Source organism: Mobula birostris, chromosome 5 (assembly GCF_030028105.1).
Source record: "Mobula birostris isolate sMobBir1 chromosome 5, sMobBir1.hap1, whole genome shotgun sequence".
NCBI lineage: Eukaryota > Metazoa > Chordata > Chondrichthyes > Myliobatiformes > Myliobatidae > Mobula > Mobula birostris.
This window is the reverse complement of record NC_092374.1, coordinates 52096327-52168415: the sequence shown is the minus strand read 5'-3', so window position 1 is coordinate 52168415 and position 72089 is coordinate 52096327.

The following is a 72089-nucleotide window of genomic DNA, read 5'->3' as shown; positions in this document are numbered from 1 at the left end:
TTTTAATGCAGTCCTTAACTTCACTTGTCAAAAACTGTTGCCTGCCCCTGCCATTTGAGAACTTCTCCTTCTGTGGGACACATCTATCCTGCACCTTCTGAACTATTTCCAGAAAATTCAGCCACCTCTGTTCTGCTGTCATCCCCACCAGTATCCTCCTGCAATCCACCTGGGCAAGCTCCTCTCTCATGCGTCTGCAATTCCCTTTATTCCATTGTGATATTGATACATGTGACTCATACTTCTCCTTCTCAAATTGCAGTATGAATTCAATCATATGATCACTGCCTCTTAAGTGTTCATTTACTTTAATCTCCCTAATAAGATCTGATTATTAAGCAACACCCAATCTAAGATAGCATTTCCCTGCGTAGGTTCAAGCACAAGCTGCTGTAAAAAGCCGTCTTGTAGCCATTCATCAAGTTCCCTCTGTTGCGATCAAACACCAACCTGACTTTCCCAATCCCCTTGCATATTGAAGACCTCGTTACAATTGCGACATTAGCCTTAGTATATATCCTTTCCAGCTTTCTTTGCAATCTCAGCTCGAAATCTTGGCTACTATTTGGAGGTCTAAATATGATTCCCATAATGTTTTTTTTTTAACCTTGCAGTTCTTAACTTCACCCACAAAGATTTGACACTCCTTGACTCTATGTCACCTCTTTCTAAAGACGTAATTCCATCTCTAACCAATAGACCCACACCACCACCTATGCCTTCCTGCCTGTCCTTTCAATACAAAGTACATCCTTTGAAGTTAATCTCCCAACTATGGCCTTCTTTCATCCACGACTCAGTAATGCCCACAACGTCATACTGACCAATCTCTAATTGCGCTTCAAGTTCATCTACCTTGGTACGTAGAACAGAACAGCTCAGGAAGGTGCCCTTCATTCAACAATGTTGTGCTGAAGTCATTAAGTTAATAATATCTAATTAAACTACTCCCTTTTGGTTGCACATAAGCCCATATTTCTCCATTTTGCTCACTTGCCTATCTAAGAGCCCCTTAAACCCTGGTATCTCATGTATCTTATCAACCTCCACCACTACCCTTGCAATACGATTCAGGCACCTCTATATCTCCCATAATTTTATAAACTTCAGCTGGGTCTCCCCACAACCTCCATCATTCCAGAGATAACAACCCTACTTAATATAACCTCTCCTTACAGTACCTGCCCTCTAATCCTGACAATCCAGAAGCCTCCACATCCATTCGATAATGGTGTGACCATAATTGACTACAATACTCCAAATATCACCTAACCAGAGTTTTATGAAGCTACAATTTAACTTTCTGACTCTTGAATCCAATGCCCAGGTGAAAAAGGCAAGGTTGCTTTATGCCTTCTTTACCACCATATTAACCAATGACCACTTTCAGGGTGTTATAAACTTTGACCTCAAGGTAGGGTATGGAAAAATTATGGAATAAAAACATTAACCACAACTCTGGAATTGAGCAAACAATGTATACAGGTAAATGGGACTGAGCCACATCCAGAAAAGAGAGATCCTCAGAGGAATGGAACATCTGTGGTACAAGTCAGGATGCCCCAGGTGATGATCACGTATCAGCAGCAGAAGGGCAATACCAAGTGTTCAAAACATCTAAAGAAGTTTCAAGGAATTAGCTGTGCTTGGGAGAGATTGTAGGGAGAAGTGAGGGGTTACAATTTCATTTCATTTGAAATTTACTGAAGGCCATAAGAAACCATCCACAGAAACTAATGGCAGATTTAAGGAACTCACTAAATTAAGTTCCCAGCAGCATCAGTGAATTCAGGACACAAGTTCAGGACTTAGATCAAAAACAGACAGGCAGATATTTAGCAGAATTTTCCTTTGCAAAACCATCAAAGCAGAAGAGATGAAAGCAAAAGGAGAATTGGTAAGAAGGAAAATGGAAAGACCATAAGGAGGCATTTGAAAAAAGGAAATTTGATGGCAAAGGAAAGGTCGGAGGGTGAGATTGTGGACTGGAAATAAAGAAATGAGATTAAAAAGGCAAAGGGGCTTAAAGAAATAGTTTGATGTGCACTGAGAGAATGATTGCCTTTGCCTTTGGCTTTACAGATTGGAATGAAACACATTTACTCAGCCAGTTGTGAAGTGCACAGTGCAATTTTTGACTCCAAATGTCAATGACCAGAAAATCTCACCTGTGTGATTTACCACTCAGTATTCCAGAACCATTAAATTTTGCTGTACGTACACTTCCAGTTATAAAATTAATGCAAGAAAGTGTATTAATTTAGACAGAAGTTCTTAATATATGGAACATACGCTGTTTGGATTCTTAGAAGACAAAATTGACAACACCAATAGATCGCTCTGTAAAAAAACAAATGTTTCAATCTGCAGATTTAGCTATTTATCATATTTTAATCTCCAGCAATATTGGATAGGTATGTATCTAAGTCAGTATAAAAATTAAGATTAGTATATAACCATTTTTCAAATAAATGCAGAATAGAAATTTTTATGAACCAGTCCATCCATGAAGGATTCAGTATAGATGCAGTACTGTATGTATACTCTACATGCTTTCTAATAGAGTCATTCTCTGACTTCACAAATACCTCAATTTATGCTTGTCTTCAGTTGACACAAAATACACTTCAGCAGGTTCACTAAATGCCACTACAGTGGGAGCTGTTCAATAATATTTTTTCTACAATGCTTAAAAATCTCAGTATTTTGAATGATATCCTATATTACCTAACTCTTTGGTCATTTATTATTCAATAAATATGTTAAGTTTTCAAGTTAGAGGTCTCAGAAATGGTACAAATTTGGTTGACCTGTATGCCAACAGAGATGAGGGGCCAGCTATGAGGAAAAGTTAGAGAAATTGGTTTACTTTTCTGGGAGGATCTGGTTTAAGATGGTGCTGGTGATTCCCAGTGACTTCTTTAAAAAAAGGAAAATACCATATACCTTATTAATAACATTGTATTAATAATGATCAACACTAACAATGCTAACAGTGAAGAGGTTAGCAAAGAGTGGTCGAGCAAGCGGAAGCAAGCTGTAGAGGAGGCAGAGGCTCAGGCACTGGTCATGGCAAGTAGAGATGAGAGGTGGCAGAGGCGCAGCAAAGCCCTGTGGCAAGCGGGGTCAGGGTTGTATCAAAGTTGAGGCAGAGTCTTGGCGACGCTGAGAGTGAGGAAGTCCCGATGTCTGATCAAGTTAAGTGGCTGGCTGAGCAGGAAAGACTAGTTACGGGCTGAGTCGTGGTGGCAGGGTGCAGGTCTCCAAGCAGTCTGAGAATGATCCGATGTTTGGATGATTTAAGCGCCAGGCCAGGTGTCAGGAATGGTGGCGAGGTGAAGGTCGGTTCTGCTCACTGATCTGTGACGTTTACTCAGCTGCATGCCAAAATGCATTGCTGGCTGCAATGATGCCTGTGGTCCCACAGTGTTTACTCAGCTTTGATGAACTATGGCTGCTGCCTGCACCAGCTGATACAATGCTGGCTTCATGTCTTTCATAAAACACTAGTTCTAAAGCTATCTGTTTTCCTTCATTGTTTGCATGATTTGTTTTTTTTTTCTCTCTCTGACCATTGGGTGTTTGATGGTCTTTTTTTAATGGGTTCTTTTGGGATTTCTTTGTTTTGTGACTGCCTGTAAGGAGACAGGTCAACCATCAATGGGAGCCGAGCACTGCAAATTAAATAAAAGTTCAGGAAGGACAAGTGGGGCAGCCATTGTTGGGAGTAGGCCAGCAGTGAGAGTAGGAGAGGCAGGCTTTGACTCAAGAGACTTCGACGAGAAGCGGCTGAGGCCAAAGACACAGGTTAGAAGATTTGGTCTTGGTTGACCATTGTACAGTCCAGGCAGGATAGCAGGTATGACAGTGGAATGCTCCTCCTGTAGGATGTGGGAATTCACAGAGCCTGATAGACTCCTTGATGACTACACCTGTGGGAGGTACAGCCAACTCCAGCTCATGAAACCACAAACAAGAGAAAATCTGCAGATGCTGGAAGTTCGAGCAACACACACAAAATGCTGGAGGAACTCAGCAGGCCAGGCAGTATCTATGAAAAAAAGTAGAATCGATGTTTCGGGCTAAAACCCTTCTGCAGGGCTGGAGAAAAGTACTGATGAGTAGATTTGAAAGGAGGGGGGAGGGGAGAGAGACGACAGATGATAGGTGAAACTTAGAGGAGAAGGAATGAAGTAAAGAGCAAGGAAGTTGATTGGATGAAGAGACAGAAAGTCACGGAAGAAAGAAGAAAGGGGAGGAGGTGCACCAGAGGGAGGTGATGGGCGAGCAAGGAGATAACATGAGAGAGGGACAAGGGGATGGGAAATGGTGAAAAGGGGGTGGTTCAGGCATTACTGGAAGTTTGAAAAATTGATGTTTGTGCCATCAGGTTGGAGGCTACCCAAACGGAATATAAGGGGTTGCTCCTCCAACGTAAGTGTGGCCTTATCCCAACAGTGGAGGAGGCCATGGATGGACATATCGGACTGGGACCGGGAAGTGGAAATAAAATGGGTGGCCACTGGGCGATCCCGCTTGTTCTGGCAGACAGACTGCAGATGCTCGGTGACGTGGTCTCCTAATCTACGTGGGTCTCACCAATATACAAAAGGACAGACCAGGAGCATTGAACACAGTGTGTGACTCCAACAGACTCACAGGTGAAGTGTCACCTGACCTAGAAGGACAGCTCATGAACGACCACATTAAGGAGCTGGAGCTGGAGCTGGATGAACTTAGGATCCTCCGGGAAGCAGAGCAGTTGATAGATATGACATTTGAGCAGGTGGTTACTCCCAGAGTGCAGAATTTGGGGAGTAGTTGGGTGAACACTGAGGGAGGTAAAGGGAGAAGGAAGTTAGTGCAGGGTTACCCTGTGGCCATTCCCCTCAACAACAGGTATACCCTTTGGATACTGCTGAGGGGGATATCCTATCTGGGGAAGGCAGCAGCAGCCGGACCAATAGCACTGTGGTCAGCTTTGAGCCTCAGAGGGTAGGGTAAAGTCAGGTGGAGCAAGTCAGGGGACTCAATAGTAAGGGGGATAGATAGGAGATTCTGCGGCAGTAAAAGAGACGCCAGGATGCTGTGTTGCCTCCCAGGTGCTAGGGTCCAGGATGTCTCTGAGTAGTTGCAGAATATTGTTGAAGGGGAGGGTGAGCAGCCAGAGGTCGTGGTAGGTGTTTGTACCAATGACATAGGCAGGAAAGGGTTAGAGATCCTGTGCAGTAAGTTTAGGGAGTTAGGAAGGAGGCTGAAGAGCAGGACCTCCAAGGTGGTAATCTCTGGATTACTCCCAGTGCCACAAGCTAGTGAAGGTTAGAACAGGAATATAGAGCAGATGAATAAGTGGCTGAGGAGATGGTGCAGGGGGCAGGGTTTCAAGTCTTGGATCATTGGAACGTTTTCTGGGAAAGGGGTGACCCATACAAGTGCTACGGGTTGATCCTGAACTAGAGGGGAATCAATATCCTGGGAAGGAGGTTTGCTAATGTTATTGGGGAGGGTTTAAACTAGATTTGTGGGGGGGTGTGGAACCGAAGTGAAGATGAAGAGGATGAGGTGGTTACCGCACAAGTAGTGACAGCTCATAGGGAGTTTATGAGGAAGGATAGTTAGATGATAGAGCAGAGAAGTATTCAGCCAGATGGTTTGAGTTGTAAACACGAGGAATTCTGCAGATGCTGGAAATTCAAGCAACGCACATCAAAGTTGCTGGTGAACGCAGCAGGCCAGGCAGCATCTCTAGGAAGAGGTACAGTCGATGTTTCGGGCTGAGACCCTTCGTCAGGACTAACTGAAAGAAGAGCTAGTAAGAGATTTGAAAGAAAGATCCCTCCCCCTCCCCCTCCCACTTTCAAATCTCTTACTAGCTCTTCTTTCAGTTAGACCTGACGAAGGGTCTCGGCCCGAAACGTCGACTGTACCTCTTCCTAGAGATGCTGCCTGGCCTGCTGTGTTCACCAGCAACTTTGATGTGTGTGGTTTGAGATGTGTCTATTTTAATGCAAGGAGTATCATACGCAAGATGGATGAACATGGATAAATAGGTGGGACTATGATGTTGTGTCCATTACAAAGACTTGGATGACGTAGGGGCAGTAATGGTTGCTGGGATTTAGCTGTTTCAAAAAGGGCAGGGAGGGAGGCAAAACAGGAGTGGATTGGCACTGCTGATCAGGGATAGTATCACTGCTGCAGAAAAGGAGTAAGTCATGAAGGGATTTCTGCTGAGTCATTGTGGGTGGAAGTCAGAAACAGGAAGAGGGCAATGACTCTACTGGGTTATAGTAGCAGAGACATCAAGAGGTAGATAGGGAGGCAGATTCTGGAATGGCACAATAATAATAGGGTTGTTGTAATGGGTGATTTTAACTTTCCTAATATTGACTGGCATCTCCTTAGTGCAAGGGGCTTATATGGGGTAGAGTTTGTTAGGTGTGTTTAAGAAGGTTTCCTGATGCAATATGTAGATAAGCCAACTAGAGCAGAGGCTGTACTTTATCTGGTATTGGGAAATGAACCTGGTCAGGCGTCAGACCTCTTTGTTGGAGAGCATTTTGGAGATAGTGATCACAACTCTATCTCCTTTACCATAGTGCTGGAGAGGGATAGGAGCAGACAAGTTAGGAAAGTGTTTAATTGGAGTAAGGGGAAATATGAAGCTATCAGGCAGGAACTTGGAAGCATAAATTGGGAACAGATGCTCTCAGGGAAATGTACGTCAGAAATGTGGCAAATGTTCGGGGGATATTTGCGTGGCATTCTGTATAGGTGTGCTCCAATGAGACAGGGAAAGGATGGTAGGGTACAGGAACCATGGTGTACAAAGGCTGTTGAAAAGCTAGTCAAGAAGAAAAGAAAAGCTTTAAAAGGTTCAAAACCAGGTTCTCAATATCTTTTGAAAGCAAAGGTTCCCTAAACCTGTTATCCTTGTCTTTTATTCTAACAGGCACATGCAAGCTTTGCACTCTCAAAATTTCATTTCTGAAGGCCTCCCACTTATCTTCTACACATTTTCCAAAAAGCAGCCTGCCCCAATCCACATTTGCCGGATCCTTTCTGATATCATCAAAAATGGCCTTTCTCCAATTTAGAATCTTAACCCAAAGACTAGACCTATCTTTTTTCATAATTGCCTTGAAACTAATGGCATTGTGTTCACCAGATGCAAAGAGTTCCCCTACACAAACTTCTCTCACCTGCCATGTCTCATTCCCTGATAGGAGATCAAGTATCGCACAGCCTTTTGTTGGGACTTCCATGGACTGTTTAAGGAAATTTCCCCGAACCCATCTGACAAATTCTATCCCATCTCACCTTTTCACAGTTTGGGAGTCCCAGTCAACATATGGAAAGTTAAAATCACCTCCTATCACAACCTTATCTTTCTTGGAATAGTCTGTGATCTTGCTACATCTTCTGGACTGTTGGGTGGTCTATAACTTAGACCCATTAACATGCTCATACCTTTCTTATTCCTAAATTCCAACCATATAGCCACAGTATACAAGTTCTGCAGTCTGTCCTAACTGAGCTCTACTGTGGCATTTACTCTGACTAGTAATACCTACTTTAATCATTCCAGCTCTGTTACATCCCACTATGCTCGACCATTTTATCTCATGATTTTGTCTGAGGTCTTACCAACATCTGTTTCTATAACCACTCCACTATCTGTTCTGGCACTCTAGTTCCCATCCTCCTTTATCCTTACTTTGCTAGGACAGGAGAGGATGTGTTAGTACAGACATTATGTGTGAAGGGACCTGAATCTGCACTGTATTATTTAATGCTTTATGACATTAAAACTGTGCGTACCACTCCAGATATGGTCTCAGCAAAATTCTATGTAATTGTAACAAGACTTTTGCAGCATTAGTCTCCATTCCCAATGTAATGAAGGCTATCCCACTAATTATCTTCCAAAATATTTGTTGTACATCCCAAATCCAACATTTATTGATCCCACAAATCTTACAATTACCCATTTATTATTACTTCATTTTCTGTCCGTTGTATCAATCCTTAATCTGCACCAGTATATTACACCTCAATCCCATGAACCCTAATCTAGTGTAGCAGTCTCCTGTGTAACACCTTATTAACTCGCTGCTTAAATTTTTTAAAAATCTAAGTGGCCCATTTTCACCTCTTCTGCTATGTCAAAAATCGTGATTGTTTTTCTCAAATATAATTATCATTTCATATAACGTGTTTCATGCTAATTATTACACAATGCCATTCTCAATGCCTGATAACCAAATTAATCCACAGAAATAGTTTTGGATTTTTGGAAATTTCAAAATTAAAGCATCAATGATATTTGAGGCATTCCCACACTACATTCCTCAGCTTTGCCTCTGATGATCAATACATAACTTCACATGCTTTTCCAGCCTCTTCCTCTACTACTCAGCAGTTTACTCTTTTTCTTTTGCACATGATGGGTCAGGGTTGATGTTCTTCTTGCTATTTGCAAGATTTGTGTTTTTACACATGGGGGAGTTGATGTTTTTCTTTGAACATGTTCCATGGATTTCTTTGTTTTGTGGCTGCTGTATGGAGGACCAATTTTTAAGTTGTATACTGCATACATACAGAACTTTGATAATAAATGTACTTTGAACATTTTTCTTTGAACTTTGAAATTCAATTTTTAGCTTTTGAAGCAATGTCCTTGTCACTGATTGCTACTTTCTTTTACCCTCCCTATCCTCAGGGTTTTTTTGGGTAACAGTTTGCTACTCAAAGAGCCAAGCAACACAGAAACAAACCTTTTACTTCACCAAGTCTGCACTGACCATCAAATGCCCCCTTTTGTTCTAGCCCTAACCTAGCTCATTTCCTTTTCCCTATGTGCTCCATAACATCTCCATTAAGACATGGCTAAACCAATTTTCCACTGGAAATTTTATTTCTCAAGGGATGCTGTGCTAACTGCATATTATGAATTACTTTAAAAGTTTTCCATTGCTTATCTAACACCCATTAATCTAATTTTATTTCAGCCAAATGTCTTCATACTGTATATCTCTGCAAATTGTTTAAACATAAGACTCTAGTTTCATATTTAATATTGCTCTCATACTTAATTTGAAATGTGATTGTGTTATGATCACTTTCCCCAAAGACTGTCTTACAATAAGGAGACTAATTATCCCATCTCATTACACAACTCTTAGACAGAAAAATTGTTTCTTTCATAGAATCCTTGAAATAATGTTCCACAATACAGTTTCAAATGCATTCCAAGATTCGCCTCTGCTAATTTTGCCCATTGAATTCCCCAGATTAAAGGTTAAACACCCCCATAGCTTTTAGATGACCCTTATTACATGCTTCTTTAATTTATTTCAATAACACTGATTAATTGGAGAACAGATTAAGGTATACCAACATATGTCCATTGCCCTATACCATCTCATGGTTGCACCAATGCTGATCCTGCATCTTAATTTTCTAGCATATGATCCTTTTTCTCCACAGGCTTTTCCTATAATTCGTCCTTGGACTACATTATATCTTTTTTTTCTGGTGCTCTTGAACAGCTAAAAGCAAATTCAATTAACAATTCCTAGATCAACTGTATTTATCTTTATTTGTCCAATTAATTCACCTATCTTGGTTTGAACGTCTTCCATTGTCATATATTGTATTTTAAATGTACTGCTTTCTCTGACATTGCCTTGTCACTAACATCATTTTTATTAACCTTTCTACTTAACTTTAGTAAAAACCAAACTCGTCTCATCAACTTAAGTAGAGTCAGTCCTTATGTAGAAGCTACAGACTCCTATGAGATGCTTGTGCAACCTGAAATGCAATGCAAAGACCAGTTTAGCCTTGCTTTAGACATCAAGTCTTCAGGGTTGCACACCAGAAACTTGACTGTACTAGAACTACAAGAGGTTTACCCGTTGTTGAAACAGTTCCTTCAAGTTGCAGTTGCTGCACAATGTTGTGCATTACTGATACCCCAATACCAGAACTCTTGTGGAACAATAGAATCACAGGAACATTTACTCTAATCTTTCAACAGCTTACAGCAGCCAAAGAGAGCAGACTGCAATAAAAATCACAGAACCCTCTGAAATATAGTTGAAGCTACAAGTATAATCTTGAATAAAGGTAATCCTGAATCAGTGTAATCCTGGATCTTTCAGAAGGCTTACTGCAAACTTAGAGAGGCTCTACACATCACTGTCACTTGCTGCATCTTCCATGATCTTAATATTATATGCTCATAGCATAAAGGAAGAAAATGAGGAAAAAGAAGAGGAAGAAGAGGATGAAAATAAGTTCCAGGCAGAAAGAAATGATGAGAGACCTCTCTGGATGTGATCATTCTTTATTTCCAGCCAAGAGCCCCAGAAACTCAGAGACCAACACATTCTTTGTTGGTATACATCAATTTATGGACAACATTCATACTTTTTTAAAGGACAACTCAGGAAAGCAGCCAACATAATCAAAAACCCCTCCCACCCCTGAGATACTGTCTTCTTTCAACCTCCATTGGGTAAAAGGTATAAAAGCTTGAAAACATGCACTACCATTCTGAAAGACAGCTTCTCTCCTGCTGATATCATTCTCTTAAAGAGACCACCTGTAAAATAAAAGGTGAACTTTTGATCTATCACTCTATCTCATTGTGGGTTTTGTATTTTAATTTGTCCTCCTGCACTGCACGTTCTCTGTAAAAATATCTGTTACAATATAGCCTGTATTTTGTTACAGTTTTTCCCTTTGTACTGCCTCGATGCATTATGTTATGAAATGATCTGTATGAACAACATGTAAAACACAGTTTTTTCACTTTATCTCAATATATGAGACAACAATAAACCAATTAGTAATTAGCAATTAATCCACAGAGAATTGTCAGTCACTGACCATATCTAACAAGTGATAGTTGAAAGGCAAATTTCTCTTTACCAATCAGCGTCTAATCATCTACAGGTTCATGGTTAATAGGTGAGAGTGGTGAGAGTGTGTCACAAGTGATCAGTAACTTGCTAAACTTACAATTTAATTATTGCCGCTGAAAGTGCAAAACACAGGCTAGGTATTCTGCAGCAAGAACTCATCACCTTGCCTCCCGAAGGTTTTCCGCCAGCTGCCAGCCACAGGCCAGGATTGTGATGAAGTGTTTAACTTGTCTGGATGAATGCGTTTCCAGCAACACTCAAGAACCTAAACAGCACTTTCAGGAAGCAACTGCTGGCTTGGCTTTCCCATCCGTCACCTGAACGTTCATGGCATATTGTGCTGGCTGTAAGCAGCATTGACAAAATGGGAGAAAATAATCTGTCAAGCTTCTTTAATAGACCCTGGAAACCCCTCCAGCACTTGGAAGTACAGGGGCAGTAACACATATTCTCATCTGAGGATCACTCTTCCCATGAGTCTGATCTTTGTTCTCTTTCATTCCTTACCATCCCTTGGAATTTTACCTTGCAACCATAGGAGGTGCAACAACCACCCCTTCAACTCCTCACTCACCTCCATCCAGTGTTCTAAACACACTTCCAGATGAGGCAGAGGTTCACACGCACTTTCTCTAACCTACTGCATTTAGTGCTCATGATTATGGCCTCTTCAAGACCAAGGATAAACTAGGAAACTTTTTGTCATGGTCCGGTCCGTGAAGTCCGCATTCTGGTTCACAGTCCGGTCTGTGGACTCAGGACTCCGGGTTTTCCAGCTGTCTCTTGTTTTGGTTGAGCTAATCATAGGCATCTGATTCCCATCTGGGGGCTTGGAATATAAGTGGCGTTGGGGGTGTCAAGATTTCCTGGGAACAACCTGCTGGTGGAAGGCTAGAGTGGCCGCTTGACATCTTTAGGCTGTGTTGGAGAACCATCGCTTCATGGATCCTTGCTGTTGGTAGTCTGAGCCATCTTTGTGGTATGGATTTGACTGTTTCCTGGGCCAGCTGAGTGGCTGCCAGCTGCTCTAAGCTAGGTAGGGATCCAGCTGTTTCTATAGCCAGCCTAGGTTGCCTGCCATAACTGTGACTTGGAGCAACCCTGATGCAGAGATGGAACTGTCTGTTTTTTTGGTGTTTGTCTCTACTTGTCCTTGCCTCTGTGGGGTAAGTTAGGCTGTTCTGCTGTTGCCCTGCAGGGAGACCTGTCTTGTCTTGTCTTTGCCTCTGTTGGGTAAGTCTGGCTGTTCTGCAGTTACCTGACAGATGGTCCTGTCCCACCTTGGTCTGCAGAAGAAGTTGAGTCCCGGTTTGTCTAAGTATAAGTCCCGGCTCTATGTCTATGTACTGTCTCATGTTGGTGTTGTGTTAAAGATGAGTCCTGGCTTTTTGAAGGATAAGTCCTGGCTCTATGTTGATGTTCAGTTCCCAGTCTACCTCTGAGCTCCAGCCTCTGAGTTATCAGCCTCCGCAAGCCTCCAGAGACAGGGCCCCGGCCACGTCCTGTCCTGTAGTCATGTCATGTCCTTGCCTAGTTCCAGGGTCTGAGCCCAAGGCAAGACCCAGGTTCCGGGTCCTTGACTAGTCTCTAGCTCGGAGCTCAAGCCCAGGCTCCTAGTTCATAGTTCCTTGTCCAGGTTTCCTGTCTAGCCCATGTCCTAGCCCTAGTCTGCGTTCTTGTCCCTTGTCTGCATCCTGTCACGTCCCTACTCTAGTCAAGTCCTGTTCCTTGTACTTCAGTGTCTGTGTCTTGCATTTGGGTCTGTTCCCAACGCCCCCATTATGACACTTTTAGCAGAGCATATCACACTGTCTGCAGTGGCCATCTTTATCTTCTGGTTACATGTTGTTACAACTCCTCTTTCTATTCCCACAAAAGCCTGTGTCATCCTTGGTTTTCTCCACAACTGTGGAGAATTCAAATATAAAGTAGAAGAATACGACTTTATACTCCATTTGGGGAACCAACAGGATAATAGTATGGGCATTGAATGTTCAAATTTCAGGTATCTCACCGCGCCCCCCCCCCCCCCCAACCCCGAGTTTCTTTCCCACTCCCACCAATTCACCCAGGAGCTCGTTCCTTTAGTTCACCTTTTTTATACCTCCACCTTAATTAGCAAGAGTTATTACTCTCCTCCACCTGGTTCCATCATTCCTCCTCTATTCTGTCCTATTATTCGCTCACCAAACTCTGTCTCTACCTAACCCTCTACTCCTCCAGCCACTTTCATTTTCCTAATTATTCCCCTCTTCCACTTATCACATAGTAGCCTCTTCAGCATACTTCACCTGTCTCCTCCCCCATCTGGCTTCTTCTGCCCATTATCTTCTGCCTTACCTGCTTCCACCTGTCACTTATCCAGTTTTTGTCTCGCCCTCCCCTCTCACTTCTACATACTGGCTATCTTTCCTCTATATTCTGAGTCTTGATGCAGAGGCTCGACTTGAAATGTCAAGCAGCCCTGTGCCTCCACAGATAATACGTGACCTGTTGAGTTTTTCTGGTAGTTTTGTGTTGTTCTGGATTCTAGCAACTGCGGTCTCTTATGCCTCTAATTGCGTACTCATCATCAGCTGCAAGTTTATCTTCAAATTCTGTTCCACCCTGACTTGAAAATATCTGTTTTCCCTGTTGACCCCAGAATCCTATAGATTCCTACCTAACTAGTTGTGAACTGTACCAGGCAGTGCATCAAGAAGGCAGAGATCACTATCTCTCCATTGGCAATTGGGAATAATCATTAATTCAGACCACGTCTCATCTTCCCTTTTTTGTTGCTCACTTTGGTGTTCATTCAAAGTCGGTTCTATGTCAGCCTTGCAAACAGAGCTGGTTGAACAATTAAAAAAACTTCAATTACTGTTTTAATTTTTCAGATTTTAGGATGCACTAGGATGGCCAGCATTTATTGCCCATTCATCATTGCCCTTGAGAAGGCGGTGGTGAGCCATTATCCTGACCAGCTGAAGTCCTGCTGTTGAAGATATACCAATAATGCTGTTGTGGAAAGACTCCTGGATTTAGACTCTGTAAGGACAAAAGACCAGCAATGCAGCTCCAAATCAGGATGGTGTGCGACTATGGCTTGCAAAATAACATGCAAGTGATTGTATTTTCACGCAGCCGCACTTTATGCCCTTTGAGGTGCTAAATACTGTGGGTATAGCAGGTAGTTACAAGAGCTAGGGTGAATATTTGCATACTTTATAGCAGTTATACACTGCAGTTGTCAGTTGTTTGTGTGTAGGTCTGTGTTACTGTGTTGAAAGGTGCTGCTCTAAGGCAGATGGAAATAAGTCTGCTAGATACTGGGCAGTACCTGAGTACTGAGTTCTCGATGCTCTGGTTGACAAGATATCCTACACCATTGGCATGTTTGTCAAATTGTCTACTGTATTATAGCATATGGCCTTTCTCAGTAAGATGTTCACTGAGGTTTTTCCACCTGATGTCAGAGTTCCACGACATTCCAGGCTTACCTCTCTAGCTCATATGCGAGCTCCTGCAGTTTCCTTGCCTGGGCAAGTGTTCTCATGTTCCATGTGGCTAATGAGATGTAATCTCTCCTACGAACCTTTGTAGTGAAGTCTCACCTATAGCACACTTAATACCTCCACCCTAGTATGCTACACATAGCATGGTCCCTGGTGACCCATGTGGCAACCAATCTGGTATAAGGTCTGCTGCGGTGTCCATTATGTCATGTGTCTTGAGCTAGTGAGGCCTGGTGGCACCTGGAGGCCAATCCGTAGAGAAGATAAAATTGCTCTCTGATCCTACATGCACTTGTGTTTTCCATCTTTTTGTATGCATGCAAATCATGGCCTTTGACAGCAGAACTGCAAAAGAAGGTCCAGTCAGTAGGAATGAGATGCTTCAAAAGGCTCCTCGGCGTTTCCTATATGGACCATGTCTCAAACGATGAAGTACAAAGAACCCTCACCCAGTACTTGAGACACTACAAAGATCTACTGTCCACAGTAAAGAAGAGGAAACTGAGATGGTATGGCCTCATAACAAGATCAAGTGGACTCTCAAAAACCATTCTTCAGGGAATGGTGCAGGGGAAAAGAAAAAGGGAAGACAGAAGAAGAAATGGACAGGCAACATTGCAGGGTGGACCGGAGAGAGCTTTGCTACAACCTGGACACTCACCCACAACTGTGAGAGATGGAGACAACTGGTGCAGCACTGGTCTGTGCAGTGCCCCCACAACCCATGTGGGTCACAGGATCCATAACCGTAACTGTACACTGCAGCCATAGAGGTGGAAAGAATGAATGTTTAGGATGGTGAGTGTAATGCCAAGCAAACAGGCTATGTTTAGACGGTTGGGATCCTAGTTCCTAAGTGCTGTGGTTACACTCACTTGTGCCTTGTAGATAATGGAAAGGATTCAGGGCTGACATCAAGTGGGTCACTGACTGCAGGATAACCAGATTCTGACTAGCTGTTACAACCATGATATTTATGTGACTGATTAAGTTTAAGTTAAGTTGCTGGTCACTGGTAAACATTAGATTGATGATGAGTCTGTTTTATCCTTTTGAAAAATGAGGGGGCAGGTATGATATTCCAGTGTCTAGCTAGTGGCATCTTTTTCTGTGGAAAAAGATAATGTTACTGAATGTGTTTCAATGAACTTGGTTGATATTCCTATCAGATCTGAAGATGTAGATGTATATATAAATTGTAAACAGATTGAGAAACTGGAAGACTGTGGATGGAGGGTAGAGGAAAATGGCAGGGGGAGGAGCTTAGACAATGTTAAAATGAGCTAAACGAGAAATAACAAACACTGGAATTGTCTCAGAGGAAATCGTTTATGGTTTTATATAGGGCTATCTTCTACAAGAGGTGTTGCAAGAACCACAAAAATAGAATGCAGGGATTCAGATAGAATGTTTCAAGATAAACGTGCAAGGGTCTCTGACAAAGTCAGTTGACAAATGATCTTGGGAGGCTTTGCAATTTCAAAATCTCAGGACACAGCAGGTGAAAGAGATCTGAGCTAGCTTTCCTGCAAATAAATTTCATCTACTATACTTCTATAATGCTCGCATGCTCGGTTGTTCAACATGGATTCTTTCTACAATGCTAATAGACTACACATGTAGTGTATGTAGAATCTTCTGATTTGCTGCTTGCAAAGGGAAAGGGCTGCAATAAACAATAATGCCTGGTGCAATATATCAAATGTCATACCACATGGTGCAAGTTCAGACACATTCATATAGAAAATACAAAGGCTCATTAACACAGACATAAAAGCTGAAAGACAGCTAATGTCCTGCTGTTCTAAGACTCGAACAGACTTATTGTATGATACATGAACTCTTAGTCTCTCTACCTTCCTTATCATGGCTTTTTGCACATTACTTGTCAAGCTGCACTTCCTCTAACTGTACCACTATCTACTGCATTCTTTTATTGGTTTTCTCTTAGTACCACCTCAGTGTTCTTATGCCAGGAATGATCTGTCCAGACACCATGCAAAACAAAAATTCTGCACATGAGGCAATAATAAACCAGTTCCAATTCCAAATGTGTGCATAAGTACAGAAGTGTGGTGAGTGCATGGTAGGGCAAGCAAACGTTTGGTAAAACCTGTGATGATAAAGATTGTTTTTGTTGGAGTAATGAACGTTTGTAGCATGCAGCCATCTGTGAAGTTAGCATTATCGGTCTCTGAAAGTGAGACTAGTTGATATTTTTTCCTGACCTTGGATGTTGGAGTTGGATTATGATTGGTACATATATTCAGGTACAGTGAAAAATTTGCTTTGCATATTGTGCACACAGATCAGTTCATAGTTTACAGAGAAAGTACGGTGCAAGTAGACAATCAGGTGAGGGGCACAATGAGGTAGATTATGAGATTAAGAGTCCATCTTATCATATTGGATGACCATTCAACAGCAGGATATAAACTGGCCTTGAGCCTGATGGTGCATGTTTTCATATTTTTGTATCTTCTACCTGATGGGAGGGAGAGAAGAAAGGAAGTCCAGGGTAGGTGGGGTCTCTGATTATGTTGACTGCTTTACTAAGGCAAAGAAAAGAGAGAAGCAAGTGAGATCATTAAAACTTTTTCATGTTGCATCAAAATCTGGATGTAATATCAGTGATGTTGTTGTGAGCTCATGGCTATCTGCCACTTACCTTTCACGATGACCAGGAGCCATAAGAGGCTTCATATGCTGCAATCTAGAACATAAAAGGTGCTAGAGGAAGTCAGCTGTAGCATCTTTGGAGTGAAATGGATTGCCAGTGAAGGATCTCGATCTGAAATGTTGACTGTGCATTCCCTCCATAGACGCTGCCTGACCCGTTAAGTTCCTCCTGTGCTTTTTCTGTTGTACATGATGAATTGAATAGCTTCTTGTACTGATGGGGTTTAAAAGATCTCTTTCAAAACCCTCAATTCGTTGTTTAAATTTAGATGTTGGCTATTATTAATTTTTATTATACAAGAAGGTAGTTTCCTTTTTTTTCTCCTTAATAAATAGCTTCGGTCTTGGTGGGGGTTAGAGTCTATCTTTGTAATAAATTGTATATTTCAATATAAATTTGACTAATCTATATGAATACAGGGTAATGAGATTGTTATTATGAATAGATATAATGTAATTGGTAGTTGTTTTTTCTCAACCTTTATATGTACTTTCTTGTACTCTGTATTCTTCTATGTAGAAACTAATAAAAATATTGAAAGGGAAAAGATCTCTTCTCTCCTATTTTACCCTCACCAACCAACCATGTATGGCAATGCTTCAATATTGTGGTGCCTGCTCTATCATGGTTCCTAGAAAAACTTCCCAAAGCTTTGGAAGGATTCCTGTGGTGAGCTATGGCAAACAAGCCATCAGCTGGCATGAGCTATTTCAAGTGATCCTTGTCACTGAAACCGCAGAATAAGCACTAATGTAAATAATGCACCTGGCATTATCCGGCCACTGCAAACTTGATAATAAGGTTGACGCATAAACTTTATGTTTGACCTGGATGGGGTATAACTAGTGCATCTTGCTTGTCATTATTTATATTCCTTCTTTGCATTTCTTTGAAACAATGACAAATTTGACTGCCAAGTCAACTCAAACTTTCATGTATGCCTTTAGACATTGCTAATTTTACAGGGCACGGTCTTTTTAAGTTTTCCTGGGGCCCTTTGCTGGTCAGGGTGGGGAAGGGGGTTCAATCATGTATGTTGTGCCCCAGCTGTATATGTGATGCACAAGCCAGGGTAGTACAATATAGAGAGTAAGCTGTTCCCATGTAGCAGGCTCCCTCTCTCCATACAGCTGAATCCAAAGGAACTACAAAGACTGACAGAGTTTGGCACCAGTAGCATAGCAGGATTTGCCAGTCAGCGTTGAACTCAATGTAGGACTGCCTTAGGGACTTCCTGACAACCTCATTAAACAGTAGGACAGTTACATCCGATATATCAATACAGGATTCAAGGATTACCCTATGAAGATGTTTTATAACACCAGAGAATTATTTTATGTAGTACTCCCAGTAACAGATACATTATGATCTTTGGTTTGGAATCTACAGGAGTTGAAGTGTTACCCAGATCTCATTATTGGAATAATAACAAATTTTCATTCTATTCAAGTACTGTAGTCACTCCACCTGTGGAGACCAAATAATATAAATATGACTCAAAGTTTAAACGCAGGCTGACTTTGGCAACATACATTATATTGCAAACAAACGTACATTATGAGTCTGTTGCCGAGTTTGCATCTAAAGTAGGATGCCAGTGAATTTTCACTCCATAACTTCAGGGAGGACAGATGGTTACATTCTAATTGAAGCCCAGGATTATAAGCAAGGCATTGCCTGAAAGAAACCAATAACTTTTCCTTATGAATAACACATAACATTTGTTAGCCCTTAACCTCATAAGACCCGTTATTACTTAGGCTAGACAGACTTCTCCCAATTGAAGTAAATTCTCAGATCAATAAGCTCCTTTGAATAACCCCGCAATAGGTCTGCTGTTTCTCTTTATTCTTGCATAATTGTCCCCATGTGCACTAGCGCTATCTTTTCCAATTTTTGGTATGTTGAATCTGAGTAACTCATTACTTTATGTATCCTTTCGATCTTTGAACTGTCAAGAATTCAAGAATAAGTAGCTCCCATTATTAAGAATGATGCTAATGCAGACTCCATATTTGTGAAAATTATGTCTCATCCAGCTTACATATGAATTACTGTGCTTTAACATTTCATTCTATTGAATATTTAATTCCAGTTTCTTTTAGTGATATGTTCTCTCAACATTATCTTAATCTCCTGATTTCTATATTAAAATGAGCACAGCCTTTGAAACGGTCACTGGAACAAAATGCATAAAAACAAAGAACAGTGCAGTTGTACACCTTTTGCTCAACATATCTGTGCTGACCATAATACTAACAAACTAATTCATCTGCCTGCACAGAGCCAGTATCCCTCCATTCCCTGCCTCTTCATGTGCCTGCTTAATGCCTTTTAAAACTATTTCTACCATATCCCCTGGCAGTGCATTCCAGGCACACACTGCTCTCTTGGGGGGGGGGGAAACATGGCTTTGCAAACCTCCTATAAACATTCCCCTTTCACCTTAAAGCTCTGCTATCTAATTTAATTTATCAAGATACAGTGCAGAATAGGCCCTTCCATCCCTGTGAGCCACACCGCCAGCATTTGCCCAGATTAACCCACGCCTAATCACGGGACAATTTACAATCACCAATTAAGCTACCGACTGGGAGGAAACCGGAGCACTCTGGGGAAACACACGTCCTCCTGGAGAGAAGGTAAAATCTCCTTACAGGCAGCAACGGGACATTACAACTCTGGGAGAAGAATATGTCTGCCCTATCCGTATCATTAATAGCTTTATAAACTTCTCCCAGGTCCCCTCTCAGATTCTGATGCTCCAGCAAAATAATCCTAGCTTGGATAAATTCATTCTGTTCTCCCCAGGAGTAGCTTCTCAGTGATAAGCCTGCCTATATAGTGTGAACTGTGTCGTGGAGGATTTAGCACCTTAAAATCTGGGAGTGGGGCCATTTATATACAGGTAGTGTGGATAACGTGCAGTGTGAAAGTGGGAAGGGATTGAGCTCTTGACTTTCTTGATCTCCCTGCCTACCTTGTCATGTTTACCAATACAGTTACACACTTTACCCCAATGTGCCTATGTACAGCATGATCAGCAAAACAAAAGCTTTTCACTGCATCTTGGTACATGTGACGATAATAAACCAATTATCAATGCCAGTTACAGCTGGATTTTAAATATTTACCTCGTAGTTCTTTGAAGAGAAAAGTCGAAGGAAAGTAGTTGTGGCCGAAGGAATACCAATTTTATTCAGGGTTGCTGCTTTGACGATGACTTGAATAAACTTCCCTTGATTATTTATTGTTTAAAAGAAAACGTGCTTGTATTCAGAACGAATGAACACTATTCCTTAGAGATTCCATACTTGTTCCTGGACACAGTCTGAGGCTAGACTACACCCTTTGTATCTTCATTCTAACTCTTGGCCTACACAGTGGTTCAGCAGATAAAGCCTCACACAGATCAGGTTCAATCCCAACATTGGATGCTCTCATTGTGGAATGTGTACTTTCTGCCTGTGTACATATGGGACTCCTCTGGGTGCTCCTCTTTCCTCTCAAATCCCAAAGACATGCAGGTTGGCAGGTCAACTGGCCTCTGTAAATTTATCTTGTGTGTGGTTGAGTGGGAGAGTCTTGGGGGTTGATGTGAATGAGTGGTTGATGAACAGCACAGACTCTACAAGATATAGGAGCAGAATTAGGTCATTCAGCCAATTGAGACTCTTGTATCATTTGATAATGGCTGATTTTTTTCTCCCCTCTGAACCACATTCTTCTGCCTTGCCCCCATAAACTTTAACAAACTTACTAATCAAAAATCTACCAACCTCAATTTATGTATGCCCAAAGACTTGGCTCCCATAGCTGTCAGTGGCTATGAATTCCATAGATTCACCACCCACTGGCTAAAGAAATTCCTGGTCTCTTTTCTAAAGGCACAGCCTTTTACACTGATATTGTGCTATCAGCTCAAAACTCTCCCACTGCTGGAAACATCCTTCCCACCTCCAGTCAATCCAGGCCTTTCAATATTCAGCATATTTCAATAAGATCTCCCTCCATTCATCTAAAATCCAGCAAGGACAGACCCAGGGCCATCAAATGTTCCGCATATGTTAACCCTTTCATATCTGGGATCAGTCTGGTAAACCTCCTCTGGACCCTACCAGTGCCACCGCATTCTTTTTTAGATATGCAGTCCTTAAATATGAAGAAAGATACAAAATACTTAATGAGTTAATTCACGTGTTCTTTGGGTGGCAGGGTGCAGATGCATCTCTACTAAAGGAGGCGTAAGGCACTCCTTCCCTCCGCTAACCAGCAGGTCACCCTTGGGCAACCTATTTAGCCCCCTGATCAGGGTCACATGTAGCCATGGGAGTAGGTGGTGGATGGTCATATGAGCAGCTGGTGCTTATCACATTCGCGTTTAAGCAACCACTGACGCCAGGCAGACAATCTCGGAAGAGTATTGATAATGACTGGGGTCACCCATCTTGCAAAGACACTGCCCAGAGGAAGGTAATGGCAAACCACTTCTGTCGAAAAATTTGCCTAGAACAATCATGGTCATGGAAAGACCAGGAACACCCATGTCATATGACACAGCACACAACAAATGAGCCTGTTCTTTGTTCCCCATTACTACCTCTTCATTGCCATTTTCCAGTGATTTAATGCCTATTCTTACTCTCTCTTACACGTTATATATCTGAAAATATTTTTTGGCATCTTCATTTATATTATTGGCTAGCTTACCTTTATACTTCAACTTTTCTCCCATTATTACTATTTTATTTGCATTTGTTTTTAAATGCTCCCCAATTCTCTTGCATTTCCACTAATTTTTGCTGTATTGTATGCTGTCTCACTTGTTTTTATTCTGCTTTTGACTTCCCTTGTCAACCATAGTTGCCCATCATCCCTTTGAATACTTCTTCTCTGATGAAATGATCATCATGACTCAATAGGCCGAAGGGCCAGTTTCCATTTTGTAATTCTCTATGTCTCTGAACACTGGCCTGTACTTTTGACCTCACATCATTTCCATCACTACGACTGCCTAATTCCACTTCCACCTCAATGCACATCTCCCTGCAATCTTGCTTCAGCCCATTTACCTTCATTATCTCTAAATTTGGTTATTTAAAAGCTCTCCTGTCTTCTATCTTAAATAGTAGTCTTAATATTCACCCAAACATTCATATAATAATTCCTCACCTTTAAAATTCTCGTCTTTGTTTTTGAATGACTCCTTAGATTCATCCCTTCTATTCTCTTCTATTCCGTTCAAGGGCAAGAATTATGTTAACTACTAGTCTTTCAAATGTCTTGACTTTCCACATCTTATTTTGTAGAAAAACTTCATGTCTAATTTTAATTTGAAGAATGCATTTTTCTCACATTGCAAGAAATATTGTTGCTGCCAATAGAGCTCCTTGAAAATGAGAAAAAGAAATTCCTTTAAAAGAAATTCAGATTCCTTATATATCTCCACTGTTTTTATTGCCATTAGTTTATTGACAGCCTAAGATCCTGTTTCTATGCTGCAATTTTGCATTTTTCTTAATGCTGGTCTGTGCTTTTGATCTCATATCCTATCCATCACTACAACTGCCTAATTTCACCTCCACCTCAATGCACATCTCCAATCTTGCATCAACTCATCAACGTTCATTATCTGACATTTGTGACATTTGCCATTTGTGAGGAAGGATCAAGAACATGGGAACATCATAAGAACATAAGAAACAGGGGCAGGAGAAGGCCATCCAGCCCATCAAGCCTGCCCCGCCATTCAATAAGATCATGGCTGATCTGTCTGTAAACTCAGCTCCATCTACCTGCCTTTTCCCCATAACCCTTAATTCCCTTACTATGTAAAAACCTATCTAACTGTTTCTTAATTATATTTAGTGAGGAAGCCTCAACTGCTTCCCTGGGCAGAGAATTCCACAGATTCACCACTCTCTGGGGGAAAAACAGTTTCTCCTCATCTCCATCCTAAATCTTCTCCCCTGAATCTTGAGGCAATGTCCCCTAGTTCTAGTCTCACCTACAAATGGAAACAAGTTTGCTACTTTTATCTTATCTATCCCTTTCAAAATTTTGTATGTTTCTATAAGATCCCCTCTCATTCTTCTGAACTCCAGAGAGTATAGTCCCAGGTGCTCAATCTCTCCTCATAGGTTAACCACTTCATTGCTGGAATCAAGCTGGTGAACCTCCTCTGCACTGCCTCCAAAGCGAGTATATCCTTCCTCAAATATGGAGATGAGAACTGCACACAGTACTCCAGGTGCGGCCTCACCAGTACCCTGTATAGTTGCAGCATGACCTCCTTGCTCTTGAATTCAATCCCTCTAGTAATGAAGGCCAACATTCCCTTTGTCGTCTTAATAACCTGTTGTACCTGCAAGCCAATTTTTTGCGATTCATGACCAAGCACTCCCAAGTCCCTCTGCACAACAGCATGCTGCTATCTTTCACCTTTTAAATAATAATCTGCTCTTCTATTATTCCTTCCAAAGTGGATGATTTCGCATTTACCAACATTGTACTCCATCTGCCAGACCTTGGCCCACTCACTTAACCTATCTATATCACTCTGCAGACTCTCCACATCCTCTGTACAATTTGCTTTTCCACTCAGTTTAGTGCCATCAGCAAATTTTGCTACGCTACACTCAGTCTCCTGCTCCAAATCATCAATGTGGCGCGCAGCACCAACCCCTGCGGCACCCCACTCACCACTGACTGCCAACGGGAGAAACATCCATTTATACTAATTCTCTTTCTTCTATCGGTTAACCAATCCACTATCCATGCCAATACACTTCCTCCGACTCCATGCATCCGTATCTTATTTATAAGTCTCTTGTGCTGCACCTTATTGAATGCCTTCTGGAAATCCAAGTATACGACATCCACCTGTTCTATCCACCGCCCTCATTATGTCCTCAAAGAACTCCAGTAAGTTTGTCAAACAGGACCTGCCCTTTCTGAATCCATGCTGCATTTGTCTAACGGAATCACTCCTTTCTAAATGTTTCGCTATTTCTTCCTTAATGACAGCTTCAAGCATTTTCCCAACTACAGATGTTAAGTGAACTGGCCTATAGTTGCTCGTCTTTTGCCGACATCCTTTTTTAAAAAGTGGCATGACATTTGCTGTCTTCCAATCCACTGGGACCCGCCCAGAGTCTAGAGAGTTTTGTTAAATGATTACCAACGCATCTACCATAACCTCCACTAATTCCTTCAGCACCCTGGGATGAATCCCATCAGGACCAGGGGACATATCTACCTTCAGGCCCTCTAGTTTGCTCATCACTATCTCTTTAATGCCAGTGATTTTATCTAGATCCTCACCTCCCATTTCGTCCATAACATCCTCTTTTGGCATATTAGACGTGTCCTCCACCATGAAGACCGACACAAAATAAGTTTCTTTCTTTGTGTTCACGTCATCTGCCAATTAGGCACCAGTAAGAATAATTTAAAAGGATCGTATTCACCGAGGTAACACAATAAAACAATTGGATATTTCAATTAACTAATATTTACCTCTCCACCAAATATTTACCTTTATTTCTGAATCAAAATGTTCTTGTAAAATCATTACTGTATGTTTTTTTTTTTCAATTGCATGTTAACCCGAGTACCATTAAATTGCTCAGGTGGCTTTCATTCATACACTAATGCATTTATTTCTTTGGATCATAATTATTTCTAAGGCGTATCAGCAGTTATTTAGTAAACATTCGATTATTATAGCATTGCTACAGAATAGAGAAACAATTACTTGTTTTTCACATTAAAGTTTGGTCACACAATTTTAAGAGAAAATTAAATTTCTATGTGCTTCTCAAATCAACTTCATTGCTCTGCATCCAATATGAACTAAATGTGTATTCCAAATATAAATAAACTAGAGCACATTCCACTAATGAAGCTTGAAGGGGCTGAATTCTCCTAACAAATCTACTTGTAAAGCGCTTTTGAAAGGTTTCTACAGCAGTATTGAGTGACACAAAGTGAATATAATCTGGTTTGCCAAGCTATATATCAAAGTAGCAAAGTGTTGTGTCCAGTGAGGCAGTGTGTGGCGCCCAACACGATGTATCATGTCACTAACTGTACTGAGATGAAGCTTTGGCAGGGTGAAAACTGTCAGCATAAAATATAGGTTTACTGTTGAGAATCACCAAGAAACTGAGGAATGTGGAAAAAACCATTTGGGAAAAGTAAAGCTTGAGAATATTTCTGCAACAGGTTGTAAATTATTGACCTGGAATTCTATTCATTGTTTTTAAATATTTAGCTTTATTTTGCTGCTTTCTTTCATAAGAATAACATTCAGAACCAACTCTTACTAGAATAGCTGAATCCTGGACAATTTAGGGAAGTTTTTAAAAATGAGCGATTTTATAACATCAGCTCTGACCTCCAGATACCCTGATTGCCTCTTCACAAGGAATTTTCACAAGGGATATTTTTAATTGTAGTGAGTTCGCCATTATCTTTGATGGTAAACCAGACATCTTTGATTACAAAACTGTCATGCAACAATTAAAACAAACTTATACCTTCTTCAATTTGTGTCATACATTTGTAGAAAGTACAAAGTAATGTGCACCTATTTTAATTGCTCCATGGTCTGGACCAAGAAATAATTTGTAGTCTACAAGGTTTCACCTCACAATATTTACTGTATTTTATTGGTGTCTCCTGAAGATGATAGCAAAGATGAATTCTGTGAAGATTCTTTTTGATGTGTGTAATGACAGGTCCTGTATATGGAACCTGAAGTTAGAGATGACTAAAATTCTTGAGAATAACAAATTAGTTGTGCAATCAACATCACCCTCACCACCTCAGGTACTTACACTTTCCAATTAAAACTGAGTATGTGGGTGGAATAAAGTACTTTGTTTGTGAAGATGCACTTTTATGTTGTCCAGCTATTTGTCATGCCAGCATTGAAAAATTAATTCAGATTTCATTGCCCTTAAAGCTTTTGTTTTATAAAAGAAATTAGCTATGCCTATTTTTCTTCTGAAACTGAAACCATCTACAACAGCAGGTAAAGTTATCAGTTCAGCACCTCAACAAATTATGTTCAGTCACTTTAAACGTCTGTGATAACCTGTTTATAAGTCGAATGAGAATACTGTGAGAAGAGAGTAGCTTCTTGTTAGGTTTGTAAGGCACATTTCTATGTAATCATTCAAAAGAAATCTATCATTTATACTATGCACATGACTTGAGAGCATCCATTTATGTGCTTAGACATAGCTTTCTCTTCCCAGGTCTCTACTTTCATCTGACAGCGAGGTATGAAAAGTACTAAGCTGTGAAATTCTCAATTCAGTAGAGTTTTGTTTAGTCAGGTTGAAGTTAATAGCCAAGAAAACATAGGTCTCATGGAAACAATGTTAAAACTTGCAACATACTTTCATGATCAACCCAGAAATTTTGTATATTCCTGGGCCTTATGCAAATCTGGTCCTAGAACCATATGATTTTGGTAATGAAACACTTGTAAGAGATTACGGAGTTATAAATTGGGATCTGTGAAAATCCTTACAGGTGTTGTATTGTTAATTTCTGAGGGCAATGTCCCTCTCCATAATCCATATTAGACTAAAATTAATCCTTCTGAGTATTTAGTAAGATCAGGCAGAAAGCCCTTTGACCCTTTGCATATTTGGAAAAAATGAAATTGGTCTAAAGTGTTAGAAAGTAACTAAAACTTTGAAAGCCCAACAAACAGTGTAACAAGCATGTTTGTTGCCTGCATAAGTTCAAACTTTAGTTGCTTCTGACATCCACGTACTGTCTGTAGTTTCAAAATGTGGTGAGCTATGCCTGCATTGGTTGCTTTAGCAAGCCAGCAAATTAACTTCATTGACTGAAAACAAATTTAGTGCAGACAGTTTATTTCTTTTGAAAGGTAATGCCCAGTACCAAATTACAGAACTGTCACATCAATAACACTGCCACAGATTCCAGGGAAAGTAATTATCCCTATCTTATTTGTTAATAGCGTATGGACCTAAAAAGTCTATAAATTCTTAAGGGAGAAAAATGTTCACAGCCTCCTTCAGCTTTGAATGAGATTTTTAAAAAGTAGCAGAATTTTAAAATAAGAATTAAGGGCTGTTTTCTCTGGAAAAAAAAACTACATTAAAATTATATTCTTAATATTGGATATGCTGAATTAAATTAATTGTTTGGTTTCCAAGTTCTTAATGTGGAAATACATTTTTAAAAAATTTGTGATCAATCTTTCGACATTTAATTACTAATCACAGGTCATTTCCTCTGAAGATATTCCCTTGTTGCATCCATCCTTAAAGTCGTTTAACCAATATATCCACCAAGGGTAATTGTGGAAACATCCACAATAACCTCTTTCTTTCTGTACCTTTTTGAACCTATACGTGTTATGTTTTGTAACTCCAGAAACTAATGGAAAGAAAAGCATAGGAGCTGAGAAATGGTTCGACTTGGTTTTACTTTTCTTTTGTGGAACGTGTCCATACAACATGGTGGCATCATGACATCTTCCATTCACATATCTTTATGTATAACCCATAATGAGTTATGTAAGCAAAGAAAGAATGATTAATCAAAAATATATTTACAATTTTACTCCTCCATACATAACTATAAACTTCACCTCAATATAGAATGCATCTCAACACAAAAAAATTGCTGGACACCACTCTTCTCTAACAATTGACTTGATCTGCTCAACTGATTGATGTGTCATCTCCAAATAACATCAGATATAACCACTACTGTGCAGGACAGTTTTGTCCTTAATGATTTCAAGCATCCACTTTTGATCATCTCCGTATCGCCACACCAGGACCAGTTGTCCAGTAGTGAAACATCAAACCTCCTGGTTTAAGGAGTTCTCAGTTTGCCTCAGATGTTTGCCCTGCATACTGCATCTGAGATTGGGTTTGAGGAGTTCCAAGCATGAATGCTAGGGACTACCCAAGAACAGCATAACTAGTGAATTATTGGTTGTGGAGTTACTGCTCTAGGCATCTTCTAGATGTGTTGGCATCCTGAACAGTCCATGGCAAGTTGTTCAATCTACTGATCTAACCCAGGCCACCAGACAAAGCTTTGAGCTTTCATTTTAACCACACATTGATGATCAGCATGTAGCTCCTCCAACACTTTAGCTTTCAGCAATTCTTAATCCCTACATAAGGCAAGCTCTATCAAGGGCAAGTTCATCCCAGTGCTGGTAAGAATGGGGGAACTGGAATTTCTGCTGCACATTCCAGCCATTTTTGGTTTCCATGTATACCTAAGAGAGAGTGAGGTCTTTTCTGGTTTCCCTTTGAGTCATCTTTACCAATAATAGGGAGACTTTCAATTTGCATTAGGGAGAATATGTCAAGAGGAGTGTCCTCTTCTGTAAATTTTTCTGGTATCTTCTCTTCCAAGGGGAAACAGGCAATCCATCAACATTTCTATGATTAGTCATCCTTTTGAATTCGACCTTGTAATTGTGTCCTCCAAGAAACAGAGCCCATCTCTGCACTTGTGCTACTGCTGTTTGTGAAACACCCATCTGTGTATTGAAAATGGATACTAGTGGCTGATGATCAGTAATGAGGTTAAACTCTCTCCCATACAGGTACTGGTTGAAACATTTTACACCCCAAAGCAAACTCAAAGCCTCTCTGTCAATCAGTGCATAATATTTCTTTGCAGCAGTAAGGGAACATGATGCAAAGGCTATGGGGCATTCATTTCCATCACTCATAACATGTGACACGAGTGCACCTGTACAATAAAGCGAGGCATCACAGGAAAGCTTCACTGGATAATGTGGATCATGATGTGTAAGTACAGTGTCTGATGTCACCATTTTCTTTGCCTTTTGGAAAGCCAACTCACACTGCTTTGTCCATTGCCATTTCTTCCTGATCTGCAGTAATGAATTCAAGGGGTGGAGCACAGTAATCAGGTTTGGCAGGAACCTGTTATAGTAATTGACAACTTCTAAAGAAAGACAGCATCCTTTGGCCTTGAGCATCACCACTGCTTGAATTATCTCAGCACACTTGTGTAGCTCTTGTATATCAATGGTGTAATCACATTCAGTGATGCTTGGTTTAAAGAATTCACACTGCAACCCATGTCTAAAACTCTACTCTACTCCTTTCTAAGTTGCTGCAGAAACCCAATTCGTTTCTGGTTCTGCCTTTCTGTGATATATGTAGAATGTTCTTAGTTTCTGTCCTAGAGTCTGGTGGACTATCTGGAGTGCCAATGATCTTGTCTCTGCTATTTCCAACTCATCCTAAATTGAAACTTCTCAGCAACTCTGCTGCCATTTTCCAACCTTCCACCATTGTCACACCACCATCTTTGAAATTCCCTCCTCTTACTCAATATCTATTTCAGAGCCTAGGGTAGCTATTATACATTCACTACCATTTGTTGTCCCCTCAGCTATGTTGATAACACTTCCTCCCAGCTCAATTTCAATGAGTTCTCTGACATTCTTCCAGTTTCTCCATTTGTATTAATTATAATTTTTCTTGCTCATTTGCATGATGCGCCAGAGTGATTTTCCAAGACTTGTTCCCATATCACAAGCAGCTTAATCAATTCTCATATGCATTCGAGATGAATGGAAGCAGGAATCAATCCCAGATACCAACTAAATTGCAATGCGTGCTTAGCAACATTCCAATATTTATGTATGTATCTGATACTGAACATAGGCTTCCAGAGGCCAACCTGCCAAACACACTCACAATCACAACACTGTTCCCTCACAAACAAGAGAAAATCTGCAGACGCTGGAGATCCAAGCATCACACACAGAATGCTGGAAGAACTCAGCAGGCCAGGCAGCATCTATGGAAAAGGGTACAGTTGATGTTTCAGGCCGAGACCCTTCAGCAGGACTCTTCCTTCGGTCTATTTGGGCAAAGTAGAAAATAACAGATTAATGAGGGAGATGGAGCTCCAAGTCATGAATACAAGCTAAATCATTTGGAAGAAATGATGCTGGTAATCTACTGAGAGCTCTGTAGTTACATTAAATATGATGGGAAAGTCACAGCTTCACAGACAAGGCATCCAAAGGTGCTAAGACATTCAAACTGCATTCTAGCAAATTCCATTTTCATGTCAGTAAGTCTGGTGTTGATCTTTTCTCCGGATGACACCATTTGAACTCTTAATATTGCTCCTTACAATGTCCCTGCTGTTGTCCATCAGCCAAACAGTCATTCAATGTGAGGTTATACTATTTCAAGATAAACTACACAGATCCAACAAATAAGAAGCTGGATGAAACCAGCAGGTCAAGCAGGTAAATGGACAGTTGGCAATTTGCATCAAGACCATTCATCTAGACTGGTCACTTTCCTCCACAGTTGCTGCCTAACTCACTGAGTTCCTTCAGCATCTCACAGGTTACTCCAGATTCCACCATCTGCAGTTTCATGTGTCTCTGTCTAGAAACTGATTCTGTCTCCTAAATTGATTCCAGTTACCCTTTGCATCTATTTTCACCCTCTCTCACTCCAAGAGAACAACAATCTACCAGTCTGGCTGCAACAAGTGAGAGAGCAAATGTAAAGGGTTGGAAAGAAATGCAAAGATTCCCATTATACAGAAATTGAGTCAATGCAGCAAGGATAGTTAGCAATTAAAGTTCAAATTTCAAAGTAAATTTATTATCAAATTACATACATGTCACCATGTACAACCCTGAGATTCATTTTCTTGTGGTCATACTCAGTAAATCCATAATAGAATATTAACCATGATACAGTCTATCAAAGAAAGCATGATCATGGGCATTTAAACCGTGTGCAGAAATCAACAAACTGTGCAAATACAAAAAGAAAGAAAGAATAATAAACAAATAAATAAATAAGCAATACATTTTGAGAACATGAGAAGAGTCCTAGAAAGTGATTCCGTAGGTTACAGGAATATTTCAATGATGGGGCAAGTGAAGGTGAGTAAAGTTATACTGCGTCCGGTGCTCCCGATGTGGCCTTTTATATATTGGCGAGACCCGACGCAGACTGGGAGACCGCTTTGCTGAACATCTACGCTCTGTCCGCCAGAGGAAGCAGGATCTCCCAGTGGCCACACATTTTAATTCCACGTCCCATTCCCATTCTGACATGTCTATCCACGGCCTCCTCTACTGTAAAGAGGAAGCCACACTCAGGTTGGAGGAACAACACCTTATATTCCATCTGGGTAGCCTCCAACTTGATGGCATGAACATCAACTTCTCTAACTTCCGCTAATGCCCCACCTCCCCCTTGTACCCCATCTGTTACTTATTTTTATACACACATTCTTTCTCTCACTCTCCTTTTTCTCCCTCTGTCCCTCTGAATATACCCCTTGCCCATCCTCTGGGTTCCACCCCCCCCCCCAGTCTTTCTTCCCGGACCTCCTGTCCCATGATCCTCTCGTATCCCTTTTGCCTATCACCTGCCCAGCTCTTGGCTCCATCCCTCCCCCTCCTGTCTTCTTCTATCATTTTGGATCTCCCCCTCCCCCTCACACTTTCAAATCTCTTACTCACTCTTCCTTCAGTTAGTCCTGAGGAAGGGTCTCGGCCTGAAACGTCGACTGCGCCTCTTCCTAGAGATGCTGCCTGGCCTGCTGCATTCACCAGCAACTTTGATGTGTGTTGCTTGAATTTCCAGCATCTGCAGAATTCCTGTTGTTTGTGTGAGTAAAGTTATCCACTTTGGTTCAAAAGCTTGATGGCTGAAGGGTAATAACTGTTACTGAGGATGGTAGTGTGAGTTCTGTGGCTCTTGTACCTTCTTCCTGATGGCAGCAGTGGGAAGAGAGCCTGGTCTGGATGAGAGGGATCCCTGATGATGGATGCTGCTTTCCTGCAACATTGCTTCATGTAGATGTCTTCAGTGGTGGGGAGGGCTTTATCTGTGATGGACTGGGCCGTATCCACTACATTTCTCAGGATTTTCCATTCAAGGGCTTTGGTTTTCCATTCCAGTCTGTGATGCAGCTTGTCAATGGACACTCCACTACACATCTATAGAAGTTTATCAAAGTTTTATATGTTATGCTAAATCTTCACAAATTCCTAACGAAGTAGAGGCATTGCCGTGCTTTCTTCTTAATTGCACTTATGTGCTGGGCCCCGGACAGGTCCTCTGTAATAATATCACCGAGGAACTTGAAGTTGTTGACCCTCTCTGCCTCTGATCCTCTGATGAGTACTGGCTCATGGTCCTCCTCCTTCCTCCTCCTGAAGTCAATAATCAGTTCCTCTGTCTTGCTGACATTGAGGAAGAGAAGCTTAGCATGATTATTTCCTTGCTTCTTGGTTTTTGATTTTCATATTGTTCAGAAGAATTTGAAGTTCTAAGTACATTTATTATCTAAGTATGTACACGTTATACATCCCTGAGGTATGTCACCTTACAGGCAGCTACAAAACAAAGAAACTCCAAAATAACCCATTGAAAAAGAATGTCAGAAATGCCCAATGGCCAGAGAGAGGAGAAAATACAAATAGTGCAAACATTGGAAGTAAGCAAATAGCATTTGGAACTAAAGAATTATGAAAGACACGAAGCCAGGCATCACTACAGCTGGAGGAGGCAGTTTATCGCAGAGCTGAGTAAATATTGCGGAGCACGAACAGAATCAAGTACATCTGCCCCTCACCTCGCATTGCCTCTGGTCCCAACACACTGAACTTTTCAATCTGTCCCAGCGCTTAAGTTGTCCAAACATTGAGTTGTTCCTCACTTTCAGACCTCTCTGGAGCCTGGACCTAGCTGCCATGATTCGGCCCATAACTGACCTTTCCAGTTCAACCTGGTGCTTAAATCAATCAGACGTTGGGACTTCCCTTGCTCTCGGGGACACCTCCATAAGACCATAAGACATAGGAGCAGAATAAGGCCAGTCAGCCCATTGAGTCCACACTACCATTCCATCTTGGCTGATCCCGGATCCCATTCAACCCATACACTTGCCATCTCACCATATCCCTTGAGGCCCCGATCAATCAGGGTTCTATCAACTTCCTCCTTAAATATACCCACGGTCTTAGCCTCCACCGCTGTCTGTGGCAGAGCCTTCCAAAGATTTACTACTCTCTGGCTAAAAAAATTCCTCCTGACTTCAGTTCTAAAAGGTCAGCCCTCAATTTCGAGGTTGTGCCCTCTATTTCTAGATGCCCCCATCAGAAGAAACATCCTTTCCACATCCATCTTATCTCGTCCTTTAAACATTTGGTAGGCTTCAATGAAATCCCCTCAATTTTTTCTAAATTCCAGCGATTACAGGCGCAAAGCTGCCAAATACTCCTCATATGTTAACCCTTTCATTCTCGGAATCATCTCCATGAACCCCCTCTGGACTCTCTCTAATAACAACACATCCCTTCTGAGATACAGGACCCAAAACAATTGACAATACCCCAAGTACAGCCTGACTAGTGTCTTATAAAGTCTCAGCATTATCTCCTTTTTTGTGTATTTTATTCCCCTTGAAATGAATGCCAACATTGCATTTGCTTTCTTTACCCACAGACTCAACCTGTAAACTAATCTTTGGGAGTCTTGCATGAGGACTTCTAAGTCTCTTTGCATCTCTGATGTTTGAATTTTCTCCCCGTTTAGATAATAGGCTGCATTTTTGTTCCTTTTACCAAAATGCATCATCATACATGTCCCAACATTGTGGTCCATCTGTCAAATTTTGCTCATTCTTCCAATGTGTGTAAGTCCTACAGCAATTGTGTTGTTTCCTCAGCACTACGTACCACTCCGCCTATCTTCATATCATCTGCAAACTTTGCCATCAAGCCACCAACCCAATGATCTAAATCATTGACAAACAATGTGAAAAGTGGCGGTCCCCATACTAACCCCTGAGGAACATCACTAGTCACTGGCAGCCAACCAGAATGGACCCCCTTTATTCCCACTTGCTGCCTTCTGGTTGTCAGCCATTCCTCTATCCACGCCAATATATTTCCTGTAACACCACAGGATTTTATTAAGTAGCCTCATGTGAGGCACTTTATCAAATGTCTTCTGAAAATCTAAGTAAAGGACATCCACTGCCTCTCCTTTGTCCATCTGCTTGTACTTCTTGGAAGAATTCTAACATACTTGTCAGGCAAGATTTCCTTTTATAGAAACCATGATGACATATTTTTGACTTATTTTATCATTACTCTCCAAGTACCCCAAAACCTCATCCTTAATAATAAACTCCAATGCTTTCCCTACCACTGAGGTTAAACTAACTGACCTATAGCTTCCTCTCTTTTGTCTTTCTCCCTTCTTAAAGAGTTGAGTGACATCTGCAATCTTCCAGTCCTCTAGGACCATGCCAGAATCAAGTGATTCTTGAAAGATCATGACCAATGCATCAGTTATCTCTTCTGCAACCTCTTTCAGGACTCAGGACTCAGGACACCAGGATGTGGTCCATCTGGTCCAGGTGACTTATTCACGTTTAGACCTTTGTGTTAGTCTTTCATTTTTTCCTTTGTAATAGCAATGGCACTCAGTCCTCCCCCCTGACACTTATGGACCTCTAGCATACAGACTGAAGCAAAGTACTTATTAAGTTCATCTGCCATTTCTTTGCCCCTCATTACCACCTCACCAACATCATTTTCCAGTAGTCCAATGTCAACTCTCACCTCCCTTTAATTCTTCATATAACTGAAAAATCTTTTCATATCCTGCTTTATATTATCAGCTAGTTTGCCCTCATATTTCATATTTTCCCTTCTTATAGCTTTTCTCATTGTCTTTTGTTGGATTTTAATAGCTTCCCAATCATCCAACTTTCCACTCACTTTTGCTACCTTATATGCCCTTTCCTTGGCTTTTATATAGTCCTTAGCTTCCCTTGTCAGCCCCAGTTGCCTACCCCTGCCACTTGAGAACTTCCTGTTCTGTGGAACATATCTATCCTGTGCCTTGTGAATTGTTTCCAGAAACTTCAGCCATCCCTGCCAGCATTCCCCTCCAATCCACCTGGGCAAGCTTCTCTCTCATGCCTCTGTAATTCCCTTTATTCCATTGTGATACCAATACATATGACTTTGGCTTCTCCCTCTCAAATTGCAGCATGAATTTAATCATATTATGATTACTTCCTCCTAAGAGTACCTTTATGATAAGCTTCCTAATAAGATCTGGGTTATTACATAACACTTAATCTAAGATTGCCTTTCCCCTAGTAGGTTCGAACACAAGCTACTCTAAAAAGCCATCTCATGGCATTCAACAAATTCCCTCTCTTGCAATTCGATACCAACCTGATTTTCCTAATTCCCTAGCATATTGAAGTCCCCCATTACAATTGTGACATTACCCTTATTACATGCCCTTTCCAGCTCCCTTTGCAATCTCAACCCTACATCTTAGCTATTATTTGGTGGCTTATATATGATTCCCTCTTTTTTTTTTATCCTTGCTGTTTCTTAACTACACCCACAAAGATTTGACATTCTCTGACCCTACATCACCTCTTTCTAAATATGTAATTCCATCTCTTACCAAGAGAGCCACACCACCGCCTATGCCTTCCTACCTGTCCTTTGATGTCAAATTTCCAACTGTATGACTTTCTTTCAGTCACCATTCAGTGATGCCCACAGCGTCATACCGAACAAACTCTAATTGTGCCAAGAGTTTGTCCACCTTATTTTGAATGCTATATGCATTTAAATACACCACCTACAGTCTTGCATTCTAAGCCCTTATGAATTTTGCCTCTGTGGTACAACTTAACTCTTTGCTCTGTCTGCAGTAGTACCCAATCTTTGGCTTGTCCTTCCTTACATTCATATTACAGGTCCACAATCCCTTATCCTAAATCCTTGGGGCCAGTTGCATTTCGGAATTCAGAGTTTTTCGGATTTCAGAAAATTGATAATTAACCTGTCACGGTGCGGGTGGACTTTAGGACCCGGGAGAGCTCTGGACCTACGCACATCCTCCCGTATACTTTAAATCATCTCTAGATTACTTAGAATACCTAATACAATGTAGATACTATGTAAATAGTTGTTATACTGTATTGTTTAGGGAATAATGACAAGAAAAAAAGTCTGTACATACTCAAACAACGAGTGCTGGAGAGAAAACTTCTGGGTTTTCCCGATCCGCGCTCTTTTACAAATACTATTACAGTTTATTTATAGAGTAATATACTGATAAATTAAATCATGGGATAATTATAGACCATGAATACACTAGTATGTTTTATTTCCAACAAAAACATTCAATAAAACATGAAAATATACAGCTTCAAATGAACCGAATCAAACACATGGTAAATGACTTACTGGAATAAATCTAGAGCATAAATACTCTAGGACATATACAGGCTCAAACTAAGCTAAGTATGTACAGGTACCTCTAGGTAAGTTGCATTACGTCTGGCAAACAAAGCTAAATACTCTACAGGTACCTGATGGTCCAGGAACAGGGTTCTCAAGTTATGAAGCAGCACTACAACAGATGGCATTTTTAAAGACTTCCTCAAGTGTCATCTGTCTCATTAACATAGGTTTATGTCTAAGCAATCTTTTTTTAACTGAGTAAACTGCCATAATCTCTTGCTCACTGATAAATGCACATTGTTCAAGGCCAGCAATTAACTGATCACACATTTTCACCATATCGTCTATGGGGATTTTTTCACCTGTGTTCTCTATGTCATCATCATCACTACTACCTTCATGTTTATCTGTATTTAACACCATTTCAGCAGTTTCCCCTTCATTCAAGGAATGCACAACAGGTGCATCATTGTCAATGTTCAGCACTTCTTCGATGTCAGCTTCCTCGAACTTATTTACACTTTCATTCGATAACATTTTAGCATAAGTTATGAGGTTTGATATCATCATCTTCTCATTAGTGACACAAAATCCTTCAAAGTCTTGATCTGTAGGTTCATTTACATCAAACATCATTGTAGGCCAAAGTCTGTGCCAAGCATTTGTTAATGTTAATTTATCAACATTATTCCAAGCATTAGCAACTGCATAAATGGCATCCTTAACATTGAACTCTTTCAGAAAGTCTGGGATTCTTTCTCCTTTGTTGACTGCAGAAAGCATACAATTCAAAAAAACAGTCTTTATACTTGCTCTTCATGGAGTGTAAAATTCCTTGGTCACAAGGCTGTAATACAGATATCACACTGGGGGGGCAAGTAAATTGCAAAAACATTACTTTTCACAAGAAGTTCGGCAGGGGGCTGTGCGGAGCAGTTGTCCAGGAACAATAAAATTTTACAGTTTTCTTCCAGTCCAGCTTGCCTGCAATGAGCTCGTGCCACTGGTACAAAGTGGTTATTGAACCAGTCAGAAAATATTTCTCAGGTTACCCATGATTTCTTGTTTGCATAATAATGCACAGGTAAATTGCGTACACCTTTCAGACATCTCAAATGTTGTTTTTTTATAATCACCGCCAACTTCACCTTGTGTGTGCCTGCTGCATTGGCACACCCAAGAATAGTTAATCTGTCCTTAGCATCTTTAAAACCTATTGGTGCCCTCTCATCAGCAGTTGTTAATGTTTTTCTAAGAACATAGCACCAGTACAAAGCTGTTTCATCAGCATTGTAAATTTGTTCAGGGCTAAGGTTTTCATCAGATATTATCTTGACAAATTCGTTAATGTAATTTTCAGCTGCTTCATGATCAGCAGAAGCTTCTTCACCACAGATTTTCAGATATTTTACACCATGACACTTCTTAAATTTCTGCAGCCAACCAGTACGTGTAACCAGTACGAGTGCTGGTCCACAACTGATGTCTGGAGGCCTCTGCTAGTGCTGCCATGTCACACCTGATTGACGTCAGCTGTTGGCGCGCCAAACAAGCCTTGATACAACACGCTCCACACTCCACAAAAAAAACTTCGGTTTTCCGAGCTTTTCGGATTTCAGAATTTCGGATAAGGGATTGTGGACCTGTATATATTACATCATCTACTTGTAAACCTGCTGCTTATCCTCAGCTCTATCATACTGCTACTCATCCTCCTGCCATATTAGTTCAAACTGCTCCCAACAGCTCTAGCAAACCTGCCCACAAAGCTATTGGCCCCCCTCAGATTCAAATGCAATCTGTCCCTTTTGTACAGGTAACACGTGCCCCAGAAGAGGTCCCAATAATCCATAAGTCTGAATCCCGGTCCCCTGCTCCAACTCTTCAGCCACACATTTATCTGCCACCTCCTTCTATTCCTATCCTCATTATCATGTGGCCCAGGCAGCAATCTCGTGATTACTACACTTGAGGTCCTGCTTCTCACATTCCTTCCTATATCGCAATAATTGTACCACTGCAGACTTCTTTTTATCTATTAACACTCTCCGGTATTGCTGAGTGACCAGTTTTCACTGCTTACCTCTATTTGCCACTAATAGTGGCAAAGAGCCTTCCTTTGTCGAGCACAGGATGAGAGAAAATCAGTGTCAGTGCTGAACTATCAGGGCATCTCTTGGTGAAGCTGTATTAAAATTGCAGAAAATGGGAACCATCTACAAACCACTCTCAATTGGGATTAGAAATCTTTTTCCCATTTATCCCCATTCAGAGAGACATTTGGAAATAATAGGAAAATAAAATATAGAGAGAAATAAAAATCACTGAAATTATAAAGCATAAATATAGATAAGCTAAAAATAGTGCATTGATTTAAAACATTAAACTGCGATTATTAAAAAAATAATTTGTAGACAACTGTAAAAGAAAAATACATACAACTCTTACCAAACTAACTCCCTCAATGAAGATCCCAATACAATTTGAATGAATGGAGCCATGCTAAGAGTCTCATCTGTGTGTCACATGAAACTGAAGGCCAAACACACCATTGGACTGAGCATTGGCATTGGGGGCAGGTATGGATGGATGGATGCCTGTGCATATGACGTGCACACCATTCCCATTTTCAGTGTTACAATTCACAGCTGTGGAAGGCTGCAGCATGCAGATAGACCAGTACACCAAACTGATAATTTCTTGGAAATCACCAGCTGGTCATCAGCCTCTTTTGGCTTGCTGACTTTCAAAAGTGTAGCAAAACATGCAATGGCTACCATATGGCTTATTTATTGCTTACACATTTCTAGACAACAAACACTGCTTTGAATAATTCTGTTGGCATTGACTCAATTTGCAACAGGTATGAGGGCCAACTTTAATCCTTCAATTGATTTATAAGGAACTGACTGTAGTTTAACCGGTATCATTAACCTTGGATACGGCAGATTAAACATCTGGTTATGTACATTACTTGAAGACCATGCAACGGCCATTGCATGCTGAATCTAATGACATCAATGTCCATAATACTGCATTTCACTTCTCTAACAACAAATGAAAGATGACTTTTTCATTAAAATAAAACAGTCGCACAACTTCTATTTCATTGTTTGATGGAATTGTAAATTTGTTCTCAGTAAAAATGACTTACAGCTCACATTCTGATTTTTGACAGACAGAATTTGTTTAGTTAATGGAACATTTAAGGTATTGGGGCATGATGGTGAACATTATGCAGTCGCCTCATAATTGTCTCACATCCTGACAAATAAAGAAAAACATTCAGTCAGCACATTTAACAGTCGGAAACATTATTGCTGAAATCAGTATTTTTGGTTTAGCTATATATTTAGTTCACTGTATTTCATTTTCATTGAAGTGCAATTAATATGTAATCATTAATATAAAGGTATGATTTATAATAGAAAACCAACATTAAAATCTGTGCCATCTTAGCAAAGTTTTAACCCAGCTGCGAATCAACTCATATTTCTTCCAAATGCAAATACAGTTTGTGATAAATAGTTTGAGCACGGATTAATAAATATTTGATAAAGTAATTGCAAGGTCAAAAGATTACATTTATCCTTATCTACTCATAGTTTGCAGTTTACATTATGAGAATCAAACAAGCCACTAAAGGAAAGGTTTGCCAAGTTTCTATACTTAGCTGTGCAAGAATCATAAAAGTGTTTTCAATCTTTCAATCTTGGCTTAATAAAGATTACAAAAAGAATCATCGTTTAGTATACTATACATACAACTCTTCTTTTCTTTTTATAATGTGCACAATTCTATGAACAGGTTTACAAGCCAAGACAATCCTTTCTTTTTAAATCTCTTTATGTTCACTTGGGACATTTCTCCACTTGAGAGCCTGTTCAATTCAACAGAAGATTTTTTTTTGTGTCACAGTGAATGCATTAAAACTAGTGTGCGCAGAGTATATCAAACAGTCATATATCATATTGACACTGGATGCTAGAATAATGTTTCATCACCCTATCCCACTGGACTGATTACTATCTAATAATTTATTATTTATTAACAACAAAATATGGTAGTGGAAAATATCAAGCAAAGCACAATATCTACAGATTTTCATGCCCTGTAGAATACACCAGCTTTTTTAATCCTTAAGGATAAATATCTAAAACTACAGAGGAAAAAATGACATAGAATTTAGAAGTGCATACAGATTAGATTCACAAAATTACAAGCACACAATAGAGCAGACAATAACATCACAAGCAGAAAATATTTGTTTGCTTGTTAGCTTGTCAGTTACAAACTATATTCCATTAATTGTATACACTAGGTCACATTATACCATTTCAGGGAATATCCTCATAAGTCTATTTTACACTTTCTCTTTTGTCGCCTTGCCTTTCCTGTAATGTGGGGAAGGTCTAAGGTCAGAGGGGAGAAACTTGAAGGAGATGAGAGGATATGGGAATATGCACAGTGGGTGATAGTTATCTGGAACAACTTGCAGAATAGATGGTGGAAGAAGATACATTGTTTAAAAGACATTTGAACAAGTAGCTAGATAGGAAAGCTGAAGAGTGATGCTGACCTATTGCAGGCCAATGGTATTAGCATGGAAAGAGATGGATGAGGTGGACCATTTCTGTGCTATATGATGCCATTAAAGTTAATCCAATGTTGCAAGAAATTCTCTTAATTTGTGAAGTTCTGTTTAAAATTGACGAAATACTTTTTGTATATTTAAAAATATTTATTTTCTTTTTCTTCATTGTTGTAATACCAATGGCTTTAGATAAACAGACTTGAAAGAAAACTTCTATAGTTGTACAGTGGATTGTATTCTGACAGGCTGCATCACTGTCTGGTATGGAGGGGCTATTGCACAATACCGACAGAAGCTGCAGAAGGTTGTAAATCTAGTCAGTTCCATCTTTGGCACTAGCCTACAAAGTACCCAGGACATCTTTAAGGAGCAGTGTCTCAGAAAGGCAGTGTCCATAATTAAGGATCTCCAGCGCCCACGGCATGCCCTTTTCTCACTGTTACTATCAGTTAGGTGGTACAGAAGCCTGAAGGCACATACTCAGCAATTCAGGAACAGCTTCTTCTCCTCTGCTATCCGATTCCTAAATGGATATTGACACTTTGGACGCTACCTCACTTTTTTTTTAATATACATTAATTCTGTTTTTGCATGTTTTTAAAAAATCTATTCAATATATGTAATTTATTTACTAGTTTATTTATTATTATGTCTTTTTTTTCTCTCTCAGCTAGATTATGTATTGCATTGAACTGCTGCTGCTAAGTTAACAAATTTCACATCACATGCCGGTGATAATAAACCTGATTCTGATTCTGATTCTGAGATTGTCCATGGCAGCCAATTGCAGCTGAAAAACAAAGATTATGCTTTGGGTTGAAGTGACTTTCTGTATATAAAGTTACCAATTGCAGCATGAAATTCCAAGTATTCACTTCAGAGTTTTATTTTCACAGGATCAAAGGTCCAAATCTTATTTGCCACTCTGTCTTTCAGAAAAAGAACTTCCATCATAAAATGGTTAATCAACTAACTTTGGCAGTGCATTCTACAACCACTGAGATGATGTGCAAAAACTTTGGCTTCTATGTCACAAATATCACAATCCCTATTCTCTCATTCTATATTCTCCAATCTCCTTTTTCTGGTTACTTTACTCCATGCTTTAGATCTCCTGATCAAATCTCCATAATTTTTATTTTTTTTTAAATGATCACACCTTTTCCCTTTTATTTACATTTTTTTTCACGGTAGCATTTTACTGAGCATAACTTTGGCTTCAAGATCCTTTTTATAATTTGGAACTTGAAACTGCATACTGTAATCTTTTTGGAGAATTTGAGAGAAGTTTTTCATTTCTCAATTATATTTTAATGCCAAAACATTTCAAAATTAAATTGAAAGTTTCCAGCAATATTTTAGAAATAGAAAATTTATTGTCAGCATTTTTGTGGAAATTTGTAATCAAAAGTTTTATTTGGTGACAAAATGCTTTCTTTACAAGCGCATTTTGGGTATCGCAGGCTCATGATTCATTCCATGCACCACTTCTGTCACCATTTGGGATTTACTTATTGCTTATGACTTATTTTCTCAGACGATCTGGCCTAGAAATTCACTTGTGCGTGAAATGCATTAAACTGACATGAGTTGTCCCAGTCTGTTCAGCAAGGATTGTGTGCAACTCTGGAGAATGGAACATTAAGAAAAGCTGGCTCCCTTTGAAAACACCACAGTATTCCCAGTGCAGTAAAACATGCAATATTTCAGGTGGAAGCACTCAAAACATGTGCAGCAGTGCATGTGAGATCATCTGTGCATGCTTCAATGCGCATGTCACAAATAAAGCTATTTTTTATCTTTATCTTTCTCTAAATTCTTCCCTAGCTCTTTTCCTTGTCTTTTTAATGCATTTTTAACACCTATCCATTTCATCAAACTTCAGTCATCTTTGCTAGAATTGCCTCCTTCGATTTCCTTTTCTGGGATTACAGTCCAATGAACTACCTTAAAGGCATTACATAAATAAAAGAGTTTTTGATTCCAGTGTTCTCTGCACATTAGTGATCATGCATGATTTTTGTATCCATGATATCAATGATATGCAGCGATAAGTTCAGTTTAATTTTTTCAACATTTTCCATTTTTTGTCTTTATATTATTGGACTGTTTTTCTTATCCCTAATACATAACTATAGCATGCTATGAATGTCTCACCACCTGACAATTAACTGCTCATTATACTGACCTATAAGTACACATTACACAGATTTAGAACCATAATGTGCTTGTAACCACTACCACTAATCCACTTCAATTCCACCTATCATAGGCACTCCCATAGTTCTGCAGATTACTCCCCAGTTTCCCTCCTACTAAAAACTAGTTTGCATCTGCTTCTTTCTCAGTTCAGACAAAGGGTCATAGACCCAAAACATTGACTCTTTCTCTTTCAGAGGCTGCCAGATCTGCTGAGCTTTTCATGGATATTCTGGTTTTTTTCCCGCATCTGCAATTAATGTTGATTTTCAAATTGATCTCTGATGGAATATGAGGGTACTCTGTTTCCTTATTAAGAAATCAATCAATCTATTCAATATTACTTCAAAAGAAAAATTGTTTTGTTTGACTGTATTGATCAGTGAAATGAATTTCAGGATAACAGCCAACATAATCAAAGGTTCCCTCCTCCCAGTCATTTTCTCTTCTTTCCCCCCTCCCCCATTTCATCAGGGAAAAGATGCAAAGCTCTGAAAACAAGTAACAATTGGTTCAAAGTCCTATGCCACTGCTATAAAACTCTTGAATAGAATACTTAAATTATAAAGATGAACTCTTGATCTCTCATTCTATCTAATCATGGGTCGTTACACTTTATTTGTTTATCTGCACTGCAATTTTTCTGTATCCATAACATTACATTCTGCATCCTGTATTGATTTCTTTTTGAACTACTATATATACACTTATGTATGAAAAGATCTGATGGATGTCATGCAAAACAAAGCTACATGCGACAATATAGACAAATTACCAATCAGATACGTTAGTGGAATGGACTTCAGGTTGCCACATCCAATACGATCAGTCACAAGATGCCACAGAACACATATGCAATCATTAATTTATGTCTACTATCAGGATCCATGCAAAGTATTGATGCAAAAAGTTATGATACATGGATAATTTCTCAAAAGCAATATATATATATATATATATCTTAAAATCACCTAAAGCAAATGAGATGTACCAAAATGCTGTTTTTCAGCCCTTTACTCTATGAATTACCTTCCTCTCTGCCTACTTGGTTGTCCATTCGATACAATGTGTATCCTTGAATGTTATGCCCCCAAATGTGATCTTTTTTCAGCCATGATCTATATCATATCTGTCAATCTCTAATTCTGCTACAAGATCATCCACCTTATTCCAGAAACTACGTGCATTCAAATATAACAACTTCAGCCCTGCGTTCATCACCCATTTTGATTTTGGCCTCCTGTTACACTTTAACTCATCTCACTGACTGCAATTTTGCCCTATCATCTACCTGTCTTTCCTCACAGTCTCACTACACACTGTATCTAGTTGCATACCAACAACCCCATCACTCCAGTGCTCATTTCCCTGCCAAATTAGTTTCAACCCTCCCCAACAGCTCTAGCAAGCCTGCCCGGAAGGATATTCGTTTCCCCTTGGGTTCAGGTATAACCTATCCTTTCAGTACAGCTTATACCTTTCCCAGAAGAGATCCTGATGAGCCAGAAATCTGAAATCCTGCCCTCTTTGCACCAATTCTTCAGTCATGCAATCACTTGCCAAATCATCCTATTCTTGCCCTCACTGGCACATGGCACAGGCAGCAATCCAGAGATTACCACCCTGGAGGTCCTGCTTTTCAGCTTTCTACCAAAGTCCATAGTATTCTCTATTCAGTACCTCTTCCATTTTCCTTCCTGTGTTGTTGGAACCAATATATACCATGACTTAATGCTGATCATCTCCACTTTATAATACTATGCACCCGATCTGAGACATACCTGACCCTTGCCTCTGGGATGCAAAATGCCATCCGGGTGTCTCTTTCACGCACACAGAATCTGCTTTCTACTTCTCTAACTGTGGAATCTCCTATCAGCACTGCAGTCTTCTTCTCCCCCTTCCCTTCTGGGCCACAGAGCCAATCTCGGTGCCAGAGATCTAGTTGCTGCGGTTTCCCCTTGGCAGGTCATTCCCCTCCCAATAGTATCCAAAGTGGTATACTTTTCTTGAGGAGAACCATCACAGGGGTACTTTGCACCTGCTACCTAATCCATTTTTCTCTCCTGACAGTCACCCAGGTACCTTCCTCCTGCAACTTAGTGGTGACTACCTCCCTGTAGCTCCTGTCTATCACCTGCTCATTTTTCCGTATGAGCCAAAGGTCATCAAGCTACAGCTCCAGTTCCTTAACATGGTTTCTGAAGAGCTGCAGCTCGGTGCACTTCATGCAGGTGTAGTTATCAAGGAGCCTGGAGATATTTTAGAGTTCCCAAATCTCACACAACAAACATACCACCACCTCCCAACCTATTCTCAGTACTCTATGTATTAACAGAAAAAAATACTAGAAACTTACTGACTTAGAAGCTCCAACTGTGCTTGCCAAGCCTGTTCTCACCCAAGCCTGTTCAGCCAAAGTCTGACCACTCCAACACAGACTCATAGGCTTACACCTCCCTTCTTTTTATTGGCCTCACACAGATTGCAGCCCACTGAAAAGAGCCAAAAGCCTTTGAGCTCTTTTGAAACCTCACACTGCATCACCAGTGAATGACTTCTCACACTGATTGCAGTCCAACCGTTACGTATGAACTCAATTACTCCATCTGAGCCTCTATCCTGTGGATTTACCATGTCTGGAATATAAGTAATTAACTTATGGGAAACAAATCGTCTTTGCTTTTAAAATGATAATGAGTTTCATACATTGTGGACACCCGTACAGTTTGCAACTCGGATGTACTGTAAGTTGTAAACTGATGGCTTGTTTGCATTTGTTGTCTGTGTAAAAGAAATTTACCAGTTCATTTACACATCTGTAGTTTACATCATTTTTGTGACAGGATAATAACTAAAGGCTAGATGACAAAGTGCCTTATAAAGGGACAAACAAAAATGAGACATTGACAATTCATGGCATCACTCATTATTAATGAATCATCTAGTTTATCCTAGTTTGCTTCAAGCTTTCTTAGACATTTGAATAAACAACTAAAAATGTTAGACACTTGTTGAAAAGTGTGGGGGGGGGGGGAGAGAATAATAAACTCGGCAACTACACATATGAGATGGAATAAAAACAAGAGACCATAATCATGATACTATTAATTGTCACCAGAAGATTTGTTTGTATAGGATAAGGAACATAGATTTGAAATCATATGTTGAGATTGTTACTTTATCAAATAGTTACATCTTGTTAGTTATGATGGTTTGAATATGGTAGCATGCATACTTTTGGACTTGAAAGGTAATAATAGATAAAGTCCCCTTTAAAGGATATTCATATAATTGAAGCATATTGGATAAGCAAAAAGTTAATTTGTTTTTTTATTTATATATGGGAGGCAAAGAATGGATGTGAGAGTATGATTTTTTTGGTAGAAGAGGAGAAGGAGAATGGGGTGCTCTGGACACTGTTACTGGGATCTTTTCTTTCATTATATTTCATGATGTGCATGTGTGTCCAAGAAATACAAGTGAGAAGTGTACGAATGATACAAAATTTAAGCATTAGAAAATATCACACAAACTGTGATTAGACTTCAAGAGGCTATGTGTGAGTCGTAATTTAATATGGTCCAGAATGAAGTAATGCACTTGGGGAGAAACAACATGGAGTTGTAATTCTGAAGACAGGGCTCTGACCTGAAATATAAACCCCATTTAGTTTTCACAGTTGCTCCCTGAACAGCAATTGTGAAAACTGAATGCAGTTTATATTTCAGGTTTTTCAACACGCTCTGTTTTTATTTCAGACTTCCAGGATCTGCAGTTTGTTTTTCATTTTTATTGACTTCTTTGTCTGCTGGTTCTATGATTCTCACATAGAACAGCCCATGTACTTTTGCAGCAGTGTTAGAAATGCTCAAGGTTCTATCCATTTAAACTCTGAGATAAAACATTTTATCTGTAACTCAGGCAATGGATATCAGGTGAAATGAGAAAATTCTGAGTCTGCTTTATGGAATATATAAAATTTAGGAGAGTGATTTAGGGAGAAAATTCCAGTTGAGGTGTCTGAAAGCACAATCACCAAAGAACTCAAATTTTCATCAAGGTTGTATGTCACCCCAAATTTCTGGGTGTTTGAGAAACAAAGAGTAATCAAGTGTAATCACACTGTGATTGAAATTGAAAAAGAATAATATATTAGTTAGATTATCTTAACATTAGCAGGTAAAACTGGAAAGGGAGGATGATGAGAAATGGGCCAGACGGTATTCCTTAAAACTTCAACAGTTGAGTACTGAATCAGAGTCACAACAGCTGAGCGTTATACTCTACCTGAAGGCTGGCAATGAGGAGGCATATATTTTTGTTCTGAGAAGTCCGGGAGTTTTCATGCTAAGTTTGATCAAATATAAGTTAGACATGTGAGAAAATAGGCATGTAGGGGAATGGAAAGTGACCAAATAAATTTTCAAGGGAATAGAAGCCACAGTTCAAAAAATGAAGGACGTAAGAGAAAAGGCTAATTTTTAAGCTTATGAGAACCATCTCATCTTTTTTGTTATGGTGCACTATCAGGAATATATTAGTTTGAATCATGTTGCTTCAAATTCTGCCTTTACAGGAATTGTGGGTAAATGAATTTAATATGAAATGTAATGCTTAAATTTACACTCTTAAATGTCTTAATGTACCTGCATTTAATACTTCCATTGGCAGTTTCTTCCAAATACTCATTACCCTTTGTGTAGAGAAACTTGCCCCACTGATCCCTTAGACCTTACCCCTTTCACCTGAAAGCAGTGCCCTCCGACTGTCCTCATGGAGAAAGACCATGATCATTCATCTTCTTGAAACCCCTCAGGATTTTATACACCTCAGTAATGTCATCCCTCAGCCTTTGAACTCCAGGGACATTAACCCAGCCTATCCCATGTCTCCCAAAAGCTCAAAGAGTTCAGTCATGACAACAACCTTGTGAATCTTTTCTGCACCCTTTCCAAATTAAAAACCTAGACTCCTTATTATAACTAGATGACCAGAACTGCATACAATACACCAAGTATAATGTCACCAATATTTTGTACAACTGTAACATAGTCATAAAACCATGGAGTTTACAGCCCCAGCACTGATTTAGTCTCAGCCTCGCAATCCAACATGACTCATTTATTCCTACTTTATTTTCTGCCCATCACCCAAGTCAGAATACACATTGATATATTGTCACCAGAAGAAAATCTGTTTTATTGGAAAAAGAGCATAGGTTTGGAACCGTGTTGTGATTGACTAACAATAGGTATTTATTCAATAAAGTAACAATGTGGTTTGATTAGGGTAGTGCATGCATACATGTGCACATTAAAATGTCAATAGATAAAGCCCTATTTAATGGATATTTAGATAACCGAAGCATTGTAAAAGAAGGAAGCAATTAACTTGAGTTATCAATTGTTTATTTTCTGCCCATTACCCAATCCACAATATACACTGGTATATTACCCCCTCTCTTATGCTGTAGTTTTCTTTAATAATTTCTTGAACAGTTCTTTGAAGGCCTTGTAAAAATGCAAATACACCACAACCACTAGTTAGGTCTTTCCAATTCAAGATATATCACGCATAATATTCCTTTCAGTAATCAATATCAAATCTGACCAATATTAATATTTTCCCCACAATCCCCAGTGACCATTTCCTCTAGAATAGATTCTTATATTTTACGAGTTTGCAGTTGCTTGTTTCCTCCATTTACTAAGCAGTGGGTTTGCATTTGCTGCTTCCAATCTATGGGAGTTATTCCAGAATATAGTCATTCCTGATGATGGGAAAAAAGCTGAAGTGGAGCCCACAATTTCAGATGGGCAGCAAGATCCTATTTTGGGAAATCAGAAGAACCTTCTTTACTTTGAGAGCAGCAAACACATAGGTCTCACTACTTTGAAGAAATACTGATGTGAAATGATTTATGCATTTAAGGAGAGGTTGAATACATGAAGAGAAGGCAACTGAGGATCATGGTGTCAGAGTCAAGTGATGATTATATGCAATAGGAATATATTGGTAATCAATTAAGTCAATCTTTTTTTTCAAGCGGATGTAAAAAATCCTATTAATAGCATGAAATTTAGGTTACTCTCACAGCTTTTTGGAAATTATGCATTTGGTTTGTAGATTCATCCAACTTATAAAAGAGAAGATAATCATTTGGCCCGTCTTTGAAAGAATTATCCAAACCGTTGCATAAGCCTCACATTTCTCATTAGCATGCATTCTATTTTCCATTTTGGCTTTATATCTAATTCCCATTTGGAATTTGCTATTTAATCTACATTCCAGAACATATCAGCTATTGAATTAAAAGAAAATGACCTCTTGTCCCTCGGCCACATTTGGCAAATCTCTTAAACCTGCTTAATGACCTGTGTGACAGTGGGGAAGAAATTCCCCTCATTTAATATTTCAAAACTGCTCACGATTTTGAGCATTTTGCTTAACTCCTCTCTTAATCTTCTCCAGTTGAAGAAAAATCTGAGCTATTCTAATCCTTTCAAAAACTCATGTCTCTCATCACTATATTGAAGCTTGCAAAAATTTTGGTTTTTGTACTTATACTACCTATGAACAGAAGAATCTTGTTATGTGTTGAATAACTTTATCAACCTTTCCTATCACTTTCAAAGTTTTTTGTCGATGGTCCCTTGGGTTACTCTGTTTCTTCTAATGATTTAAAGCTGTGTAATTGAGACAATCATTTCTGTTTATTCTGCCTGCCAAAGTGTATAAGTTCATGGATTTGTGTTACATTTCATCTGCCATGTGTCTGCCCTTTTTGCTGATTAATCTATACCCTCCTGATCAATTTATACTATATTACAGTTCCTAACATGTTTCAGTATACTGACCTTGTCCTTCATGTGAATAAAACCAATACACTTGCAATACACAGGGCTGGCTGGTGACTTCAGTGCCGGACTCCGGAGCGAAGGTTCCCGAGTTCGAACCCAGTTGGGCCGCTTCCATTAATTTGTATATTTGCAAGCAGTGTCCTGGTGCATTTTGCTCAGTGATAGGTTTCATACAGAAGCAGGAAGGAAATGATGGTTACAAGTAATTGCTTACATAGCAATCTCAGTTCATGTCAAAGAAAGTTAATACATAAAGCTCTTTGGGCTGTTTGATTGCTTTGTTAAGATCCTGCATTATCCACAGTTAAGCAATAATCAAAACTGTTCTGAAGTTCTGATATGATTTTGCTAACCAGTTAAAATGTTACAGCTGGTGAAATATAAACAATTTATCCTGATATTATTTCTGGAAATAGTTCCATTTTGAAATTCTCAGATGGTGCTCTTACATAAGAACATAAGGAATAGGAGCAGGAGTAGACCATCCGGCCCATTGAGCCTGCTCAACCATTCAGAAAAGATCATGGCTGATCTGGCAGTGCACTCAGCTCCATCTGCTTGCCTTTTTCTCATAACCACATATAGTAACTGAAGGTGAACGCAAGACTGTGAGACCATAAGACATAGGAGCAGAATTAGGCCATTCACCCCATCAAGACTGCTCTGCTATTTCATCATGGCTGATTTATTATCCCTCTCAACTCCATTCTCCGGCCTTCTCCTCGTAACCTCTACTTTTAATATACCCAATGACATGACATCCACTGATATCTGTGGCAATGAGTTCCACAAATTCACTACCCTCTGGCCCTCTGGCTAAAGAAATTCTTTCTCATCTTTGTTTTAAATGGATGACCCTCTATTCTGAGGTTGTGCCCTGTGGTCCAGACTCCCCCAACATAGCAAACATCCTTTCCACATCCACTCTATCTAGGCCATTCAATACTTGATAGAGTTCATTGAGATCCGCCCCCCCACCCCCAAATCATTCTTTAAAACTCCAGCAAATACTGACCCAGAGCCAGTATTTGCTCCTCTTATATTAAAACATTCAACCCTGGAATCACTCTCGTGAATCTCATCTGGACCCACTCCAATGCCAATACATTTTTTGTTAGATAAGGGGACCAAAACTGCTGACAATACTCCTAGTGAGGGCTCACCAGTGCCTCATAAAGCCTCGACATTATCTCCTCAGTTTTATATTATAGTCCTTTCAAAATAAATGCTAACATTGTATTTGGCTTGATTCCACCTTCTAAACATGCATGTTAATCTTTAGGTAATCCTGCACAAGGATTCCCAAGTTCCTTTCTACCTCTGAGTTCTGAATTTTCTCTCCATTTAAAAAGCAGTTTACACCTTTATTCCTCGACCAAAGCACATGACCATACATTTCTCTACACTATATTCCATCAGCTACTTCTTGCCCATTCTCCCAAACTGTCATAATATTCTGAAGACTCTCTGCTTCTTCAACGCTACCTACTCCTCTACCTATTTTCATGTTATCCGCAAACTTGTCCAAAAACCTATCAATTCTGTCGTCCAAATCATTGGCATACAAAGTGAAAAGAAGCAGTTCCAACACTAACCCTAGCAGACCACTAGCCACCCAGAGCTAATGAGAAAGGCCCCTTTCATTCCCACACTTTGCCTCCTGCCAGTCAGCCAATCTTCGATATATGGTAAGCAACACACATAAAAGTTGCTGGTGAACGCAGCAGGCCAGGCAGCATCTCTAGAAAGAGGTACAGGCGACGTTTCGGGCCGAAACCCTTCGTCAGGACTAACGAAATGTAATCTTTTTGGGTTATCAGAAAATACTAAACAAAATTGACTTAATGGCTATTAAAATATGATAATATGTTATCATAACTGAGGAATCAGTAAAGAGAAGACATACAATTTTGTATAAAATATGAAAAGATGTTGAAGTGAATATCAAATTTAATGTTGGTTACCCAATGTGGTATCAAAATATTAATGCTTTCATCGATAGAGTCAGGGTGGGAACTTTTCATTACTCAGCCACAGAAGTTTCAGTGTTAATGATCCCAACATAACAAAATTCCAAAACTGCAATGTGGACTCTACAGGAAATGTAGCATATGTTCTTACACATTCACACAAACTATGAAATTTCAATCATGCAAGTTTAAATTTCAGCAGTTTGCACCATTGCCATCACAATGTTCAACAGAGCTTTAAGAATGTCTCAACAATCCAGGAATCTGTCCATCTACTTGTTATTGGGAGACTAAGGCACCATCCTGAGTGAGAAGCATTGGCCCAATGGAACAAAGTCTGGCTGTGGTCTCTCAGGATGACAGCATATGTCACTTTCTGATTATAGAGATGAACTCACATCTGAGAAAAATGTCTTGTTTCTGACAGCTCCTTGGAGTTGATCTAGACACCTAAAAGTGAAGTCGATATAATTTTACCTGCCACAACAAAGGTGTTCAGGCTGAGGACAATGGTTACATTATCACTTTTTTTTTCTCTCTTTGTGTGGATGCTGTCTGAATTGTTGAGTATTTCCAACAATTTCTCTTTTTCATTTCAGATTTTTCAACAACTGCAGAAGTTCTTTATTTTGCTAGTTACTGGTCTTAAGGAAACAGAACTTATACTTTTTTATCTTTTCACAGGCCAGGGAGAAGATTCTCTCTTTCAAATCAATCAATCCCCACAACATAAGAATAAGATGACTCATGCATAAATACAAAAGAGATGTCAATTAATACTACAAAATAGTTCAAATTTAATTCGGTTCTCATCCTTGTGGTGCATTGCGACACAGCAGAGTATTTTCTATAGAATCATTCTTGCCTATTTTTGCAATAGGTCAAAATAAAGTCAATCTGGTTAGCAATCTCTAATCCTTGTGTATAATTCCAAATCTTCCCTTCAATTCTTAGCACCTGGAATCAGAATCAGAATCAGGTTTAATATCATTGACATATGTAATGAAATTTGTTTGCAGCAGCAGTACATTGCAATACATAATTATAAAAAACACTATAAATTACAATAAGAATTCATGTGGAACAACTGTAAAATCAGTTTAGACCACGACTACACACCGGGGATTCTTGCCAGATGGAAGGAATATACGGAAACACGGAGAGTCCTGAAGGAAAACAACATCAGATTCCAGACCCTGTATCCAGCTCGGCTGAGAGTCTTTTACGACGAAGGGACAAAAACTTACGCTACGGTGGAGGAGGCAACATTGGACCTGGCGGACCGGGGACTACCTATTAAAGTTATCACCCAACCGGAATCGCTACTGGAGAGGATTCGGCAGAAGTCGTGGCAGTTAGTGGGGCGAGGATGCTCCACTCGAACCAGAGTGTCAAACTACAAGGAAAAGCTGCAAATATTCAGACGCGAATGTACAGAGAATACAGATTAATTAAGAGAAATGACTGAAAAGAGTAAATTGGACTTAAAGGTAAAATGAAAACTGGTAACTGAAAATAAACTAGACGGAATAACTTGAATGATAGCAATATGGTCGAGACATAAATAGGAGAAAATTCTCTATGATTATTCAAACTGCTGAGGGCCCTCTAACACAGGGTGAAGATAGAGGTTATCCCTCTGAACTGAGGCGGGTCGGTGCTCAGGCCTCACTGTGGGAAGTCGGGAAAAATTTTTCAAATGTTGCACGTTCAAAAATGTCTAGGGTGTGGTTATATGTCTTGGTTTACTGTTGAGAAGGGATTGCTTACTGTTTGGTTAGAAAAGGAGAGTTTTTTTTCTACTAGAGAAAAATGCAAACTGAATTGGTAAAAATAATTTCCTATAATGTTAATGGGGTTTTGAATCCAATTAAAAGAAATAAGATTATGTCTAAACTGAAAAAAGAGAGGGCACAAATAGCTTTCCTCCAGGAAACACATATGAGCCAATCTGAACATGGAAAATTAAAAAGAATGGGCTTTAAGCATGTATTTTATTCATCATATAAATTGAGTCACAAAAGAGGGGTAGCTACTTTAATATCAAGTACTCTTAATTATGAACATATTTCAGAGACTAGAGACAAAGAAGGACAGTTCATAAAAATCACAGGAAGAATAGAAGGTACAGAAATAACATTGCTGAATGTTTATGCTCCTCCAGGTTGTGAATGGTCATTTTATAGACACATTTTTGACCTACTGGTCAGTTCTCAAGGGGTAGTAATTTGTGGAGGGGATTTTAATATTAGATTAAATCCTATATTAGATTCTTCAAGAATAGTTACTCAGAATAAACCTCTGACTCGGAAAGTGAATTCATTGATGGAGGAGTTGGGAATTATAGATGTCTGGAGGGAATTACACCCTACTAGTAAAGATTATACATATTACTCCTTCCCTCATTCAGCCTATTCAAGGATAGACTATTTCTTTATCTTTAATACAGATAGACTCAGGATAAAAAACTGTAATATTGCAACAATTGATCTGTCGGATCATAGCCCAGTCTCTATGTCTCTAATCCTGGAAAGGAAAATGAGGAAAACACTATGGAGGCTAAACTCACATATACTCAATAACCCGAAAGTAATGGAGAGATTAAGGGGAGAAATCAAAGAATATCTAGATCTTAATGACACGGGAGAAACATCACCAGTGATCTTATGGGATACATTGAAAGCTGTACTGAGAGGGAAAATTATTTCCATTACCACTTACATGAAAAAAATCAATGCACAAAAATTAGCAGACCTTCAAGGAAAATTAAAACAACTTCAAGTTGTAGATAGCAACAAAAGTAATTCAAATCGAAAACAGGAAATTAGGAACTTGCAAAGTGAAATTGACGATATTTATACGTTGGAAACTCAAAGAAATTTTCTTTACCTCAGACAAAAGAATTATGAAGTAGGAGGTAAATCAGCTAGATTATTAGCATATAAATTATGAAAACAACAAGCAGACAATACAATTCATAAAATAAAGAATCCAAAGACAAAGCTTGTGGAGAGTACAATAGGGAAAATTCAAGAGAGTTTTGAAACATATTATCGAGAGCCGTACTCCCAACCCCGGGCCCCCAATGAGCCCTATATAGACAGTGTATTGAATTTTTTAGATCTACCTAAACTTACAGATTTACAAAATGAAAGTTTATTAGAACCAGTAACTGTCAAAGAACTGAACGTGGCCATCTCTAGGTTAAAGGCTGGAAAGTCCCTGGGTTCTGATGGGTTTACCTCAGAGTGGTACAAGTCCCTGAAGACACAGTTAGCACCATTACTACTTAACACCTTTAATTGGATCTTGCAGAGAGGAGAAACTCCACCTTCCTGGAGAGAAGTGATTATTTCAGTTATTCCTAAAGAGGGTAAAGATAAACTAGAATGTGGCAATTATCGGCCAGTTAGTGTTCTTAATTTAGATTACAAACTATTTACATCTATATTAGCGCGCAGATGCTGGCCTAATCCATTTAGACCAGACTGGATTTATTCAACAAAGACAAACACAGGACAACATAAGGAGAACTCTGCACATATTAGAACAGGTTAATGAGAACGAGACAGAGACAATGGTAGTAGGATTGGACGCTGAGAAAGCTTTTGATTCGGTTAGTTGGGCATTCCTATACAGAGTGTTAGGAAGATTCAGCTTTCAAGAAAAGTTTATTAAAGTAATTCAGACTCTATATGACAGTTCTACAGCCTGAATTAAGATAAATGGGGACCTCTCTGACTCCTTCATCTTAGAGAGAGGCACTAGACAGGGATGCCCAATTTCTCCTCTCCTTTTTGCGCTATATATTGAACTGCTTGCCCAACTAATAAGACAGAGCGAAATCGTAAAAGGTATCAAGGTGGCAGGGTTTGAACAGAAAGTGGCGTTATTCACAGATGATGTTTTGGTCTATCTGAGTGAACCAGAAAAATCATTTATAGGATTGTTTACACTGTTGGATGACTTTGGGAAAATATCAGGTTATAAAATAAATGTAAAGAAAACGCAGGTTATGTCCCTAAATTATACACCATCCAAAAAATTGCAGGATACATATGATCTTAAGTGGGAAGCTAAATCATTAAAATATTTAGGAATAACCCTGCCGAAGGATCTTTCAACACTGTCACAGGTAAATTATGGGCCATTAACCTCAGAGATAAAAGCGGATATGCATAGATGGAATCTTATCCCCTTTTTAAGTTTAAATTGAAGGATAAATACTATAAAAATGAATATTCTTCCTCGGTTATTGTATCTTTTCCGTACTTTACCAGTGGAGGTGGATGATAATCAATTCAGGGAATGGGACAAATGGATTTCCTGCTTCATTTGGCAAGGAAAGAAACCTAGAATTCAATATAACACCTTACAGTTAGGGAAGGAAGGAGGAGGTATGGTTCTTCCTTGCCTGAGAAATTATTTTTATGCCTCACAGATAACTTGAAACCCTATCTACTTCTGATCCCTCAATGAGGACTGATATGTGTTCCCTCTACTTTCCCTTCTTGAAGTCCATGATCAATTTCTTGGTCTTACTGAAGATCAGTGCAAAGTTGTTGCTCCTTGTCACCATCTGAAATTCTACCGACAATAGGTGCATTGTCAGCAAATTTATAGATGTGTTTGAGTTGTGCTTAGCCAGACAATCATGAGTGTAGAAAATAGAGCAATGGGCTAAGCCCACATCCTTGAGATGCACCAGTATTGATTGTCAGCGAGGAGGAAATTTCTGATCTGCTCTCCCAATGAGAAGGTCAAAGATCCAGTTACAGAAGGAAGTATAGAGGCTCAGGTTTTGGGGCTTGATTGATTCGAACTGACGGTATGAAGCTGTTGTACTCTAAGCTGTAGTCAATAAATAGCAAACTGACATAGGTATTACTATTTTCTAGGTAACCCAAGGCCAAGTGGAAAGCTAGTGAGATTGCAACCAATGTAGACATATTGTAATGAAAGACAAATTGCTGCAGGTCCAGGTTCTTCCTTAGGCAGGGGTTGATTCTAGCCATGACCAGCCTCTCAAAGCTCTTCATCATAGTAGATGTGAGTGACACTGGATGATGCTCGTTGAGGCAGCTCACCCTGCTCTTCTTGGGCACTGATAGATTGTCACCCTTTCTGCAGCAGTGAAACATTAAGGATGTGATGTCTTTGAACACTCCCATGAGTTGGTTGGCTCAGGTTGTCAGAACTCAACCAGGTTAACTATCACGGCCTAATGCCTTGTGAGAGCTCTCTCTCTAGAAAGATGTTCTGACGTCTGAGACAGAAATCACAGCTCCACCAAATGCCACAGAAATTTGCACAGGTGAAGTGTTATTCCCCCTTTAAAAGTATGAATAAAAGTTGTTGAGCTCATCTGGGAATGAAGCATCACAGACATTCATGATGTTAGGTTTTGCTTTGTAGGAATTAATGGCCTGCAAACCCTGTCAGAGCTGATGTGCATCTGATTCTGTTTCTAACTTCAATCAGAATTGTTTTTCACCTAATTATACAACATCAGCATATTTATTTTTATTTGTATCAGTCTACTTTTAGATTTTGAGTGCATCGTCATTGTTTTTCTGTTCCTGATTCAATTACCTTTATTTTCTCTCACTGTTATCAAAGGAAAAAATACTGGCAAAAATCAATTCTCTGAGTCCTTTCCAATGATACATTTCTATCACTGAAGAATTAATCAAGGTAAGAGGTTAGACCACAACATACAAAATTTGTGAGTATTCATGCATCCTTTTCTCTTTTGAGCTAAGTGAAAACGTAAATAAAATACTACCCTATGAAATAAACTCAACCAGAAATTGTTATTTTTGCTGGGTAACATACAGAATTTGCGCAAGGAAAGTGGGATGGACTAGTCAGAATTAATTCAAAGGAGGTAGAACTTCAAGCATACACAGGAAGGAGGTAAATTCTGGAAAGCTAAAATGTCACAAGGCCATTGGCCCACTCCACGAATCACTATTTGAGAAGAGGTCATCTCAGCACATGTACTGTTACATAATAACACGGCGTCAGAGAGTTATGCCATGCAGAAATTCGCTCTTCAGGACATCAAATCTATGCTGCTCATTGCACTTATTCCATTTTCTCAATTCTAGGGAGGGAGAAGAAGATGGCAGTGCGACGCAGCATGCGCGGCCATTCCGAATGAATATCAATTCTGTGTAACTAGGGACCGTGCACAATCCGGATTTGATGGAGACAGCCATGAGAAGCGCAGAGGAACATCTGGAGTAACTTCTGAAATGCCTGCTTCGCTGCCACTGCTACTGTGCGATCGAGAATCTCCGGAGACGAAGGCCCCAAATCCTCGGCTTTGCGTTTCGCCTGTTGCCGGGGCCGGGGTCGAAGCGCTCGGCAGAGATGGTGCTCGGTGCTGAATAGGTGGTCAGGGGCTCGGAGTTTGTCGGACGGACTCGGAGTCGGACTGTGGTCGAATGCTTCCAGGATACTGCACCGGCAAGTTTGTGGCGCTGGAGGTTTACCGTCTGCGTGAGATGATGGGACTTTCGAGAGATTTTGAGACTTCTACTGTGCCATGGTCTTTTCTTATCAAATTATGGTATTGCTTTGCACTGTTGTAACTATACGCTATAATTATGTGCTTTTTGTTAGTTTTTAGGTCGGTTTGTCATGTGTTTTTCGTGATAACATTCTGGAAAAACATTTTATCATTTCTTAATGCATGCATTACTAAATGACAATAAAAAGGGATGGCGTGTCCTCATAATCATAATATCTACTCCCATTAGATCTTCAAGCTTCTATGCCTTGGCATTTGAAGTGTTTATCAAGATACTTCCTAAGTGTTGTATCTCCCTCCACCACTACCTCAGGCGCTGCTTTACAGAGTCCAAACACCCTCTGAGTCTTAAAAAACTCAGATCATCTCTAAACCTCCTCCCTAGCATCATAAACTTGTCTTCCCCAACCTCATACTATGAAAACAGATTTTTACCATCCACATTATCAACCCCTCACATAATCTTGCATACCTGTATCAGGTCAAACTTCAGCCTCCTCAGCCGCCGGAAAAATAAACCTGACCTACCTAGTCTCTTCTTATAACTGAAATGCTCCAATACACACAGCATCCTGATGAATCTCCTCCACATCTTTTCCAGTATAATCACATCCTTCCATTAGTGTGATAAATAGAACAACACATAATACTCCAGATGTGTCCTAACCTATGTTTTATAAAGGTGTAACATGATGTTCCATCTCTCATGTTCTACAACTTGGCAATAAAGACAAGTATCCCATCTGCTCTTTTTACATTCACAATCAGATGTATATTGAAACATACAGTAAAATGCGTCATACTGGGGGCAGCCCACAATTGTCACCACACATTCCGGTGCCAACATATCATACCCACAATGCTTGGCAGGACGTCGCAGAATACAACAAAAAACAAAGCAACAACAGCAAAACAAGCCCCTTTACTCCCTCCTACCTTCCATTCCACACACCCACACACCACAGACAGTCCTCCAACTCCAACAGGACAGGCTTCCAGCATTCAGTCTCCGGGCTTTGGACATTGGGCTTTGAATTCATGACTACCGATTGACCTTCAGGCTTTGGTCCTCGGTTTCAAAGCCCAGGATAGCCAAAGATATGACCCCGAGCCATAGGCTCGAATTCCAGGACTGCTGACTGACTGGTCCTCATGCTTCCTGCTTACACAGACTCTTGGTCAATGGCCTTCAGGCACGGAGTGAAGGCCTATTCTGCAGACATCCTTCATCACCCATCCACATCACTGGACTTCGAATGTGTAGCATGGAGCAGAGGCCTGACCCCTAACTCTTCCACATCCCCGTACCTAATCCCTTCTGCAAACTCTAACCTTAACTTTTATTCCCCTCAATATCCCCAAAACCATCCCTATGAACTTTATAAACAACTAAATCTGAGCTGCAATTGCAAAGGAAACCACAGCTTGGCAACATTTTGAAAAAGATTTTATCCACCTTTGCTGCCACTTTCAGGGAACTATGGTCCTGTACCCAAGGTCCACTAACGCTCCCTCAGGTCCTGCTATTAATTGTTAAACATAATGCCCCTGTTTGCCCTCCCAAAATGCATCACCCTGCTTTTGTCAGGATTAAGCTCCATTTATTTTTGCTCCACCCAACTTTCCAGCTAATCTGTATAATACTATGATTTTAGACAAACTATCTAGCAGTTTACAAAATCACCAACTTTAATATTAAAATGATAACCATTATATTATTCTTCTCTTCTTGGCCCGATAGGTCCCAGTGGAGCCTAGACCATTGATGACCTCCAGTTTCCATCATCCAAAGTCGATGGTATGATTGGAGTTCATCAATGTTTCAGTGATTCATTGTATCCACTTTACAGGGGATTAGCCTACACAGCTTCACCGAAGCCCTGTTGGCTTCCCTTTCCCATTTCCACCTCTCACAATGGGGATGTAAGGTTGGAGTTTGAGAGGCACCCATTATATTAGATGGAACTGAACTGGAAATCCACCTTCCCTTTCTACCATGGTCCACTCTCTTCTCCTGTCAGATTCCTTCTTCAGCCTTTTACCTTTCCTTTCCACCTATCACCTTTGGCTTCTCACTTCACCATCACCTCCATCCACTTACCTTCCCTCTCTCATATCTTCACCTTACGCTTCCTAGCTTGTACTCCTTCCCCCCACCCCCCACCCTCCACGTTCTTATTCTGATTTCTTCCCCGTTTCTTTCCAGTCCTGGTGAAGGGTCTCAACCTGAAACGTTGACTGATTATTCTTCTCCATACATGCTGCCTGACCTGCTGAGTTCCTCCAGCGTTTTGCACGTGTTACTTTTTAAGCGCTGCTGTTAGGTCATCAACTCAGTGAAGGATACCATTTGGTCTGTCCAAAACTTCTTGGTCTTCCAGAACTTGCACAGTCCAGGCTGCAGAAGTGCATGCTGAGGGATGCACTGAAGCTCAGAGCAGTTAGTGCTAAGGCTCTGTGGGGAAGGACTACCTTATAGATTCCTTCTGCTAGAATACATGGAGTGGCAGAGTTAGGCGTGGAAGCCCCTTCAACATGAAAGGGGGACCACCTCAGGAGTCACATAAGTGGCAATGGGTGCTATGTTAAACAAGGGAGATGCTGTAAAACTGGAATTCGTGAATGGCACACAAAATTCTGCAGGTACTTAGCATGCCAGACAGCATCGACTTGGGAGGAATAAACAGTCAGTATTTCAAGCTCAGACCCTTCATCAGGACTAGAAAAGAAGGGGCAGTAGATATCCCAGATTCACACCTACAACTCCCTTCATTATTCTGACCCCCATTTTCCTCCCACTCCACTTTCCACGAACACCCCAACCTTCCTCTTTCCTCTGATTTCCCCAAGCCTCTACTTTCCCCTGACCCAAGCTCCAAACTCTGTCTGTCTTCACCATTCCCTCCAACCTTCCCCTCTGAACATTCTGTCCTCAATAAGGGCCCTACCTTTGTCCCTCTATGGCCACACCTCAGTGAATTCCTCATAAGCCATTTGAGCCTATTTCTTTGATAAGGAATTCCATGTACAACCCTCCTGCTCTTCTTGGACACCCTGCCCTGGCCTTCTGCCTGCTGTGCATGTTTTTACCTTGACTGCTGATGGGGCTTCAATATCCCAACTTCACTTTTCTTCTTACCTTTTCTAACCATATCCCCTCTCAATGCACCATCCTCAACTCTCTCCACACCAATCTCAATATCACCTTTAAACCCTCAGATAAGGCTGTGCTGTTGTAATCTGGCAGACTGATATCTACCTTGCTGAAGCCAGATGGCACCTCTCAGATACTTCTTATTTACTGCTTGCACAGGACTCTACTAAGGAGCACCAGCCCATTGTCTCCGACACAATTACCAAACTCATCATCTTTGGTGATCTTCCATCCACTGCCACCAGCCTCATAGTTTCTTTACCGCACACTGCTCATTTCTGCCTCCTGTCCAAGATCCACGAACCTAACTGTCCAGGTAGGCTCATTCTTTCTGCCTGCTCCTGCCTCACTTAACTTGTATCCTCAACACTGTTTTGTCCCCTTTGGTTCAGTCACTTCCTACCTGCATCTGTAACACTTCACATATGCGCCATAACTTCAAGAACTTTCAGTCCTCTAGCCCGGATCACTTTATTTTCACTAAGGACATCCAGTCCTTAAACATTATCTTGCCCCATCAGGAAGGCCTTAAAGCTCTCTGCTTCTTTCTTAACAGCAGGCCAAACCAGCTCCCCTCCACCACCACCCTCTTCTGTCTGGTGAAACTAGTCCTTATCCTCAAAAAAATTCTCCTCCCACTTTATCCAAACTAGGTGTAGGCATGGGCATTCTCATGGGCCTTATCTCTGTCTGATTTTCATTAGCTGCTTGGAAAGAATCCATGTTCCAAGCCTACACTGGTAATACTCCCCAACATTTCTTCCATTACACTAACAAATGCATTGGACCTGCTTCCTGCACCATGCTTAGCTTGTCAATTTCATCAACTTTTTCTTCAGCTTCCACCCTGCCCTCAGATTTACTTAGCCCATCTCTCTCCCCTCTCTTAATCTTGCTATCTCCATGTCCAGCGATAAACTATCCACTGGTATCTTTTACAAATCTACCAACACTGAATCCTGAATATACCTCTTCCCACCCTGTCACTTGTAAAAAGTGCTTCTTATTTGTCTCAGTTCCTCTGTCCCCACCACATCTGTGCTTAGGATAAGGCTTTCCGTTCTAGAACGTCTAAAATGTCCTCTTTATTTCAAAGAATGGGATTTACCTTCCACCATTATCAATGGTGCCCTTACCCACATCCCCTCCATTTCTCACACATCAGCCCTTACCTCATCCTCCTGCAGTCATAACAAGGATTGGGTTTCCCTTTTCTTTATCCACCATGTCACTAGCTTCCATATTCAGCACCTAATTCTCTGTAACTTTCATAATTTACAACATAATCCAATTACAAAGCACATATTTTACTCCTCCCCACCTCATTCTCCACTTTCCACAGAGATAACTCTCTACATGACTCACTTGTCCACTTGTTCTGTTCCACTGATCTCTCTTGGCACTCATCCCTGTGAATGTGACAAGTGCTACACTTGCCCATGCACTTCTTCCCTCACTACACTTTAGAGCCTCAAACAGTCCTTCCAAATGAGGCAACACTCCACCTACAAGTCTGTCAGGGGTCATATGCTGTATATGGTGCTCCTGGTGCAGCCTCTTCTACATCGACGAGACCTGACGCAGATGGGAGATCATTTTATCAAACACCACCACAAGAGACAGGATCTTCTGGTGACCATCCATTTCAGTTTGATTTCCCATTCTGACATGGCCTCCTTTACTGCCATGATGAGATTTCAGAAGCAACGCCTCATATTCTGTCTCGATAGCTTCCAACCTGATGGCATGAACAGCAATTTCTCCAAATTCCAGTAATTTCTGTCGCTTCCCACCTTCTCTCTTTTTTCTATTCCCCATTCTGGTTACCCTCTCACACTTTCCCTTCTTCTCACTTGTCATCACCTTCCTTTGATTCCCCTCCTTTCTCTCTTTCTTCAATGGTCCATTGTCCTCTCCTACCAGATCTATTCTTCTTTAGCACTTTATCCCTTACATCTATCCACTTCCACCTTCCCTGTCACCTGGTCCCATCTATCACCTGTCAGCTTGTGCTCATTACCTACCTTCTTACTCTGGCTTCTTCCCGTTTCTTTTCCAGTCCTGATTAAAGGTCTTGGCCTGAAACATAGACTGTTTATTCCCCTCCCTGTTTGACCCTTTCAGTATTTAGCATATGGTGCCATGTTTGTGTTTTTTGTTAAAAGTTTACACAACTGAATTTTATGACCATGAATGTAAACGATTTGATTTGCACTGTTTCTTTGGCTGTACTTTTTAAATTATGAGTAAAGTTCAAAATACATTTATTATTAAAGTATGTATACATTATACAACCTTGAACTTCGTCTGCTTATAGGCAGCCACAAAACAAGGAAACCCAAAAGAACCCATTAAAAAAAGCATCAACCTCGCAATGTGCAGAGAGAGAAAAAAAACAAATCATGCAAACAATAAAGGTAAGCAAATAGCATTGAAAACAAAACTGAGTCCATAGACACAAAATCCGGAGCAGCCAAAGCAGAGCAGAGCCTTATCCTCAGTTCAGTTCAGAACTGAGTAAATGTCATACAGCAGCAAACAGAACCAGCCCGACCCTCACCTCTTGTCTCGGCACCCTGCCATTTCAATCCATCTGGCCTAGTGCTTAAGTCTTTCAAACGTCATATTGTTCCTTGCACTAGGACCTGGACCCTTTTGCATAGATACGCTCAGGGCCTGGACCCTGCCACCACATTTTGGCCCATACCTGAACTTTCTAAATCAGCCTAGTGCTTAGATCAATCAAGGGCCTTGAATTTGCCTCTCCTCCACTCTGATGTTGCCTCCAAAATGACCCGACCTCTCCCCGACTTTGACTCTAATATGCCTCAACCTTGCCACTACTTTACCTCACGTGTGCCTCACCTTACCTCGAGCATGTCTCAAGCTCACCTCGACTTCGTTTTGGAGCCATACGCTTTGACCCCCGACTCAGCCTTGCCTCTCCATTGTTTGAGGTGATCGCTTACCATAAATTTTACCACAGAAAGTATTATTAATGAAGTATTTAGTTGTATTCTTTGTTTTGTTTGCTGCCAGTAAATAGTCACTAGGTTTGATAAGCGCCATCTTAAATCAGAAAATGAGGCGACACTCCACCTGCAAATCAGTTAGCGTCATCTACTGCATATGGTGCTCCTGGTGCAACCTCTTTTTCTTAAATTGTGACTCAATTGAATGATTCGAGAAAAAGGTTAATCAACTTCTTGAAGAATCAGAACCAGATTCTCCTTATTCATTGCCTAAATCACAGCACTTAGTTTAGCTCCAATATTAATTAATAACAATCATACCTGGCAGCTGAAGGACCAAGATAAGTAACACCACCACTATCTTTAGTGTGGAAATTATTTAGCTTGCTTAAATATTATGTTGAACACAATCTGAAATCATTTAAGAGGAATACCTAAGTGGACAAATATTACGGAGAAGGAAGAAATTGACTGTAAATGTACAGGTTAAAAATAAGTGCAACATTTGAAATTATATGCAAAAACAATGAAACAGCTAATTAGAGAGCTTATGAATATTTCTGAAAAAGTGGCTCAAAGTGATGGTTATGGTTCATGGTTTTGCCTCAAGCCCAAGAAAAATAGACCTTTGTCTACTAAAGTAAGGATCTTTGTAAAGGTAAGTCAAGCAGCATTTATAAGCTCTGTTTGCTTACAGGTCTAATATTATATGTATGTCGATGCTGGCTGAAACAATAGCTATTGAAACGAAGGGATAATCTTCAAGAGAGGTGAAATAGAAAAATATGGGAATCATAAATACTATTCCACTCCAATACCTTTGCAGCATATTTCAAACTTTGGGGAAAAGGGGGACATGGGTATGAAAATGAAAGCACAAAAAGGCTCTATAGTCTTGTCTTAATTTTTGTCCCAGGTTGAGTATTTTGTGAGAACCATAATATCAGGTCACCCTGTTAATTTTGCAGAATTGCAAGATATTGTTTACACTTGAGATTCAAAACCAAAACAGACCATGAACATTGGCGGCAAAGAGCCCAACTTAAAGAGAGACAGGCTTGGTAAGCATAAGCAAGAGCTTCATTTGGGAGGGTCTTCAAGGATTCCTGTCTTGATTGGTAGAGTTAGCTACTATACAAGTGGTTAGCATTCTAGAGTAGGTAACCAATATGAGCTTTGACAAGGCCTGAGTTCTGACAAACAACCTTGAGCTGAAGCGTTTTCCTTCTACCATTGTGTGTTTCCTCTTTTTTTTCTGCTTATATTTAGGATCCTGAGGAATCTGATCCCCAGTATTGGGGTGGGAATTGGATCCCTAGTCATGGAGATTCTTCAGTAGGATAGATGGGATGCAATGGAGGAGGTGGGTGGTTCCAAACCCAAATAAGAAAACTAATATGTTTGTTAGGGTAGGGGAAGCACCCACTGCTTCTTCTGGCCTAAATGTGTATTTATCTTTTCCTGGATGTTGTTCTACCTCTTTTGATCTGATTCCTAAAAATCTAAAATATGCAAGCTGGGTAAAAAAGTAAAGTTTTAATATTAAGCATTTAATTACCCTACCCTGTTTCTGGTTGGCTATTCCATATTATTGAGCCAGAAAGAAAGTAGCTAAGCTTTAGGTTTGAAACACCGAAATTTTGCACGATTTATTTATTTACTTTTGTCAGTGATAATAAACCTGATTCTGATTTTAAAATTTCCTTCAATTTAAATGCATCTATTTTTTGATGAAAAAGTTCCATCTACCAGAAGCTGAACATCCCAATGGCCAAACATTTTAATTTCAATTCCCATTCCATTCTGACATGTCAGTCCATGGCTTCCTCTTGTGCCAAGATGAGCCCACTCTGTTGGGGTAGCCTCCAACCTAATGCCTGGAATACTGATTTCTCTCTCCAGTGAAGAAATTTCCCCCAAATCCCAATTTTTTCTATTCCCCACTCTGACCTTTTACCTCTTTTCACCTGCCTATTAATTCCCCCTGTGTCCACTCCTCCTTCCCTTTCTCCAACGGTCCACTCTCCTCCCCCATCAGATTCCTTCTTCTCCAGTCCTTGATATTCCCATCCACCTATCACCTTCCAGATAGCCTCCTTCCCCTCCGACCACCTTTTTATTCTAGCACCTTCCCCCTTCCTTCTCAATCCTGAAAAAGGGTCTCAGCCAAACTGTTGACTATCTATTCATTTCCGCAGATGTTGCCTAACTTCCTGAGTTCATCCAGCATTTTGTTTATATTGCCTTAACTTTCGAGCATCTGCAGACTTTCTCATGTGTATGTTCCAATACAATTTAGCTCCTTAAAAACGAATCCAAAGCTGAAATTCTTTTAGCAGAGTTTACTATCAAACTAATAAATAGCCAGTCTCATAATATGGTTATGATCTTTGATGTTGTCTTTTATAACAATGTGAAAACCAGTAGCTAAATTTCATGGAACATGCCTCTGATATTCATTTCTGCCGCACTTTTAAATTTCATCAACCACATAAACTGAATGTGATACACATTCCTTTAGTTATTGCCAGAGAGGTTACAAAATATCAGCAAATTACTTAAGTTACCAAAAGGTGGAAATAAAGTCACATATCATGTCAGGATATGAGCATGAAATTAAAATGATAATTATTATAGGATAGAGTTTTTGAGCTCTACAGCATGAAACAGGCCCTTCGGCAGAATTCAGCCATGCAGACTGATGATTATCAATGCTAATCCCATTTTTCGGCATTTGGCCCATATCCTTCTATGTATTTCCTATCTAGGTAATAGTCTAAATGCTTTTTAAAGACTGTGATTATTTCTGCCTCTATCACCTTTTCTAACAGCATGCTTCATATATCCCTCATCCACTGTGTAAAAATTTGTCCCTCAGATCTCTTTTAAATATTTTCCCACCCACCATGAAGCTACATCTCCTAATTTTAGACTCCCCTACCTTTGAAAAAAGATTGTGACTATCTACAAAATCTATGCCCCGCACTATAAAGTCACATGTCAGCCTCCTGCTGTCTCATGAGGACAATCTAGCCCATGCAATCTTTCTGTCAATTAACACCTTCTCTTGCAGGCAACATAAACGCAGATGCTCCTCAAAGATGTGTGTCCAGGCCACGGGTCAACTGTCTCTACACTCATGATTGTATGATTAGGCACAGCTCAAACACCATCTATAAATTTGCCAATGGCACAACTGTTGTTGGCAACCTCTCAGATGGTGATGAGGAGGTGTACAGGAGTGAGGTAGATCAGCTGGTTGTGTAGTGCTGCAATAAAAACCTTGCGTTCAATGTTAGCAAGATCAAGGAATTGATTGTGGACTTCAGGAAGATGTTAGTGGAAGAACACACACCAGTCTTCTTTGAAGGGTCAGCAGCAGATAGGGTGAATGGCTTCAAGTTCCTGGGTGCCAACATCTCAGAGGATCCATCCTGGACCCACCATATTTATGCAATCACGAAGAAAGCATGCCGGTGGCTGATCTTCATTAGGAGTCTGAGGAGATCTGGTACGTCACCAAAGACTTTTGCAAATTTCTACTGCAGCACTGCAGAGAAGTTTCTGTCTGATTGTATCACTGCTTGGCATAGTGACTCCAATGCATAGAACTGAAAGAGGCTGCAGGGAGCTCTAGACCCAGCCAGCTCCATCGCAGAAACAAGTCTACTCACCATCGAGGACCTCGTCAAAAAGCAGTGCCTCAAAAAGTTGGCATCCATCATTAAGGACCCACACAATCTGGGACATGCCCTCTTCTCATTAATATCATCAGGAAGAAGGAACGTGTGCCTGAAGACTCACTCCTAATATATCAGGAGTAGCTTCTTCCCCTCCACCATCAGATCTCTGAATGGTTCATGAATCTATAAACAGAATACTACCTCACTACTCCTCTTTTGTACCAGCAGCATGTATAAATCTAGGCTTCCCTATAACCAATGGATCAAGTCAAAGCTCTGCAGTCCTATCATGTCTAGTTTTGATTAATAGTAAACAAACTGCTTGTGTGGGCACATGGCCAAGTGGTTAAGGCATTCGACTAGCGATCTGAAGGTCGTGAGTTTGAGCCCCAGCTGAGGCAGCGTGTTGTGTCCTTGAGCAAGGCACTTAATCACACATTGCTCTGCGATGACACTGGTGCCAAGCTGCATGGGTCCTAATGCCCTTCCCTTGGACAACATCAGTGTCATGGATTGGGGAGACTTGCAGCGTGGGCAACTGCCAGTCTTCCATACAACCTTGCCCAGACCTGCGCCCTGGAGAGTGAAGACTTTCCAGGCGCAGATCCATGGTCTCGCAAGACTAACAGATGCCTTTACTTAAACAAACTGCTGTATCTGTGTAGAACTATATATCAATTAAATAAAAGTACGCATGGTTTTAACTGATGTATTCACTTTGCAGTGTGAGAGAGAGAGAGGAATGTGTAAGCACCTACAACAGCACATGCGTAGACAACAGATCAATATGTAGTACTTTGGAGGAGGTCATTGCTGTAAAAGAAATAGATCCATACATTACATTTCCTTCCCCTTTTGATTTATGCAACATAAAACTGTGTATGTACAAAACATTCAATTTCCCTTTCATAAACCCATATTCCAAATAAACATGCTTTCACAATAATAGTCTATAACTAACTTCACAGTTCTAAAGCTCCAGTCTTTTGGATGGTGCTCTGTTTCTTTTGGGATAGCATCTCTGGACCTGTGTATTGACATTAGGTTTGGCAGTGTCTTGTCAACGATAAGACAATGTTCTTGGTTTCCAGAGTCATGTTACTGTCAGTGACATGATCATCACTGAGAGGTAAGTCCAGTGACTGTAATGTGTCCTTCTTGTTGGATGCAGTCAACTCAGGTGTGTTCTTCGGTTGAGCGTCCACTATCTGGTCTACATAATGTCTCTATGTCTGATCTCCAACCTCCACTGTGTACATCAGTGGTCCAGTTCTTGTAGCTATCCTATCGGGTGTCCACTTGGTTTCTCAGTAATCATGCACTAGGACTTCCTGTCCAATCTTGAAGCTCCTTGCTGCTTCAATTGGCAACTGGCTGAACTGTTTGTTCTGTGTTTCCCTCCAAAGTGCTGTAGAGGAGTGTCCTCCTTGTCCATTGCTTTAATGGACTTCTTGAAGGTTTGGATAAACCTTTCAGCTAACCCATTCATTGCTGGGTGGTGAGGAGTTGCTGTGAAATGTCTGATGCCATTTTTCTTCATGAACAGTTGGAATTCTTCTAACATGTATTGTGGTCCTTTATCACTCACAATTTGTTTGGGTAAGCCATATCAGGCAAAGATAGTCCTCAGAGTGGAGAGAGTCTTTGCTGAGGTGGCTGACTTCATTGGTATAACCTCTGGCCACTTCGAATGAGCATCCACAGCAATGAGAAACATGTAGTCCATGCATGGCCCAGCAAAGTCAATATGTACTCATTGGCATGGTGATGATGGCCACTCCTACGGGTGTAACAATGCCTGTGGGGGTACATCTTGAATTTTTTTTTTGCACCCCAAACAGCTTTTGGCCAAGTCTTGAATCTGTTTATCTGTTCTCTTCTCAAACACCTTCTCATTAACATCAAGCAGCTGTGACAACATCTGGTAAGTGCTTCCATTTGGGCTGCAGTTGCCTGTTGATGCCACATTGGGACCTTCAATTGAGTACCAGTGTAGTTGATTTTTCTCAACTGTTCACATCTGAAAAGTGCTGGCCCTCCACCTCTCAATACATAAAGCTCTAACTGTTGTGTTTGTCCTCCATAAATGTATTATCAGTTTGCCTTTGGGAGACACTTTTTCATCAGTGTAAGTCTTTAGTATCATTGAGGTCTTCTCTAATGGCATCTCAGAAAATAGTCGGTTGTAGTCAGCCTCTGGCATTATGAACAAGCTGACTTTATGTCCAACTCCACTTTCAGGTTTACATCAGACACATCCATTCTGATCTTGTGATCTGCTTCAGTTATACTATGCAGTTCAAGGCATGACAGTTCACCTTTGTCAGACTCAATGTTGTTGAATTCTGTTTTACATTCGGTAACTTTATGCATTTGCTTAGTTCTGTGGTTAAGACTTTTCACTCGGTTATGCCTTGCACATTCTTTCTATGTGTACTTGTCTGTGACACTTTCTGCAGACTTTTGCGTTGAACCAACAGTCACTTGCATCATGGGAGGATTTGCAGCATTGATAACATCTCTGACTTTTTGCATCATTCAGGGACATTTTATGCATTTTACCTTCTAACTTCCTTTTTTGTAGTTCTGCTGCATTCTTTTCTGCAGTCTCTGATGATATTGCAATGGTCAATGCCCATTCTAAGGTTAAGTCTCTTTCAGATAGTAGCTTGCCACATACAAGCCTTAATGTATCAGAAATCCATCTCTGAAGTCACAGTACTGGGAAAGTTTGTGCTCTTCTCCAATGTATTCAGAAAGGCTTTCATCTTTTGACTGATTCCTTTTGTAAAATCCAAATCTCTCAGCTATTGCCAACAGTTTAGTGCTCAAGTGATATTGTAAGCTTATAACAATTTCATTGAACATCTTGCTGGCTGTCTTTGCAGGGATTACTAAGTTGCAAAAGAGACTGTACATCCTTAGAACTGTCAAGCTAAGAAACATAGGGGCTTTCTTTTGTTCCTCCACATTGTTTGCGTTACAATACAGTTCAACCTCCTCAGTATATGACTCCTAGCCTTCATTAGCGCTTTCAAATTCGTCAATTTTCCCAACTGAAGCTATTGCCATATTATTTTCACCTTTAATTCAGTGCAGCTTTCACTATGACTCACACATCCTTCAGCTTTCTCGTGTTGTTTAACTCTTGTTGTTTCGTCCCATAACTGCCAGTGCAGTTCGTGATATTCTCTGACATTCAGGTTTGTACTCATTTCCAACTTGGTATGTCTGTCCAGGAGGTGGCTTTAACTGGTATATTCACATTGGAATGAGAGTGAGAGAGAGAACAATGTGCGTGTATCAACGTCAGCCGCAGATAACAGATAAATACTTGTGCTGGGGGGGGGTGGTACTCTAAAAGAAACAGATCTATACATTACAAAAACAACGTCAGTCCACAATTTTATTTATCTTAGTTTTTATTGTAGATTATATTAATTTTATTATGTCTTGTACTGTACTGTTGCCACAAAAAACAATAAATTTCACAACATATGACAGTGATAAGATACCGTATTTTGATTCAGATTCTGGTGAATCGCTCTTGTAATCTATCTAACATTACAACACCCTTTCCTTGGTGTCATGACTGGAACTGAATGTAAGTCAGGCTTAACCAACCTCTTGTGCAATCTTAGCACGATGTATTCATCCAAGCTAGCTTCATGGTTGCTTTTGCTAATTTGTGCTAATTTT